The sequence below is a fragment of the Lissotriton vulgaris genome, unplaced genomic scaffold (genome assembly GCF_964263255.1).
Source record: "Lissotriton vulgaris unplaced genomic scaffold, aLisVul1.2 SCAFFOLD_299, whole genome shotgun sequence".
NCBI classification, from domain to species: domain Eukaryota; kingdom Metazoa; phylum Chordata; class Amphibia; order Caudata; family Salamandridae; genus Lissotriton; species Lissotriton vulgaris.
In genome coordinates, this window is record NW_028246289.1 from 750,346 (window position 1) to 822,434 (window position 72,089).

General features: G+C 43.2%; 1 protein-coding gene across 1 annotated transcript; it reads right to left on the bottom strand.

Moving 5' to 3' along the window:
* Positions 1–9,671: 9,671 nt before the first annotated feature.
* On the bottom strand, positions 9,672–13,925 carry LOC147665998 (uncharacterized). Its single transcript, XM_086949338.1, has 3 exons — positions 13,862–13,925; positions 10,901–11,239; positions 9,672–10,561 (listed from the first exon to the last, which is right to left on the bottom strand). Exons 1-3 carry the CDS (start codon positions 13,923–13,925, stop codon positions 9,672–9,674), a joined length of 1,293 nt encoding a protein of 430 aa, XP_086805464.1.
* Positions 13,926–72,089: the final 58,164 nt, after the last annotated feature.

A 72,089-nucleotide genomic window follows, 5' to 3' on the forward strand; every position in this document is an offset into this window, starting at 1 on the left:
CACTAGCCCGAATGGGGGAAACATGACTGGCAGGATTCGTAACAACCCTAGGACTGTCTGACTTATGGCGTTGCTGCCATTCAGAGGCCCAAACCTACTCCAACTTCTCAGGTGGCCATAAGGTATTCTCCAGGCTAGACCACATTTTAGCCCTTGCACTGGAGATAAAGGAGGGACAGAGTGCAAAACTTCATAGCGTATAAAAAGAAGAGATAGGCAAAGGAAATTGAAGCGCTAGAGGCAAAACTGGTGGAGTTAAAGGCGAAGCCTGGGGCAACATCGGACATCTCTGACCTGCAACATCGCGATCCTCCGCAAAGAATACCAGGTGCTAGCCCACCAAGAGACAAGAACCGCGATCCTGGCTACACCCTGTTGCCTGTATGATACAGGTGATAAAGCAGGGAGGTTACAGGCATGGCTCGGCAGGAGGGAGGCAGAGGCGAGATAGGTGCATGCCATATTGGGTGTGAATGGCAGCACCTATGTTACAACTGGTGAGATTGTAAATGAGTTTGTCCGATATTACACTGTCTTCGACAGAGCACTCCCACTGGCTGATTGAGGATTATCTTGAGGGGGTGCAGGTCCCGACCCTGACAGCAGTTGACCGCCAAACCTTAGAGGAGGACGTCACTCTTTCGGAGGTGCTAACATCCATAGACAACATACAAACTGGAAAACCCCCGGTCCTAATGGCATACCAACTGAACTCTTGAAGAGAAATGCTGAGATACTGAGTCCATACCTTATTACAACGTTCAGAGAGGCAAATGAAAGTGGCACCCACCTACCAGAACTCCGGAGCACCACAATAGTTGGGTTTCACACAAGCCTGGAAAGCCCATGAAATCCTGTAGCTATAATCACCCAATCTCCCTTTTGAACATCGAGGCCAAAATACTGGCCTTGATCCTGGCCAAGCAGTTCCTGACGCTTATTACCAGCCTAATTCATAAACCTCCTTTAACCTCCAAAGGCTCTATACATTGCAGAGATGACCCTTACATGCTACTATCCCTAGATGCGAAGAAGGCATTTGATGCAGGCCATTGGCCATTCCTGAAACAGGTCCTGATGAAATATGGGTTTGATCCTAAATTTTCGGCCTGGATAGCATTGCTCTATAAAGACCCGGGGCCCGGGTGAGGGTGACGGGGAACTGTCCACAGAATTCCTTATTGAGAGGGGCATGTGAAAGGGGTACCCTCTATCCCAGCTATTGTTGGCCCTAGTGCTGGAATCTCTAGCCTGCATAGTTTGAACACACCTAGACCTTTCAGGGTTTAAATAAAGAGTGGGAGCGATAGGAGATGAATGAATTTCTCTCTATGCCAACAACATTTTATTGTATGTCATAAACCCACGTACAACACTCTCAGGGCTCTTTTACATATTCGAACAGTATGAGAAACACATGGGTTATAGGATTAATTGGGACAAAATCTATTGTGTACCCTGAGGAGGACACCTTGATGCACACACCGTCCGGGGCCGGTTGCGTATAGACAAAGAGAGGTTCTGATACCTACATCTGTATATGACCAGGAACAAAGAAGATAGTCTAGAATGCAATATTCAAAAGATCCTGACAGACTTCCACAGGGATGTAGAAAGATGCAAAATGCTGACGTTTACACTATTGGGTGGGGTTGCTATGAATATGATAACACTTCCAAAACATTTGTACCTCCTACAAAACACATACCACAAGAATCTGGAGAACATTTTCATTAGGATAGAATGGGAAATATGGACCTTACTTTGGAATGGGGACACTGAAGAGTGGCACTTCAGAGGAATCCACATAATGGGCGCATTGCTCTTCCAGATACTTTTGGGCAGCTCTCCTAATAGTAGTTAATGACTGGGGACATGCGTCTGGGGACCAGCTGACTTGAGAACTAGAGAGAACCCAATTCCAAACTCATACAGGGAGTAAACAAGCTACTGTTCGCAACCCAGTTGACCTTAGAAGCCTGGAAAGGGGTGGAATGGTGAATGAAATGGGACGCTTGCATTACCCATGAAACGAAACCACCCTATGGGTTATATTATTTCTGAAAGAAATTAGGAAGTGGAAGGTTTTCAAGGCATGGGACACCCTATGGATTTCCCGGAGGGGGACGTTATAGAATGTGGTGCTCTAGTCCCCATTAGCTCTCTCCAAAGAGACTACCAATTCAGCATAACACAACATTGCAAATACCTTCAACTTCAACATAACTAGACAACTGAAGGACTTGATATTGAAAACATTCCGAAATATGCACAGTTGAATTGGAGATTGCTCATTGGGAAGATCAAAGGGAAGGCAATATGGTCCCACAGAACAGTTCATAATAACAGGCCAACGCATTGATTAAACTAAAGACATAATGGGAAAATTAAGTGGGAGAACTAGACAATACATATTGGGAGGCAATCCTAATGCATCCAAGGGAAGTCGTAATCAAATGCAGACTAAGGCTGATCCAATTTAAAATCCTCCACAGGACCTATTATGACAGAACACGTCAGCATAGCTTTGGCAGGGTGGACTCCTCCAGTTGTCTCCGCTGTGGGGCGGAGAGGGGAGTTGTTCATGCACATGCTGTGGGAGTGATCTAGCATCCATTAGTACTGGACCACAATAGTAGAGGAGCTTAATAGTGTACTGGGAGAAACAATGCCAATTGACCCTAAATATATCCTGTTGGGTATTCCCACGGAGGTGAATATCCCTAAGGCCAAACTGCTATTTAGCAATCTGGGCCTCTTAGTGGCAAAGCGAGATGTGCCAAACACTGGGGTACCCCAGACCCCCCCCAACCCTATGGGAATGGAGAACTGGGATGGACCTCTAAGTGGCAGCTGAAAAAGTCACTTATAGGACCAGAGCATGACCGAAGAAGTTTAACAAAATATGAGGTCCCTGGTTAAAGTACTAATCTATATGTATGGGGGACAGTGAGGATCTGCCCCGACTCACACGGCACACGTGATGGGTGACAACCTATGGTATAATGTATCATCTCACTGCTACATGATCATTACAAATCGATAGTTACTGCACTTGTGCTGCTGTAAACTTTGAATGATTGTGCATTCACTCCCATGCAATTCTGGTTTCTTGGCATGTTCACATGCTTCATATGTTCGTTTGCAGAACACTCCAATAAAAATATATTGGAAAAAAAAAGAATGACCTCTCTTCCACTTTTCATCCACTACACGTGCTCATGGAACACTTACAGTGCAGTGCAGAGACACAAACACTGCTAATCTGTGTACCACCACTTTTTTTGTGGATAATGAATATTTGAGATGAAAATATATTAGGGTGGTTCCACCCTAATAATTGATGAGGACCCGCACGAGCATGTTGAGATATTCCCAGCAGCAGAAAAACTAATCCTAACCCTAATTTTGGCTTCTCTGAAATTTTATTTGTGTTTTCGATTTCCTTCTCGGTTATTTTCTGTCTGTCTCTCGTGTCTATTTTTATTCCTTTCAGTCGCACAAATCCCCACCTCTTCTTCTCAGGAATACTTGTATCAAATGCTGCAGCGCCAAATTTGGCGAAGGCTCCCATAAGTTTGATTTAGAATAGCCGCGTTCACAGGGTCATACTGGGACAAAAAATAGGCCTGGGCACCACATAAAAAATGCCCCTCATTAGCGATTCACAGAGCTAAACAAAAGTTTCCCACTTCTGCAAATATGGGCAGATTTAAACTTGCAAAGACATGCTGCATCGGTGTTTGCAAGGTATGGGAGACTGTATGCATTTTTGCTTGTTGTAGGAAATGTTTGTTGTAATATCACAGAAATCAACAGCAAAAACTTGCCAATCAGACTACAAAACCGACCCACAAAAAGCAAAAAATACAGCCCATATGCTATCAGACTCGCCCTTCGAGCACTGCTTGATTAAGGCCAGTCCGACCCTGCTCTTAGACATAAAATCAGTCACCAGAGCGCGAACGATTTGGAGGGTGGGCTGTGAGGCCCTCGTACACTGACAAGGCCTAAATTACACCTGGCACACTCTCTTCCTATCCTGTATTCTTTCTTGCACGTTTATTCTCTCTACCTCTCACAAGTCCATTCACAAGCTCTTTTTCTCCTGTTTGTCCCTCTTTTCATCTCTTCCTGTCTCTTTATTGACTGTGAGGCTCTCCATCAGAGCAAAATCCCCTGTCCAGATGCAGGAGAGTGCTGGGTGTTACGAAGGGACACAGCATGTCGTGCCAAGCACGAAGCCGCAGGAATGTTGAGTCAATGCCTTGTGGACAACACAGATGGCTAGAGTTTCCAAATGTAGAAAAGGAAATGTAGGACAATTTAAAAAAACACCAGATACAGCGCGTGCTGCGCCTGGTGCACTCTTCACCTTGACTCTCCTCCAAAACAACTTCAGGCCTCCGTCTTAAAGAAGTTTCAGAAGTCGCTGTACCAGACTCACCCCTGGCTGCAAGAAGGGACATAAGGGGCATGGGATGGAAAATGGCGGATCTGATTACGCCTCGAGAGACCACTAGGTCATGACGCTCATGACGTCCGACGCACGGGCTGGCCAAGAGAGCCATCGTGGAAAACACCAGACAGGAGCCGGGGTGAAATCAGGATTTCTGAGCCACTTCCAGAGACAAATGAAGCGTACAGTGGTTTCCAGTGTCATAGTATGTACTGTGCAGATGCCGCGCAGGGATTTACCACAGAGCTTTACAGTGCGTCCCCATGAATGGGTCATAGAGTTTAATCCAGGCCTCTGCGTCAATGCCATCTCAGGGCCACAGTTAGAAGAAAGCTAATGTTGTGTGTCATGAAACGTCAGACTATCAAGTAGAAAAGTAATTGTGTAGACACATTTTGATACCTAAATATCGAGGTTAAAAATATCGAGAAGTATAGAATTACTGTATATATATATATATATATATATATATATATATATATATATATATATATATATATATATATATATATATATATATATATATATATATATATATATATATATATATATATATATATATATATATATATATATATATATATATATATATATACATACTAGCAGCCTGTCCCAAGCTTGTCCAGGTACAAAAAAGAATGTCTTAAATGGTTAGAATAGGCAAGGCAAAGTTTTTTTTAAAGTTCATGGCATAGTACATTTATTGTTTCATGCGACTTGCCTGTACGGCTGCTCAGAACCCCTCTTTCTGTTGCACGGAAGGTGAGCGTGTGCTCTGCAGTTTGTTGTCCTTTCTGCAGAATGCGAACGTGTGTGTCCGCTCCTGCCAACGCCCCTGTTAAAAGTTCATGGCATAGTACATTTATTGTTTCATGCGACTTGCCTGTGCGGCTGCTCAGAACCGCTGTTTCTGTTGCGCAGAAGGTGAGCGTGTGCTCTGAAGTTTGTTGTCCTTTCCGCAGAATGCGAATGTGTGTGTCCGCTCCTACCGACGCCCCTGATCAGTCCTGGCATGCACACTGAGGGCGTGTGCCTTAGTAGGTTCACGCACTCCCCAAAGACTTGCTTGGTGCACTTAGACGCCCTACATAGCGTCACTGCCAAACGCCACAACTCCAAGGACGCTATTCCCCCTCTCCGCAATGCTTCCGGCGTCTCTGAAGGCACACGCCCACAACAATGCTAAACGACACGCCCACTTCAAGACGTGTCAGAACGCTATTCTCACACACAACGCTTTTTGCTAGCATTGCTTTACAGCAGAACGCCCACGCCCACAACGTCTACTTTGTCCCAAAACGGTCTTTTTCACTTGTAATGTATATATTGGGATGGTGTATAGCCTATGTCCCTCTGCTTATACTCACCTTTCCAATGCTGTATTGGGTGTTTTGATTGGCGCTGTAGTTCCGGAGCTTACCCGCCTCAATGGTTTGGGCTCTCTCTTTATAATATTAGTATGGATATATATATATATATATATATATAAAGTTCTCCCCCAGACGCCCTTGGTCACCTCCAGAATTGGCAAAAGCACCACAGCTGAGGCTTTTTGTAACTGCATATAATACTGCACTTGTGGATCAGAAAATTGCTTAAAGGCTGGACACAATATTGCAAAGGTAACACTGTGAACTTCATGTAATAGACTGAAGGTAACATCTACAAATGGTCCCATTCCGGAGAGACACTGAAAGTGTGGCCTTCACAACTGAACACAATATTTCATATGCAGAGTTTCAGGTGATGTGTGAACTGAAGAGTGAAACCTAAACAGTCTTTTATCTCATTTACATCTCTCCCTCTGCCTGTTAGCATTTCTCTGGCTCTCCATGTGTCATTGTGATATTGTTCACCAACATAGAGGTGGTGCACCATGAGCTCACAAAGATGCCAAATGTTGCAAAAAGCTTCACTCCTGCTGCCTATGATGTAGGCGTTCTCCGTGTTTGAATAATACTTGACTATTTACTAAACATATGGTACCTGTTATATGTGTGTTTGTGTATGAAGAAACCTTGTACTGCTTCTGCTCAGGGTGTGCAAGTTATATGACTGGGGTGGAAAAGTGCTTTGCTGATGCTGCCTGTCATGCATGTGTTTTATGTACAAAGGAGTCTTGCATCGCTGATTCCCACACTGTCACTGTACTGTGTGTGATTGTGAAGCTTGGCAAAATCAAGAGTCAATAGTTCATGAAGAAATTTGACAGTATCATGACTAATTCCTTGGAATCAGGGGAACTAATGCTTCAAGAAGAACTTCTGGCTTCGGGTAGGTCAGGAATGCCACCATTTTTGCAGTCTTGGTCTGCCAGAGGTAAGGGTGACACCTTCCAGTAGCCACAATGCCACGGTCACTTAGTATTGCTTAAGCAGTTGGTGCCCTCCAGAAGGAGCTCCAATCAGAGGAAAAATCTCGATGGCAAAATCCTCCTAGATGGCAGCATGGCATCAGGTGGGAAGATTGGAGGCAACCAACGGCAAACCTAAACATGTCCAGGAAGCTGGAAGAATACTTAGAGCAGCCAGGAATAGAAATAAATAGAGACTGACAAGCCCAGAAAAATCTAGAGAAGCTCTGGAGTGAGGTAACACACTGATAGAATGACAAAGCACTGCGGTGCAAAGAGTAAAGGAACTCCTTCCTTTTATATCCTAAAAATAGGAAATTACCTAAAGTGCAGTAGAGCCACCATGCTGGATTGGGAGACCCCCATAGGCTATAATGGTGTGGCAGCCATCTTGGATTGGGTACTATATTAATCACAAGAATACTCACTGTAGGATTCTGTGAACCAGGAAGATTCAGGAAAATGGAGGAACCGAACGGCTCTCCTACCAGCAACCCTCCAAGGGTGAAGAGCGCGGGCGCAGGAAACAGTATTTGAGGCCGGCCACTTAAGATAAGTTTATTGAGAAAATGCAGTGGACTGCCAGTACTTCCAAGGTGCTGCACACATACACGAAGCTGTGTATCCTGTCTGCACGAGACCAATACTGGAACTGATATCGGGCACAGGCAATGGTGCAAAATTGATGCCCTTCCAGAAGATTATATTAAGACTCCAAGGTCCTAGCAGCAGACACCCAGATGCGATGTAAGGAGGCACAACGAGGAGAAATACTTTTATTTCTCCCTGTTTTTTTCTGTTTCTATGCATATTGCATTCTGCAGCACGCATAGAAAGAGGTAAATGCTTTTAATGATTGTTTTCGTGCATGAAGGATTCCCTTCCTGTACAAAAACAACCATCCACTCAGCTCAGTCTCCCTTGCAAAATGATGCAAGGGTGTCTGCGCTGGCGCACACTGCTGTTTGTGCGACAACGCAGGGGGGAAGGACAGGAATGCACTGTATCTACATGATACAGCGCATTCCTGCCTTCTATTTTGACGCACAACAGCACAGCAGGGAGGCTTGCTGCACTGCCATGCATCAAAATCTTGTAAATGAGGCTTACAGGACGTACATTTGGCATGAACACCTACCCCCACATGCATCATTGTGTTTTGTATTCGCAAACGGTGCGAATCGGTAATTTTGACCGTTTGCGAATGCAAAATTCAATTCTGGGATGCATCATCAAAATTGCGAGAAATCGCATTTTAAGAATTCGCATATCGTTTGCGAATTCGCATATCATTCGCAAAGATAAGGAATCGCATTTTTGCATGGAAAAATGGCATGCATGAAAAAATGCTATTTGCGATTCTGTAAAAAATCGCAAATAGCATTACCTAAAATAAGAAGAGCTCAGACTTGGTGTTATTTTTTTCCTAACCAAAGTCTCATGTGATTTCCATCCCTCTTAGTATATAAGGCACACTCTGACCATTACATTTCCTTTCACCATGGCTGCAGTCATAGTCTTGGCACGCAGGCGGAGATTGAGAGCTGCATTGAGGCGCAGGGTAGTGAGTGAAAGGATATTTAGGGTGCGCATTAATTTATTTGGTCAGACTGAGGCAGAAATTTATGACAAGTACAGGTTAAATGTTGATTCCATACTGGAATTAATTGATGATTTGGATCCTATACTACAGAGGCCCACCCTAAGAACACAAGCCATTCCTACTCATGTCCAAGTACTTTGTTGCCTACATCTTCTGGCTTCTGGTTCATTTCAAGGTGTGATTGCCATTGCTGGGGGGGTGTCACAGAGTTCCCTTTCAAGGTTTTTCAGAAATGTTTTAAATGCTATGTTGTTGAGGATCAGGCATTACATAGTTTTTCCAAGTACTCAGCAGGAACTTTTACAGACAAAGTTGGACTTCTATAATATGGCTCATTTTCCTCATGTAATAGGCTGCATAGATGGTACTCATATTCCCATATGCCCACCTTCTCACAATGAGTACATTTTTAGGAATAGAAAATTGTATCATTCATTGAACATTCAAGCCATTTGTAATTCAAAAACCATAATCACAGACCTAGTTGCTAGTTTCCCTGGAAGTGCTCATGACTCCTACATATTTAAACAGAGTGCCATATTTACAAAGTTGGAAGCTGGACATTTTGGAGATGGATATTTACTGGGTAAGTGATCATTTTTTTTTTTAAAACTGTACAGAGAAATGTTTTGACAGGTTTTCAAACCACTGAAATGTTGATAATGTTTCCATAGGTGACAGTGCTTATGGTGTGAGAACATTTATCTTGACTCCTTATCTGAATCCAACAACCCGCAAAGAGCAAAATTATAACCAAGCTCATATGTCTACCAGAAATGTGATAGAGAGGACATTTGGAATAATGAAATCCAGATTCAGAATACTTCATAAAACTGGAGGTGCATTGCAGTATCGGCCTGATGTTTGCTGTAAAATTGTTGCCACTTGTGCCATGCTGCACAATGTTGCCATGAAAAGAGGGCTTGGATTGGAATTTGAAGACAACATCCCAAATAACCACAATCAACCAAACCAACCCCAACCTAGAATCAATGGTCCTGATGCTGCAGAGGGAAGGAGAAGAAGAGCAGAGATAACTCAGCATTACTTTTAAATAAAGGTATGAGACAGGACAAACATGCATGTGCTGTAACTTAGGTATTTATTGTTTTTCAAATGAAAGTGAATGTGTGCTTCCATTCCAACGTATGTGGTATTTTGAAACAAAAATTTCATTTGAATAAAATCTTCAAATGTATTAATATTGTCAACCATTAACTGTTAAAATAAAGGTTCACAAAATATTCACATATGAATCACTTTTTCCTTGCTCTTAACCCCAATGCCTTAACCTTCACAGGGTTTGAATTTTTGTTTTTGCAGGTGTCTTTGGCTACATGTCTGACACTTCTTCTTTCTGAAGGTGGTTTGATATTTACATTTGCATTGTCTGAAGAAGATGCAGGGAATGCAGACACTGGTTGATAGATTGTACTTGGGCCTTGATGGTGGTCTGAAATGGGGCCTTGCATTGATTTCATGCCACATGCCAGCTCACCATAACATTTCATCATTTCCTTTTGGAAGCCAATTGTTGTTTCAATCAATTTAGAAGTATTACTGCACATTCTGTGCATGGCTCTTGTGCTTGACTGCGTACTCACAACTGCTCTTTGCAAAACTGCACCCTGGTCACCATGCATTGCTTGACTTAGTGTCTCTATTGCAGAGGTCATTCGTTCCATTTTGTCTGAAGAGACATTGACCATGTTGACAAGTGCAGAACTAATATTGTGCATGTCTTTGGCTATATTGGTGATTTTCCCCTTGATAACCCTTATGTCCTTGCCTTGCAGGCGCTGTACTTTTAATAACTTCCTCTCAAGGACACTGCCATTTACAAAGTCATCCATTGATTCATGAGTTTGTGAAGGAGCTCTGCGACGCCGGAAGAATTGTCGCAGTCTTTGACGCCTGCCTGGGACCCTTTGTGCAGGCTCTGCATTCAGTGTTGTATTTTGAACTGCAGTGTCCACATTTTCCTCTGCCTCAGATTCAGTGTCTACCAGTCGACGCAGTCTGCGTCTTTGATTTTGTGGTTCCACAGTGGGTGAAGGTGGTGGGTCAAAGTTATTTTCTGCCTCATTTAATAAGTCTTGTGTGAAAGACTCTGCAAATTGAATAAATTCTGCATCCAAATCAGCATCTAAAAATGAGACAGTGGGAGTAACCTGTTAGAAAAATATTCCCAATGCCTGTTTTTCTTTCACAGATTAACATATGACACTGCTATATTGAGGCATGGATGACAAATTATCGTGGAAGTGAATGTACCTATTGCTAACAGTGATCCTGTTGTCTGGACAGCAATAAAAGAATATTTGTGAGGAAAACTACATGTCCCATGATGCCATTCTTTCATCTTAAATTTACAATATTTATTATGCACTTTGGCAAAACATGTACTTTTGACATTTGTAACTTTACAGATCTAATCACAAGTCATGCACTCAATGACATTATCCTGTTTTTTAAAAAAAATTACCTTGACTTGTTCCAGGCTGCTCTGAGGTGTCAATGTCATACACTCCAACAACTGCTTCAGTAGGTAAAGTCCCCTCTACTAGTTCATCCCAAGGGGTAGTTGGTATGTCTTTTGGTGTACCCCCACCAGTTTTCCTTCCAGATTTGATGCGTGTCGCAATCTTCTCCTTTGCTCTGCTGCGCAAATCGTACCATCTCTTCTGGAGATTACTGATGTCTCTGTGGGCGACACCTACAGCATTGACCTTTGCCTGTATTGTTAGCCAAATTTTTCTTTTCGTTGCCTCAGGTATTTTCAGTGAACTTTTTCCAAAAAGTTGGTCATGCTTAGCTGTGACTTCTTCAATTAGAACCTCAAGTTCTTTGTCACTAAATTTGACTTTCCTTTTCCTGGGCTGCTGCTGCTGTTGCTGCTGCTGCTGCTGCTGCTGCTGGGGCTCCAAAACCACATTGCTTGCCTCCATAATCTCAAGAGAAATCAGTAACCTGTCCAGCAGCTTCCACACACTCCCCAAACTGCCAAATTCAAGTTCGAAGTAGCCCACAGGTGTCTGTCATTAGTTTCAGAGGCAGCCACACTGCAATCACTTGAGTATTCATCATGTGCGTCTTTTCCTTATTTGCGAAGTCGCACAATGCGATTTCGCACATAAGGAATCGCATTTTCCTTGCGATTCGGTAAAAATTGCGATTTTTACCGAATCGCTAAAAAAATGCGAATTAATTGATGCATCCCATTTTGCGAATTCTTATTTGCGATTCCTTATTTTTCGCAAATAAGAATTCGCAAAATGACACAATGATGCATGTGGGGGTTAGTGTGGAAAAAAATATTTATGGATCCCTGAGTGCAAACTTTGAAGTATAAAGTTGGTCATTTGATTTTTCATTATTTCCCTTTTCCTTTTGCCCAAGTCTGCATTTCATTCATTTTTTTCACTAACATTTCAGGTTGTGGCAAATCAAGATTCTCAGAAATGTCTCAGAGTACACATAAATGGTGCCGTGTTTGCAGGCGGTCGGCACTTGGCCTAAAAAAATATGGGGGCTAGGGGTAATTTTTGGACATCAGATTTTGACCCAGAACAATAGAGAGAAAGGCAGAGAAGGGAGAAAGATACAGAAACACTAACAAAGGGAGAATGTAGGGATTAAAATATACCACGTTAAAGTAAGATAAAGTGACTTTAAATGTATGGTGGTGCAAAACAATATTAAGGCAAAACACAGACTAGGCAGTCTTGATGTTTACCATCTCCAAACCCCTTGCAAACACGTAGGGACCCTGGGGCAAATTTATAAGTTAAGCCCTTTGCCCCACTTTTGCGTCACTTTTAACATGGGAAAAGTGACGCAAAAGTGGCGCAAGGGGCGTGTAAATCTGCCCGCCTGTGTTTATTTAGGTTTTTTGTTAAAAAAAATAATAAGCGCTGCTCCTAGACACACTTACCCCTTAGGACAACACTTGTTCATTAAACTCTTACCTGCTTTAACGTGGCCTGGTCTGGCATACTTCAATGAACTACGAGAAAAACTGATTGCATTTAGCCATTCCCTCCTGTTTACTCCCTCGGGGTCAAAAGCTTCTACTGATTAACTCACCAACTTAACTTTTGCAACTATAAACCAAATCAAAGCGACCAAAACCAGGAATCAGCCGCACCTGCAGGAAGGGAAGCTAAGGCATGTTCTGAAAACATTTCTAAGTTTTGTATTGTGGCTTGGGCCTCCCTCGTCGTTAACTTCCTCCCCTTTTACAATCCCAAAATAAAAATCTAAGAGAACGAACAGCATACCTTCTCACACCTGTCACATTTCAGTAAAATATTCCGGAGTAGGAAAAACACGGAACTATGCACCTCCTACTCCCGTTTTATTTTATTTTAAGGAACGGCTTTAAAAGTTCATAACATCTCGCCCCGCAGGCAGGAGAGTTCTTTGCGATGTAAATTCCCTTCAGCCGACCTCGTCAGTATGGAATGAGCGAGGCCTGGCCTGGTAATGTGGCATGGCTCTCATATGCCACTCTTCTGACTTTTGCTGTTTATCATTTTCTAATAACTCTCTGCCCCCGAGACACGGATGGCGCGCGGGGCCCGGACACCCACAATAACTGACACTGTCAATCAGCTGCCAGTCGAGCTAGGACAAACCTCGAGGAGAAAAGAGGCTTTTATATTTTATCTTTTTGAAAATGTGTGTCATCAATCTTATAGCATAGAGGGCTAGCCCAGGGAGAGGGGAATATCCTTTTCTTCGCTGAAGCTCAAGCTATCGCAATTCGAACCCCTTGCCCAGTACTTCTTTTCGTAAAAAAAGAAAACATAAATATGGGTTTTTAAATTTCTTCGAAAAAAGGTGCCAAGGAATAGCAATGCCAAATTTCGGGACTGCTTAATGCCATAGGCTGTAAAAGGTGTCAGTTAGTCAAAGTGCCTGGGGAAGCGGAAGTGACATCACATGCCCTTTTACATTAATGACATCACAGGAAGTATTGTCATATGACCCTTGGTCGTTATTTGCTTCAAGAAAGTCGTTTCACATAACATTAACCATCATGATATCACAACAATTTATATCGGCGAAGTTCCATAATTTCTGAATGATTAATAAAACAACACAACCCAGGCAAACATCTATTTTATATACCACCAATGCTGATTTGAGGTTTGAGATTTCTTGAAAGTAACTCACGCCCTGGATTGCAGTGAGCAAGCGAAGCAAAGAAGAAGGCTTCTACTAAGAGGTTCCCTACCCCGCCCCAAGAACATTTTGAAAAGAATGTGGTCCTATACTGCATTTTAAAGCACAATTTTCACATACATTTGCTTAAAATTCATAGGTTCTGAAATGGCACTCATTACATTTTCAAATCCTCTATGGTGTGCCAAGCCAACGAAACCTGATGCTTCCTGTGAATACATTCATTTTTTCAAAATGTGCTATGAATACCACCATATACCAAAATGATCTCCATTGTGCCAGGGCTCTGAAATGGGGCTCATTACATTTTCAAATCCTTTCATGGTGTCCAAAGTTAATGACACCTGATGCTCCCAAGAAATAGACCGGATCGTTTCAAAATGTGCTATGGGTACCACGATATGTAAAAACTATCTCCATTGTGCCAGGGCTAGCATTTTGTCATGGATGCACCACATGTCATGGGTGCCCCAAATATTCAAGTCAAAACCAAAGGGGATGATGGACGGAGTGTTGAACATTGCAAGCACTCTCCCCTAGTCAACTGATCTGGGTTGAATCCATCATCATTCTTTAGCTCACTCTGCCACCCCAGTTCAGACATGTCCATATGCAAATTAGTCTGACCCTGTGCCTCATGGGAACAGTCCAGCCCGAACTGCCAAGCCATATCTTCCCTGGACTGGAAACAAGCATCCTGGGACCGGTTTCTGGTTAACAGCCGTCATCAGCCAGGCTAGCTTGAATCCAGTGGCAAAGTGAGCAAGGGACCCACGGCTAGGCATACCCTGCCAACTTAGGGCGAACAAAGCAAAACCAAAGGGGATGATGGACGGAGTGTTGAACATTGCAAGCACTCACCCCAGTCAACTGATCTGGGTTTAATACATCATCTTTCTTTAGCTCACTCCACCACCCCAGTTCAGACAAATATTCAAGTGCCAGAATGCTTCCATTTATGCCATCCATATATCATAGGTGATCCTTATTATCACAAAGTACCTCAGTATGTCACAGTCAGCCTTATGTCAATGTTGCCCCTCTCATATGTCAGGTTGTCCTCCTTTTTCCCACAAGATACATCCAATGTGCTAGTATCGGCACTCCCTCTAATAAGCCATTGCCAGCGTTTTACCATGCCAGAAATTACCTTCTGTATTTTGTCACAGGTGGTTGTCAGTCTAGGAATTGCCTCAAATATGCCAGCACCAAAATATTACCACAGGATGTCTCTATAAGAGAAGAATTACCTTCAGAATGCCAGGTCCTACACAGATTTGCACACATAACACCACGTTCTCGCACTCAATTCAATTCACTCACTCACATACACTGTCACTCACATAAATACATTCTCTCTCACACAGCAAACATTTAAATGCATTTTTTGCTTATCTTAGCTGTCATCAAAGGTCCATTCCAAGTAATTGTAATCCATTTGTTATTGCGCTAATGGTGACTAATAAATTATTATTCACTATAAGTATACCAAATAAGTGGTCAGATGATAAGGAGTTCAGGGTCACCCCTGTCTTCCTGGCACTGATCTTGCCACCTCTGAGGCCAGGAGTCACAAAGGCAGTACCATGGGTTGCAAAGGCAAAGCTAGGTTTTGCATCTGCGAGCCCTGGCGACCTCTAAATCCATTTAATGCCCGTGCCACCCCTCTGATACCACTTGCACAGATTAATCCCGTCTCTGCCTTTTTGGCAGGGTCAGCAGAAGGCTGTGTTAGGATTTCGAAATGGGGTCAACCAATAGAAAGACAAAAGTTTAAGGTTGAAAAGTTAAGGTTGCACAGTCACAAAACTGTCTAACTTAAGACACTAAAGAAAAATAGCCATGCCAGTGAGTAATTTGAAAAATTCTTATTTAGAGGTAGAGTGGCACATTGTATAGTACTGGAGTACCACAAACTGTACTATCTCCTAGCCTAGCTTCTTGTAGTGGGAGTAAAGCACATGCCACTGGGGCAAGAGTGCTTTGTACTGTAATGTCTCCCAGCCCTGCTTTTTATTACATTACTTGCCAATTCTCCCCATTGGTTACAGGGTGAACTGAAGTTATTACACCTCAGTGATGCTATTTCTTCTTGGTTTGAAGTTTTTATGCGGTGAATACAAAGCTCTAGAGTGTCAAAGCGCTCACATACACCATAATGCAGATAAGTAATCAAAGGCAATGAAGGCAAACAAGGCCAATTCGCAGGAGAAAGGGTTAAATGCACTACTTAAGATAACCGACAGACGAAACATGAGATAGAGATATAAAATGTTGGTGTTTGTCTACTACCAAAGTAGTGTGCAGTTGGTGCCTAAACCCTGAGGCGCGAGGGAAAGGAGGGCAGTCCAAAAAATACATATTCAGGATCATAATGAAGAAAGGCATTGGGAAAATATGTCTGCTAGATTCTTACTGTGTGACTAGACGTATCATAATCAGAAAAAAAGAATGATGCTATCTATCCATGTAGTGGTCATCATATTTCATTTGATAACTAAGAGTTCAAGTAGAAAGATGAAGTACGCCAACAAAGTCATCATGGGATCAGCTGCGAGGGGCAATAAGTAAGAGAAAGCATTTTAGTTTATTTTGTTAATCATACAAAGAGGTGGCAGTGCAGTAGGGATGGGCAGAGTAAGAGTGTTTATGACTTTGGGCCCACACCAGAACACTATTGGGTGGAGGTACATTTTTGTTGAAGAACAAGTTCCCCATTACCAGATATTCACAGTTATCCAGATGAAGGGAACCACTTGTGACCATCAGCCTCTTGCCTCGATAGAGCAAATTGTCAGGCGATGGATGTGTTTATGAACAATGCAGGCAATTTTGTAGGTAGATCTGCTTGCAATAGGAGGTAAACTCAAAAAGTGGAAGGCTGAGTTGATCAATTGGCCTACCCTGGAAATCATAATGGAAATCATCATGTTTGGAAAATCTGAGAGGTGTCAGAAAAAATGTCAAAATCTGAATTTGACTGCATGCCCCCTAGTCTATTTGGGTTAAACCAGAGCTTGACTTACTTGAGTTTTCGTTTTCAGCAGCAAAGGTTTATTTCTTCTTATACGTCTGAGGTAATTATTTGTAAGCTAGCTGCAGTGTTGATATGATGTTGAACATTGAGGGGCACATTACCAAGCAATAGCGATAATTATCGCTATTGCTTGGTTAGCGAGAAAAAATTATCGCCGAGCTGCGGTGATTTTTATCGCAGATAAACCTTGGTATTACCAAGGTTTATCGCAAATGCGATAAAAATCGACAATAATGCATGAATATCGCTGAAAAATCAGCGATATTCAGGCATTACCGAGCTAATGCTTTTAGCCATGTTATCCACCTCCCATTGGATAACATGGCTAAGAACTGCTCCTGTGCAGGTGCTTTTGGAGATATTCGCTCTTAGCGCGAATATCTCCAAAAGTTGATAATTGGAGATAGCGATGTTAGCGACTGTTTCCAGTCGCTGACATCTTGGCACGCCCACTTTGCATGTCATTAGTGATACATTTTTCTGACATGCAAAGCGGGGCCCAAGATGGTCGCTATCTCCTACCAGCTGTCGCTAACTGGTGTTAGCGACAGCTAGGTAATAGGGAGATAATTATATCTCCGCTTTCTTGGCTTTTAAAGCCAAAAAAGCGGAGATAAATCCCTTGATAATTTGTCCCTGAGTTTCCTATTAAAATTGAGGCTAAATGAATTGGCACCTTAAGACATGGTCGGACAGCCATCTAAGAACTTTGTGGAGTTAAGCCTTTGTTGAACTGCTACAGAGATTGTGCGGAGCAGGATATGCAAAAACTGATTTTTGGGATTACATTTGAGATGATGAGCAGTCATCAAGAGCAGTATGTTGCAAGGAGTCAGGGCAAAAATGATCTATCATCCTGAGAAGAAACTTTCATAGAGAGCAGGGTTTTATTACCGTATTAATGATACAAAATGCCATATTGTTTTAGGATGTTTCCCGGTGGTTCAAGATAAATGTTATAGAGAGCGTTGGCTAAAAGGTATCAATGGGGATTTCCTTGAGATACAGAGACCGGTTTGACAATGAGCTGTCAATTTTAATCAGTTTTGAGTAGCTGGCAAGAGAAGACATGAACTTACTAACAATACCCATGTAATCTTCTAAGAATACATATATAATGTTTGACTGCATAAACACCAATAGACAATTAAGCAATATCAGTAGTTATGAATCACCATTGTCTAGAATGCGAAAACATCATCAATGATTTGTAAGATGACCGCCAACATACTGGTGCCAGTTCTAGAAATCAATAAGAAGATTGCTCTCACAGAGGAACTTCTTGAGTTAACATTTAATGTAGCATTCTAGGATTCTGCCTAGAAATGTTAAAACTAAAACTGCTACATGATTTCCAAAAAGACAACTAAAACCTTTGGTCTCATGAAGTCTATATAAATTACAAACAGAAATAAACTGGAGGGTTGAGGAAGAGTCTGCAATAAGTCAGACATTGGCTAGCATACACAAGGTTCTATCAGTAATCTTTATTACTCTGTATATTCAGCCTCATCCCAGTGTTTAGGAGAAATTAACTTTTTGTCTTCCACTCTCACATCCTCCTAAGGTGTCTCCTTACTTAGAGAGACCAACCATAGAAGGCACAGCCACACCTGGGCCTGTCATCACAAACAATGGGGAATCAAGGTCGATGATCATGGAAGGACGGACAATCAGTGAAATACTTGGATCCAGAAGACTTATCAGGGTAATTGGTACATTATTTGGTCAAACCTTACTCGTCTCAGTGCTTACATAAATGATGATATACAAGAGTAGTATCACCATGATCATCCCAACAAAGCAAATTAATTTCCATAGTAATCCATAAAATAATGCATAACATCATATGAGGAAGCATGGTTGGGACTACCTGCTGCATGGACAATGGATTCAAAACCCTGAGAATTTTACCCCTTTAGGTCCATGCCGGAGAGGGAGAGTAACTGAGACGGGAGTAACCGAAGAAGCACCCAAAGAATGGCAAACTTGAGAGGCACAGGAAGGCAGAGCAGATGTGAAGTCCAACAAGAAGGCTCAATATTCACATCTCACAACTTCTTCACTGAAACAAGGAAGGGGAGGAAGGACAGCAAAGCATCGCACAGACTGGTTAGCAATGAGCGCAGGCCCCTCCAACCGTACAATGAGGAAGGGTCACAGACAGAATCCAAATGAGCACCAGCTACTGACGGTGCATAGAAATGGAGATGCACCTTGAAAGCTAAAAGAGCTTCCGTCATTATTAAATGAGGAACCTTTCAAATGCTAGCTAGCCCCAGATAAGTGAAGGAATAGGTGGGAGATAAGAAGGTACACCAGTATGCCTTGGAGCCAACAAAAAAAAGTCAACAACACTCCAGCACGCCAACTATCAATGGGGATCAATCCCCATAACTGAGCCAGTTGCCAACATGATAGGGAGGGTGCGCTCACTGCATCCTCTGATTGCACAAGATGTACAGAAGCCTAACCAGGAAAAAACACATGATGCAACCATCAGAGAATGATCAGCATCTACTACCTGCAAAGGCCATTGATCCAAAAGAGATCCATCCTAAAGGAGCAGGAACCAGATAAGAGACCGGTGAGCCTGGCCCCAATACTTGGGAACCCCACTCCATGCTAATCTCACTCCAGGCTGGGAACACTTAATCCGGGCCCAGGCGCAATCCTAGTGTTTCATCTGACAATGTCTCGACAGTGCACCAGGGCTCTTCCAGCAGTCCGTCCCTAACACTTAGCTATTCTCCGGCACAGTTCTCTTCTAGATCCCTATCTCAGCCCTTCTTCCAGTGCTCCGTTCTCCTTCCTTCCCTTTCTGGGCCGCAGATTATAACGAGTGCTCCCTCGCACTTCTGGATCTGTAAACAGAATGGGGGGCTCAATGGCAGGGGACTTATCCGCTGATGTTTGCTCACTGTGATCAGGAGAGGCCTCACCACTTGCAATCGGAGCTGGCCTCTCCTCTTTCTGATTCGGCTGCTCACCCCTAAACAAGGCATCCGAGAAGGGTATGTACAGAGGAACTGAAGTGTAGTTCCTATATTACCAATAGGCTCTGCGCATTGGAATAATATTCTCAGCAGTGTAGACGTAGGACTGAGGTCGACTAGGTCTCTACTGACTATATTAGACTTAAGGTTTGCCAGCTAGCTCAGAGGTCACTAGAAACTTTCTCGAATAAACGAGGAGAAGTTTAACCTCCCTGGATAGACAATAAGGGATTAGCTTCCGACAACCATATAACATGACAACTTTGCTCCCTCAGAATAAGAGTATATCTCTAGAGTCGTGTGAAACAATAGACAGCTATTTCACTCAGTCAATTGTGCGTACTTAGTTTCACCAGGGTGCAGAGAAGAGAGAGAGACGGGCGTTTTCAATAAAAGGTATAATTTATTGAGCAGTCTTCCTTCTCATGCAAGAGAAATGAATTGCCACAATTGCAATACTTAATGTAAAGTAAAGTGCGTACAGTAAAAGGAGTATTATGAAATAATACTGTAAAAGCATTGATAGGGTTTCTTAGCCATAAGATACTTAACATGGATAAAATCTATACATACATATATACATTGACTAATGTACTCAACTGGTGCTTCTAAAATACGCCTACCCCGGTGTACCCGACCTAAGGCTAATACGTGGGAAGGAGTAAGTAAGTAGCAGTTTAAGTTAAGTTGGTTTTGCCAAGAATCTGACTCAAGAATTCTCTTTAAGGGTTTAGTCAGCTCCGTACCTTGGTAATAGAATGTGGGAGGTCTGGTATCTCTTTCCTCAGGACTCGATATTCCAGCAACCCGCAAGGGTAGGCTGGAAACGCCGGAGCTGGATTTTCTCGGCTGGAGAAAAAGACAGCGTCTTTCTCAGCGCGTCAAAGAGGAGGGCAGTGTCCGTGGGCTCTCGGGCAAGTAGATAGCTGCTCTGCTCCAAAACCACCACCGTGTGTTTGCTTAAGGCAACGTTGGTATATTTATACCTGAAAGGTGCCGGGTTTGACGTAAGGTTGGACATAAGACGTCAATAAAGATGTCACTAAGAACTGGCCGTTCTTACAGTGCTCGCAGGAGTTCTATGACAAATCAAAATAAAAGCAAATGGGGATTTCCCAGGTTGCTGGAGGTTTGGTGCGTCGAAAGAACTCGTTGTGCTTTCTAGGAATCCAAGGAAGTAGCTTCTGCCGTGCTTTGGCCTGCAAGGGCTATTTACTTAAATATGGATCTGATTCTTATGCCATTATAGGGATATTATTGATTATAGCCGTACAAGGGCATAAAATAGCAATATTGATTCAGGTTCCTAGATAAAAACACAATACCCACTCCACGATCTAATGTCCATCATTACTAAAACTAAGCAATAGTAAACATTTAAAGGTGCATGTGTATTCCAACCCACCCCAAAATACATTTTTGCATTTGAAATGGTGTATGCGAAATACACGATAGATTATTGGTACTGTACGCTTATTAAGCAGTGTAATCATTCAGTAAAAAAGTACTTTGACTAAGTGTGAAACTGCTGCAACAGTGCAGTCGTGAGAATGATTGCTATCATCGTTGTCAGGATCAGCAATGCTCACAGAAGGTCGTACCTGGGTGATGTTGCTCTCCTCTCGAACTTCACTGCCACCTAATCGTAGTGGTGAAGTTTCAACGAATGCCGTCATCAGGATTGGTAACCGCTGGGGACAACACGATGCATGAGCCGTTACCGGACTTAGCAAAGTATCGATATCCATTGGTACTGCTGATTGTAGTGTAAGACAGGTGTCCAACACGCATTCTTCTCCGCATAGCATACATCGAAGCACAGGTAAGATGCAATTTTGCCAGATTGGTCTGAATGAAAGAAACCAAGTCATATTCAGATCTCTTAGCCGGGCTAATCCAAGGACTCTAGTTATGCGGTCCCAATAGCGTATAGCTAGGATCGTTTCTTCCATCGTTGCTGGTGTCTTGTCTGCGATTTGGCTTGCCATATCGGAGCAGAAGGATCAAAAATAAAATTCCTGCTACGAATCCCAAAAGTAGTGGTAGACAGCCAAAGACAGAATGGAAAAAATTGGGAAAGATGCCCAGAACTGTTTCAAAGGGTGTTAACAGTCCAGAAAAAATTGTCTTAAATACATGTGCGATGCCACTGGTATCTGACATATTTGAAATTTGGCTTAGCATTTCTACGAAATACACGGGGCAATTAGTTGATAAAAGTGTATGTATCTCTGCTGTTGTCCTTGCAACTTGCAGATCATACGTTTCTTTTGATGACGTAAAAGGCACGGTTGTCTGTAAAAGAACAGACTTCATTCTGCTTAAAGTATCAATTCGTATAGAAGAGATATTCAAAGAAGGCCAAATCGTCGCCTCCATATCTGGAGAGCCGTTTGGATACAATACTTGCATACAGCAAGTGACCATGGAACTAACGCTTACGAGATAGGCTTTCCCTGGCACCATGCCACAACAGCTGTGGTCCGTTATTAGAACGTAACTCCCGTTAGAAAGTTGTCTAAAGAATGGCTCTATCTGTGTTGCAGGTGTGCCGTGCTGGTGGCATGAAAGGTTATTTGAAGTCCCCTCACAGGCCCCATGCAAATTAATACCTTGGCACAGAAGTATACCGCTTAGGGATCGTTTACAATTGTTACCACTAAGAAATACATTCTGTTTCTTGTCACTATAACATGTGTGTGTGTAAGGTAATTTCCATGATGACTTAATGTACCCTTTACCCAACCTTTCATACTGGCCTGCTGGTATATACTCTTGGCAATATTTAAATTGGAAAGTTGTTATCGGAATTGTGATTATTCCGTGTATTATCCATTCAATGACAGGTCTTTCTGACATTGTCAACGGTAATCTCTCAAGTTTTTCAATGCTCAGAATCGTATAGTCTGCCCCTTTTTGTGCCAAACTGATTTGTTTATCAGTAAGGTTAAAGATAGAGAATAATGACGTTGTGTTTATCAAACGCCATGGCACGTAACCTGAACGCAGATTTTGTAACGTTCAGCCGAGCTGTACAATAGAACGTAATTGGGACTGACCTCTTTGTAACATTAGTAAGTCCTGATCTATTATATCGATAGCAGATGATACAATACTGTCCAGTGAATATATTCTGGAGGACAGAGTCATTAACCCATTGTCCACAACAGAAAGTGATTTTTCCAAATTAATACGATCAATTTTTCGTATTTTCTCTGCTGTCTCAATTTGAGTTACTTTCCAAGCTTCGTTGTACGCAGCGTATATATAGCGGCCGCTATGAAACGTTTTTGACGCTGTTTGCGTGGTCCCATTAAGAAATCACGCAAGTCAGCACCGTCTTTAAGTAAAGTCAAGTGTTGCTTAATTTCAGCCAGTGTGGATGTTTGTAGCCATTCAAGGCATATTTTCCCTACACGGTATGTTGTAACTATCCCTGGATGTTGTCTCTGGGAGTATCTAGGGTCTGGTCTGGTCTGGTCATTTTGAACCCCTGTTTTTTGTTCAGGAATCTATCTTGACAGTTATTTGTGTCAATTGGCCAGATCAACCATTTTTTCCAATCAGGATGTGTTCTGTTTTGGTGTAAAATATGGGCTACGTCTATCTCAACATCTGTAGTGGTATTACTATCAGGTATTGGTTTTGGAATAGACGGTTTGTTTAAGTCTTTAATCTTAGCTAGGCCAAGACAAGTAGTCTGTTGAATGGTGTCATTCAAGAATATTATTTGTTCTGGGATCATGCAGGCTCTAAATAATGCTTCTAAACCTTGGACTTGCCAATTTTTTGTACCCCAGGTGGTTTTCGTTTCAATGTTATTTTTCCAGAAATCAAAACCAAATGTAATCATTTTTTCATAAAATGTTTCAGAATAAATCAATTTAGTATTTGTCAACATTGTTTTTATCCCTGTCTTATTTAAAAGTTTAAAATAAAACGTTTCTGCATCACTTGTGTTAAACCCTGAGAAGTATGGGAATTTCTCATAGAATGTTTTCGAACTGCTTTTTGGTGGAGTTGCACAATGTTCCCATTGATTATACTTTAAAACATTTCTAGGTTGAGCAGCTTAATGTAAATAGTGATGTGCAAAGTGGTTGTAGCAGTACATTTGTTCATAATTCGATGAACCTTGTAAGTAATCATGTTCTGTAAATTTTGCTGACATTACTAAATCTGACATCATAATATTTATACTTTCAAAGTCCCAATCATCAGAGAATGTACTTGGTTTGACAAAGTCACTTAAAGAAACCTTGAACTGATGTGGATATTTCAAGAGTTCAACCGGGCCATAGATTTCGTAATCCGTTTTGTCCCAAGCTACCCCACCGGGTATTGGAATGGCTGTGACATTCACTGATGATAGTTCTCTTTTCTCTATGTGAGATGACTTGTGTGGCTTTAGGACCACGTTGATGTTCTGGCTTGCTGTGTCCATTGTACTGTATTTTCCCTCAATGAATTTTCCCAAACAAAGTACCATGATGAGCCAAAGCAAGAGGAAAAGTACACCTAACACAATCCAAAATTAAATCCATGGAGAAATCAGATATGTTTCTTTGAGTTGATGAAAGAGTTCAGTTAATTTGTCTTTGAATGTTTTTGTTGCTGGCGTTTCTTCATGTTCGCTTGGATCTTCAGAAAAGTTATCGAAATTGATGAAGTAGCCAGATGCAGTTCTGTCAATTGTTGGAATTGCTTCCGAGTTCCGAATTTTCCTTTGCTTTTTCATTTTTTCTTTCATTAGCATAGTCTGAGGCTACATCGTTGTAGTCAGGTGTTTCTTGACGAACTGTTTCAATTTGGGGTTCAAGAAGCACAAGTTCCATGGCATTGTTGCATAGTCCTTTTTTATTCACTGCAGGTTTATAAAATGTGATTAGTCTCTCAAATTGAACCTCTTGGATTGTAGCAAATTTTGGTGGAGTCCACTGGGCCTACTACTTATTATTGGCCACATGATTGTGGTTTTACCAGGTCGATGGATACAACTCGGTTCTCCTTTTTACCAGCAAGGGGCAGTAGTACAACTGATCTTGTTCCGCTGATAGCTAAGACAGGTACTGCTTTTCTGTAAGAAGGCCCAAATTCCTTCTTCACCGTGATCTTCTCTCTGACCAGATCCCCAATCTTTGGAATCCAGACAGGCCTTGCTGGGACAGGTGGTTTATCTTCAGTGGCTGTTGGCTGCTGTTTTAACTTTATGTTGCTCAGGTCTCTTCTTGTTTCATTTAAGTCCTGTAACACAGCCAAACGATCTTTGATATCAAAGCATTTCTTTTCTACTACTGAAGTCTGACTATCTAAGTCCTGAATATACATTCTAGTTCCGAACAATAGTTCGTACGGGCTGAAACCTTTTAGAGAATTTCTTGGCAGGTTATTAAGACTACGTTGGACACTTGTTAAATGTTGGACCCACCCATCACCCGAACCTAATACCCTCGCCGTTATAGATTGTTTTATGTTCCGGTTTTTTCTTTCCACAATCCCATTTCCCTCAGGATGGAAGGGACAAGAGTACCGCAATGCAATGCCCATGCTGGTCATGGCCTCCTTATAAGCTCGAGAGCTAAAAGCAGGACCCTGGTCAGAATGTAGCATGCCAATTGCGTATGTGCCGATATAGACTCGCAAATCTTTTATAACAGTTCTGACGTCAGCCGAGCGCTGGTGTCTGCATTTTTTCAAGTGAATCTAGTCTTAAAAAGAAATTAATGGGACGCTGGAATTTACTTATAGATAGCCTTATACTAACTACAAGAATGGCCATGGCAATACTCCGGTCGGTTCATTACTGCGATCTCTGTTGCAGTTAGGACAGCTCTTTGCAAATTTGTAATGTTGCAGGCTCATCCCTGGCCACCAGTATTCTGATTGTAATTCTTTCAGAGATTCCTTAATCCCTTGGTGCCTTAGACCCAATCCCATGTGTGCATCCGCTATTAAAAAGATTCTCCTCTTCGTGTTTGGAATTACTCTATCCCCCACTCCAGGGATTTGAGCAAAAGGAACGGAGTTTGCATCAATTATGTATGTATAATTGAGTGGATAGTTCACGGGTAGTGCTGCACAGTCGCCTTTTGAAGACGTTTTTACCGCCAGCATGGTTTCCCCGTCTATGTATTTTTCTGAACGTTTTTTTCTGGCTACGGAAGCCGTTTGAGTTGCATCCGCTGTGGCTGTATTAGCCAATGAATTCCCTGCAACGTGAACGCCATCAAGTTGATGACTCAGTGTATGTATCACGTGAGTCTTTCGTAGTTCTTTCTGCAAAAGAACTACCTGTTCCCAAAGCTTCTTATGCTTTATTGTGCCACCCGTGTCATCTTTGTAATCGTTTTGAACCCAGCTCTGCAAGTCATTATTGTAAGATTTGACGCAGAAATGCGAACCGCACACTATTAGTGTCGGGAATTCACGATCGGCATTTTCAAGCGCCATCTTTAAAGATCTGATTTCAGCTCGCTGAGCCGAACAGTTTCTTAGTGATTCAGTTTTTGTTATTTTTGGTCTGAATTTACTACACAGCCAGCGACCTTTAACAATCGTGCACGCTGCATTGTAGGATTTATTATCCACATCGTAATGTTGTACTAATCTGTCCGTATAGATTATACAAGAGTACTGTTGGAGAGGCAGAATTTCGATTGGCAGAGGATATTCTTCTTCATATTTCAAATCTTTCAGTTTTTTCATGTTCGGGTCAAAATAGTATTTCACGTCTTCTGCAGCAAGAGAATTTTCCCACTGTATCCATTTTGGATCTAATGCCACTGTTTTTAGATTAACTGGGCTTAATAACGCTTCAAGGGCTGATTCTGCTGTAAAAACAGTTTTTCTTTTGCCTTGGGCTTGGGCTCTTTCTTTTGCTACAGCAGTTTGAACCGCATTTACAATATTTTCTGTAAGACTGAATGTTTTTTCAGCTTGTGTGTACAAATGTGATTTGTAAGCTATTGGTACCGTTTCTCCCTCATTAGAGGTCAGGTACGTGAATCCTCATTTTCCTAGGAGGACTCGGATTACAAGGTTGCGTGTATTGTCGCGAGTTTCTAATTTTGTTTTAGCTAACATGTCTGTTTGTAATGATCTCAAAATTTCTGTGTGTTTCTGAGTCCAATTGATTGGTTTAAAATCAGGTTTTATTAATTCGTAGAGAGATTTAACCCTCTCTGCATAATTTAGAATGTATTTTCTTCTGAAATTCAGGAAACCTAGTATTGATTGTAAGTTCTTCAGCGTTTTTGGTGCTTGGAGTACAGCACACTTCTCTAAGAAGTTGTCTGCTAGGCTTTTGCCTTCACTTGATAATTCATATCCTAACAACAGGACAGTTAGATGGGCAATTCGTGACTTTTTAAAGTTGAATTTGTAACCCTCTGCTGCGAACCCAAGTATTATGGTGTTCACTCTTTCCAAGTGAGTATCCAGGTCATCATCTGTGAGATAGATATCATTGACATAAGATAATGCCTCATCATCATATATTTGTAGTAACTCTGTTACCCTTGCTGAAAATAATCCTGGGCTATTCTTGAATCCCTGTGGAAGTCAACAGAAATTTTTCTGTGACCCCATTATTGAGAAAGCGGTTAAATACCTGCTTTCGGGTGCAATGTTTTGACAAAAGAATCCATTAGAGATGTCTAATGTTGTTTTGTATTTTTTGGAACGATGTTATTCATTAGTGCCGCACTGTGTGAGTTTTGTACTGCAAATGTCTTGCAACATGAGTTAAGGTGTCTGTAGTCCAAGACTAGACGATATGAATCGTCTGGTTTGGAGACAGGAAACACAGGATTGTTCATTTGAGAGGTGCACGTTTCGATCAACCCTTGGTATTCAAGTTGATCTAAGATCTCCCTGACTTGTTTTTTAGCTTCTTGCTTAATTGGGTTCTGCCTTTGTGCAGTTGGTTGACATTTTAACTGGATTTTGTGAGGAGGAGAGTCCTCATCCCATCCTACATGATTTCTATATAATGCAGGTGCTTGAGCTACTGCCCATTTTCTTGCATATGTGTTTTTTCTATGAATCGGAACATGATTAGAGAAGGCAGGCATAATCATTTCTTCGCCATGAGGGCACTCCCTGACGAACTCTGGTGGCCAGTCTTTCTCAGCTAGAAGGATGTCATAGCCTTTTGAAAGGTTATCCCAAAACAGACCCCTCACTTTCCTAGTCTTATCTCCCTCTATACGCAATGTTATTTCGTATATTTTATGAGGTTTGCTAACTCTGGTATCTGCAGTTTCCACCTGAATGTATTCATTCGTGTCCACTGTCTCCAGATGATTCATCAGGATCTTGCGAGCTATTGTCACTTCTGCTGCGCTGTCTAGCATTGTCTGGGCCCACTCTCCATTTTTCAGCTGTGTCCTCAGTATCCTCGGCATGTTTGATTATTTTGATACTGGCTACCTTCTTTCTTGGAAATTGTAATTTATTACTTCGAGCAGGTTCCTTGTCTTTGGACTTGACATGCTCTTCCCTGTGTTCTGACCGTCCTCTTCTTTCCGATTTCTGCGAGGAAGTCTGAAAAGATCGAGAGGGACGTGTATCAATATCTTGATATCTATCAGGTTTTTTCAAATTATCCCTATTTCTAAGGTTGTATCTTTTCTCAGAGGGCTCCCTCTGGGGAGACTTGTGTCCTTGGTCTGGAGATCTTTCTCTCCGCCGAGGAGACCTTCCTCTGGACTGGAATCTTTTTTCTTTGGGAGTGGATTGTTTATTTCCATCCCAGTTCTTTTTTGGAGTGTTTAGATTATTTTTAATAAATATCTTTTCAGGATTTTCAGTTAGTTGGGGTTTTACCAGTTTCCCACCCAAACTATCTCTACCTAGCTCTTCATAGGATTTTTCTATGATTCTGGCAAGTTCAATTGGTTGGTCTGCTATATCTGTTTCTTTCAATTTCTGGCGGATCGCCACAGTTGCTGCTTCTCCTTTTATGTTGGCTAATAATATAGCCGAGACCTGGTTAAAGTTCTTCAGTAATTTCATACCCAGAGTTACAGCAGGTTCTGGACCGTATTCATTTTGAATCTGTCTTAGTACATCTGGTATTACCGCCATGGACGGAACACCATGTGTTTTTGTGTAAATGGAAGCAAAGACTGTGCCCCAAGTGTCACAGTCTTCCACATGTGGTGCGATCCCCATTGGGAGACAGAAAGTCAGAATTCTGTGTTTCTCACTAGGGGTAGTATCCGGAAATACTGCCTCTATTTGAGTTATCTTTTGTGCTAGCCAGAATGGAATTTGTTCCCGTTTTGCAGGTGTTTTACCAAGACATGATTGTATGTTCGGTGGTGTGATTTTGTTTGTGTTCCCCTGGAGAGGGGTCAGCTGTGGAATTCTACTAGCTGGTTGGACTGTTGAAGTACGCATTACATATTGGACTAATTGTCTATGTATTTTAATTAGTACTTTTAGCTGGGCTAAAAGTTCCTGGTCTGACATTTTTTCGATGTCTGGATGTGGTGTGTAGCTGGCTAGAACCGGCCACGTTGCTCCTGGTCTACCTAGTGGACCGAGCCTGGTGATGTGATTATTATGTTTTAGGGCGCCTTTAAACCAGAGCAGGTGCTCTAGTTAATTTAGTGGGATTTCAACGTCCTCGAAAGGAGTGTATTCATCCGGAGGTTCCTCTATTTTGTAATAGTGGAATTCGTGTGTTACAGTGTTTGCAGCTGGAAAGTTTATCCATGAATAGAATACCTCTGTCTGCTGATATTCATGGGCCTCTACCACGAATATGACTGTACCACCTCGTGATGTCAGTCCGTTTTCTATAAGTTTAATAGTTATAGTTTTTCTTATGTTTACCGGAATGAGTATAGCATTCGGGTCAGTCTGTAGGAGACTCGCGTCCTCCTCTAGGAGTTGAGCTGCTATTCTAGCTGCCTCCGTTTCATCGCCACTTTCCACCATTTTACTGACAGAAAGTTTTGTTGCAGATCAAGTTTCAAGGAAACAAAGATTAGGTGCAGAATATTTTGGAACACTGTATCCTTCAACGTTGACTAAACCAAAAACTATACATAGGAATCTCTTTCTACTGAGTTCCGGCGGATTTTAACCTCTTACCCACTCCAGACGTCTTTTGGAGTATTTACGGGAAAAAGGGTCTGTGTGAAAAAGCACGACTGAGTTACTCTAACGTCTTGCGTTAGTTTTATCGCCTTACCAAACGTTGGGCGCCATGTAGTGTAGTTCCTATATTCCCAATAGGCTCTGCGCATTGAAATAATATACTCAGCAGTGTAGACGTAGGACTGAGGTCGACTAGGTCTCTACTGACTATATTAGACTTAAGGTTTGCCAGCTAGCTCAGAGGTCACTAGAAACTTTCTCGAATAAACGAGGAGGAGTTTAACCTCCCTGGATAGACAAGAAGGGATTAGCTTCCGATAACCATATAACATGACAACTTTGCTCCCTCAGAATAAGAGTATATCTCTAGAGTCGTGTGAAACAATAGACAGCTATTTCACTCAGTCAATTGTACGTACTTAGTTTCACCAGGGTGCAGAGAAGAGAGAGAGACGGGCGTTTTCAATAAAAGGTATAATTTATTGAGCAGTCTTCCTTCTCATGCAAGAGAAATGAATTGCCACAATTGCAATACTTAATGTAAAGTAAAGTGCGTACAGTAAAAGGAGTATTATTTTATTTATTTATATGCTTATAAAGCGCCGGAATAGACCCCCGAAGGGGTATCTCCGCGCTATAACTGCAGATGAGGGTGAGACATAGTAGTGTGTCCGATGGTAATAGGGACGTTAGTTGCTGGGAAACAGGTGTGTTTTTAGGTTTTTTCGAAACATCATGTGGTTGGTGAGGGACCTCAGTTTTGGCGGCAATGAGTTCCAGAGTGTGGGTCCGGTATGAGCCAGCGCACGGCCACCTTGCCTGGTCTTCTTAACTCTAGGTACCTTCAGTAATTGCTGATTACTGGAACGCAAGGAGCGCCCTGGGATGTAGGGCTGAAAGATGTCAATCAGATATTTAGGGCCCATCCCTGTTAGGCTCTTGTGTATGGTGCACAGAGTTTTAAACTGGACTCGCTTCTTTACTGGAAGCCAGTGAAGTTTAGTCAGTAGGGGGCAGGAAGGTGTCCTTGGTGGAGCATTCATGACAATCCTTGCTGCTGTATTTTGAATAACCTGCAATTTCTTGAATTGTTCCTCGTTAGCTCCAAGGAGCAATCCATTGCAGTAATCAACCCTACTGATAACAAGAGCCTGCACCAAAGTTTTTCTGTGGTGGTCCGGTAGATAGGGGAAGACACGTCTTAACATCCCTATAGCCCGGAAGCAGGTACCGGCTACTTGATTGACATGATCCTTGAAAGTGAGTTGTTGGTCAAATAACACTCCCAAGTTTCTAACCTTGCTTTTGGGGATGGGGACAGGACCAAGTTCTTGGGGCCACCAATCCGATGACCAGTGTGCCGTCGCTTGGCCGAACAGCATGACTTCGGTTTTCCCGACATTACACTGCAGACAATTTGATGACATCCATTCTGCAATGGCTCTCATGCCATCTGCAAAAGATCTTTTAATTGCAGGTGTAAGATTTTTGAAGGGAAAAAGGAGTTGGGTGTCGTCAGCGTACGACACAGGGGTGAACCCGAAAGATCTAGCTAGGTTGGCAAGGGGGGCCACATATATGTTGAAAAGTGTGGGGCTCAGACAGGAGCCCTGTGGCACTCCCATATGAAATAATACTGTAAAATCATTGATATGGTTTCTTAGCCATAAGATACTTAAAATGGATAAAATCTATACATACATATATACATTGACTAACGTACTCAACTGGTGCTTCTAAAATACGCCTACCCCGGTGTACCTGACCTAAGCCTAATACGTGGGAAGGAGTAAGTAAGTAGCAGTTTAAGTTAAGTTGGTCTTGCCAAGAATCTGACTCAAGAATTCTCTTTAAGGCTTTAGTAAGCTCCGTACCTTGGTAATAGAATGTGGGAGGTCTGGTATCTCTTTCCTCAGGACTCGATATTCCAGCAACCCGCAAGGGTAGGCTGGAAACGCCGGAGCTGGATTTTCTCGGCTGGAGAAAAAGACAGCGTCTTTCTCAGCGCGTCAAAGAGGAGGGGCAGCATCCATGGGCTCTCGGGCAGGTAGATAGCTACTCTGCTCCAAAACCACCACCGTGTGTTTGCTTAAGGCAACGTTGGTATATTTATACCTGAAAGGTGCCGGGTTTGACGTAAGGTTGGACATAAGACGTCAATAAAGATGTCACTAAGAACTGGCCGTTCTTACAGTGCTCGCAGGAGTCCTATGACAAATCAAAACAAAAGCAAATGGGGATTTCCCAGGTTGCTGGAGGTTTGGTGCGTCGAAAGAACTTGTTGTGCTTTCTAGGAATCCAAGGAAGTAGCTTCTGCCGTGCTTTGGCCTGCAGGGGCTATTTAATTAAATATGGATCTGATTCTTATGCCATTATAGGGATATTATTGATTATAGCCGTACATGGGCATACAATAGCAATATTGATTCAGGTTCCTAGATAAAAACACAATAGAACTACTTCACATTCATCATCAGCGAAGCCTTTTCTCACCCATTTGTCATATGGCAGTGGCAGTGGGACGCGCTTCACATGGGACGCATGGGTCCACGCCTTGCGGCCCTGGATCCAGAGTGCGGTACGGGTGGTGAGGAGAACTTGCCTCGGCTCCGACCACCTTGGATCCAAGCAGGACTTCCGTTGGTACTTCTTGACGACAACCCAGTCCCCGGGTTGTATAGTGTGTCCTTCCCCCTCCGGCCGTGGCTTCAGGGTGTCTGCTACCTGCTGATGAACAGAACGGAGATCTTTAGTCAAAGCATACAAGTAGTCTATCAACAAAGGGTATTCTATTTCTGAGAAACATTTAGGTTTAGGGACACCCCACAGGTTGGCCGGACGGCCAAAAATGACTTTGTGTGGCGAGACACCTGTCGTGGAATTGACTGTCACTCTGGTGGAAAGTAAAGCCAGGGGGAGTGCATCCGGCCAATGTAACCCTGTACTCTCTTGTATCTTGGCCATCTTCAACTTCAACGTCCCATTAAACCTCTCTACCAAACCTGCAGCCCGGGGGTGTCGTGCTGCGTGGAATTTCTGTGATATCTGCAGTCCCTTACATATCAGTTCCATCAATTTGGCATTAAAAGATGTGCCATTGTCACTCCAGATCACCCGGGGTAATCCTTAGCGAGAGAAGTATTCCTTTATCAACATCTTAGCTGTTGAGCTAGCTGTACAATCCTCTGTTGGAAAAGCCTCCACCCACCTACTAAAAGAGCATATCACCACCAGGACGTATTTGAGGTTATTTACTGTTTCCATCTCAATATAATCCATTTGGATCACTTCAAAATGGAAATAAGGAGGGGCAAAATTTCCAACCAGGACAGGTGTTCCCTTTCCAGGATTATGTCTTAAACAAACCATGCATTGCTGCACTAAGTGTGTTGCCATCTTGGAGATGTTCTTATTGCTCCACACTGGGTCTAGTAGTTTACAGATTCCCTTCGCTCTAATGTGAACTGGCCCATGAGCCATTGTCACCACTGGGAGGACATATGCGTCTGGAAGTAACCACCGTCTTCTGTCTGACACATCTGTCCAACACTCATCCGCGTCCAACCTTCCCCCACCATCCTTCCATGTCCTCAACTCATCCTCCGTCGCTTTTTCTTGTATGTTCTACACACTTTGTACAGTATTCATAAACATGTCAACGTCTGGTACCCACCTCGCTGGTCCTGCCACAAACATTCGAGGGAGTTTTGTCCTAGCTGTCTCCTTGGCTGTCTGATCTGCAAATGCGTTGCCCCGTCCTACATCATCTACCACCGCTTTGTGTGCACTACATTTGATCACAGCCAGTCATCTGGGAAGTGTCAATGCTGTCAATAATCGTAATATCAATGGACCATTCTGGATCTTTTGTCCGTGTGATGTCAAAAACCCTCTCTCCGCCCACAGTCGCCCGTACTATGAGCCACGCCGAAGGCGTATTGGCTGTCAGTGTAAATATTCACGTCCAATCCTTCACTCAATTCACACGCTCGCATCAATGCTATCATTTCTGCAGCTTGGGCTGAGTGGTACGGGACCCTAGAAGTCTCCACCACTGTTTTTAATGTCGTGACTGCATATGCTGCAGTTGAGGTACCATCCGCAAGTTTAAAACAGGAACCATCAACATACAGCTCCCTGTCGGGATCATCTAGGGGAGTGTCCGTTAAATCTATTCGTCCCTTCGTCTCCTCCTCTGTCCGAAACAAACAATCATGGACTACATCGTCCTTTTCATCTGAAGGGAAAGGTAGCTATGTGGCTGGGTTCAAGGTGGCACATCTTTTAATCGTAACATGGGGTGCGAATAATGTGAGCTCATAACCAGTGAGACGAGCACTGGTTAAGTGCTGCATCTGCGTTTTGTTCAATAAAGTGTCCACAGCATGCGGTTCTATTACTGTGAGGTCGGAACCCAACACGAGCCCCGCCGATTGTCTAATTGAGACTGCAGCAGCCGCTGTAGCCCTTAGACAGCTCGGCAACGCTCTCGCCACATTGTCAAGCATAGCAGAAAAATAAGCACAAGGTCTCTGTTTTCCGCCGAAACATTGAGTTAGGACAGACAACGCGCAACTAAGCATGGGCGGAAAATCCGTTACGCTCGCGGATTTTGCGGATTTTCGGTAAATTCGCAATCCGCGAGATTCGCGAATTTCCCGCAAAATCCGCAAATCCGCGAGCAGCGGATTTTATGGCTTGCTCGCACTGTTCGCGTGAGTTCGCGGCTTCCCAGTTCAACTTCGCGCCCCGCGAATAAGCGCTAAATTGCAGAAATACGATCTTAGCAAAACTGAAACTACTTACCAGGTTCAAAAGTTCAAGCTCATCATTAGTAGCCATTTCCTGTAGTGCTTCCTGAGGGGCCCCTCCAGAGTTCAGTTGCCTACTTGCAACTATTATGTGACCCTGCTCTGACCCTCAGAATAGTTACACAAAGGTCCTGAATTACAGCTAAGGCAGACAAGCAGGAGCCAGGCTGGAAGTTCAAATCCAGTGACACATTAATCAGCCCCTAATTCATTATTGTCAGTTGGGGCAGGGCAGGTGTTGTAACTAATTTTGCAACAATGAAAGCACTTAGCAAGTGCAAAAGATCACTAATCAGGAAGCACTAAGGAAGCAGGTGCCAGCTAAAAAAATATTCTGTGACCCATTAATCAGCCCCAAATTAATTCAGGTCACTTGAGGCAGGGAAGGTGTGCTTTGCTTTGCCACAATAATGTACACTGGACAACCAGAGGGTGCTGTGATGAAACAGAGGGGGGCATGGGTGGGCCAGAGGGTGACATGAGTAGTCAGAGAGTGGCAGTGGTGACAGAGAGTGGCAGTGATGAAGAAGAGTGTCCCAAACAGGCTGGACACGTAGAAACAACAAGTTCGCAAAACTTGCGACCCGACAGGTAAGTTCGCGTTTGCGAAATTGTACAAAACCCTCGCGAACTGGCAGAAACCATCGCGAACACAAAAAAAAAAAATCGCGAGAATTCGCGGATTTTGCGGATTGCGAGTTCGCAAATCCGCAAAATTCGTGAACGCGAGATTTGCAAAATTCGCCCATGCTTACGCGCAACCTTCCGCCTCATGTACATAAAGCACAAAAGGCTTCTGGTAATCAGGAGTTCCCAAAACAGATGCAGAACACAAAGCAATTTTTAGTGACTCAAAAGCTTCTTGACATGCTGGAATTCAGAGTAGGGGTTCGCGCACCTCTTTAGTAGTCAGATACAGAAGGGGTTTGGTTAGTAAGGCATAATTAGGTATCCACTGGTGACAATACAAAGTTATGCCTAAAAACGCGCACACCTCTCGCTGCGTGTTAGGTACAGCCATGTTAGTTATTGCCTTGATGCGCTCCGGTGTCAACCTCCTCCCCTCCTTTTATAGGAGAGGACCTAAGTAGGTAACCTCCTGTCGACAGTATTGAAATTTGGGAAGGGACACTTTGTGTCCATTCCGAGCCAAATGATGCAGCAATTTAACCGTAGCATCCCGACACCCATCCTCGGTGTCAGACGCTATCAAAAGATCGTCCACATATTGCAATAAAACATTGCCCTCGGGTAGTTCCAAATCATCCAATTGAGCCTTCAAAGCCTGACTATAAATGCTGGGGCTCTCAGTATAGTCTTGAGGAATTCTACAAAATCTGAAGCTACGGCCAGCCAATGAGAATCCGAAAAGATGACGGCTGTCAGGATGTACCGGGATGCTAAAGAAAGCATTCTTTAGGTCCAGAACAGAGAAATATTTGGCGGTGGGAGGGATCATAGTCAAAATCGTTGTAATATCAGAGACCACTGGATATTGGGGCTCAACCACTTCATTAATGTGGCGTAAATCAATCACAAAACGATAAACATCAGGTGCACCATCACCTGCATCAGCAGAGGGTCTTTTAAGAATCGGGAGAATGGGGCTATTACAAATGTTAGAGGCCGTTTCTTCTACCACACCCGACTCTATCAAATCCTGTATTATTTGTAGCAGAGCCATTTCACCATCCCAGGATATTTTATAATGCGGTATTCGGGGCAATCGAGCTCCCATTTTAACCTTGATGGACACGGGTTCAATATCCACCTTTCCTACATCAGTATCACTACTGGCCCACAATGTCTCTGTGATCCCCACAAACTCAGCTGGAAGAGGCTGGTCTTTTGAGAAGCACTGTTGCGCACGCGCTACATTAGGACCCAAAGTGACGTACACACCGTCTGGGGAACAGTAAATTGTAGAATGCCGTCTCTTCAGCAAATCCAAACCCAGCAAATTCTCACCACAATTCGAAGTCAGAAGGAAAGGAGAGTCAATGGTGAAAGGACCAATCGTAAGCGTTAAAGGCTTAGAGATGGGGCTAATTACCGGAGTACCTGAGAACCCAACGGAAATATTATTCCTGCCAGACAGAGCCGCCCCTGGGACCTTAGAACGTGATACAGAACTTTTCATAGCACCCGTGTCCACCAAAAGTTTCTGAGGAGACCCCAACAAATCCGCAGTCACATAGGGTCCTCGTTGATCAACATCCACAGAAACTGGTCCCAGGCCCTGTCCTACGCTGTCCTAGTTATGGGAAAAACCAGTCATGTCATCCATTGCATATGCATCACTGTAATACTGGTTGTAGTACTGCTTGTCACTGTCATGACCACCCTCAGTCTGAAAATGTTGTCGATCCCTCTCCCCGTCAAAATGATTCCTCCCCGGTCGCCTGTCTTCACCACCCTGTCTGTCTCTGTCATCCCTACGATATTCATCACGACCTCTGCCTCTATCTTGTCCAGCATTGGACCGAAGCTCCGGACAATCTTTCCACCAGTGTCCCTCCTTTTTACAGTTCGCACATTGATTCGGCCCCAGCCTCTCTCTCCTCTCTCCCCTTCCATAGCTACTTCCACCTCGACCCACTACCATAGGTGGGGCTCCACGTCCCCGACCCTTCGACACCTGTTGCAACAACACTCTCGTCCTCAGATCCTTATCTTTCTTTTTCTGTCTGTCTTTGTTCTTGTTCTCTCTATGTTCATAGTACTGAGCCATACTCAGAATACCATAGGGGGTGGACGTCGTCCAAGTACTCTCAGATGCTTGCAATCTAGCCGCTATTTCTGGTAACAAATTTGTTACAAACCTGTTCACAAAAAGTCGCAAGCCCCCATCCTGAGAAAGATCCTGAACTCTAAAATCCAAAAAGGCTTCTTCAAAACGAGTAAAAAAATCTGAAACCGCCTCATTCTTCTTCTGTTTACATGCAGTCAACTTATCCCAATCCACCTTCTTGGGAGGAATAAGAGAGTGCATAAATGTTATTATTCTCCCCGGTAATGCTAGGATCTCATCTTTCGGTTTGTCTCCTGGCTTCCGCTCCTTATCCCAGTCCTTGAATTCTTCCCAAGTACCTCCCAATTCCTCCGCATGATCTGTACCCTTCACCTGCCTCCACACGTCCGCCGGAACCAATAATCCAAAGAACAATTCTATGTCAGCTAAAGTCATGACCGTCAAGGAAGCTGCTTCCGTCAATTCTTTGTAATAAGCAGTCGGGTTCTTTCTAGAGTCAGGCAATTGCGCCTTCAGCGCCAACACTTCACTCCGTTTCCAGGGGGTATATACCCACTGTTCCTGGAAACGAGCTTCTACATGAGCTCTTGTCACATTCTGAGTCACTGGGTCTATGACTGCAGGGACTTCAGGATGAAAAATGGGGTGAACCTCCCGCATTGGGTGCCCTCCAGAAAAGGGGGCCCCTCCCACTGACGGCAGTTCATCACTATATTCCAACAAAGTCCGCAAATTCTGTAATACATCCTTCAGCCTGGTATTAGCCCTATAGGCTCTGTCCTTAATGTCATAAGGAACCCGGGGTGCCGTTCCACCAAAACCCTGTTCCCACAATGCTATCAGCGTCGTTGACATATGCCACAATGCATGCTGCTGCATCAGGGGCTCATAATCCTTCACTGTGGACCAGATGTCTTCCAGTACGTAAATAGGATTCCTAGCCCACTGACAAGCCTGATTAGCCACCATCGGTTTTTCGTCCAACCCAACCGTGGAGCGTGTAAGCAATTTACGTACTTGGGTAAGTAGCCCACTTCCGGCATTCCGAATCGGGGTCGTCAAATCACCTTGGGGGGTAGCGCTAGCAGAGACAGTGGGAAGAGCAGAAGAGATCACAGAGGAGGCAGGTGGGTTCGCCGTAAATAAAGAAATCAGAGGCGCGGTCACGGAAGAAGTGACAGAAGACAATGCTTGTTCGACATCTTTCAACAAAACAGGGGCCGAAACAGAGGAAGTGGTGGTGCCGACCAGGGGCGTAGCAACCGTTTGTGGAACTGAAACCACCGCAGGGGAAGCAGAATCTGTCAGCACGGGGTACAATGATTGTGGTGCATACGGGGGAGGGGGGCGGGCATTCAAAATGTCCTCCATCCCATCTTGCTCTTCTTCTCTTACTACATAACTTTTATCCGTCTGCAACTTATGGAGTCTGTCTGCGCGCTCAATCTGCGTCCCATTCTCTTTCTTAGTATGCTCTCTTGCCTTTTGCACCATTGTCTGCGCTGCTCTCTTCTGAGCCACCTTCTCCTCTCTCATCTGTCGTTCCCTTACTTCCTTTTGCCACACTCTCAAAGATTTGAACATACTCTGGCGGCTACTCTTAGCAAATAACCTGTCCTGCAAGTAATCTAGTTTTGCCACATCAAAAGAACCAGTCAACGGCCATTGCAAATCTACGTTACTTTTAGTATATTTATGCCACAAGGTATTGAACAAAATAGGGGTCAATCCATGCTTAACATACATCTCGAAATTAGGTGAGCCCTCCACCGGGAAGGGTGGGCTCTCAGCCAATCTAGTGTCCGAGGCGCCGCAGCAGCACCCGAGGCACCGTAGCTTGCTAAAACGCGGCATCTTCACCCACTCAATCACACACACCAGCACAAAATTCACACTTACCTTTTCACCAACACCCTAACCACCCAATCACCACTAAAACACACACACACATATATTCACGCCTCCTATGCGTCAAAATCCCTGCCAAACACGTGTTACCAAAATGGGACAAGGCCCGTCGACCAAGTCCTGGAGAACCTGAACCCTACCGCAGACCAAACAGCACACTAACTGTTCTGAGGTTGGAGGACACATCCGCCACCGGGGCGGTACTACAAATTGCTGCGCACTTTACCACGGGAGACCCGGGACCCACTCCCAACGAACCATACTCTAGGGGTCCGGGTGGGCCCTAGAATCCGTCCGCAATGAGCCACGCCTCCAATGCAGTACCACCCGGTCGGATGACCACAAACAAATGTCCACTCAACCTCCGCTAAGTCTGTCAGAGCACCACTCGCACTCTGAGTTCCCCGGAGCACACTAGCCCCAGGAGCACACTGGCTCCTTCAACCACTAGAGACACACCGGTCTCGGAGACACACCGGTCCCTTGGAGCTTCCAACTCCATCAATTCTCCACCACCGGCTGCTGGGACCAACACGGTCAGCTCCAAAGTTCCGCCTTCCGGACCTTAGCGCAGGATCACGAACCGGGACCTCTCCCGATCAGCAGGGTGGGGCAGCGCTGCAAGAACCAAGCTCGGCATCAAAGTGGGTATCCAGACCCACCGTGCCGACCAGAGGGTCCTCGGCCTTCTGCTACCCTCTTACGGGTGAGGAAGATCCTTATCGCGGGGTCCCTATTCGGGCGCCATTTGATAAGCGTGGCTCAAATCCACCCGAGTGACTTACCGCACTCACCTATAATTACCAAGTAAGAAGTCAGCCGGACAGTGGAGAAGAAATAACAAAGTATTTTATTAGGCCACAAACTCCCACATGAGAGAGCCCTGTCCGACCTCACCCCTAAGAGTGCGCCGAGAGGACTGCCTCATCTCATCACAGCAATACATTATAACATGGTACAGCAGAGTAGAACACGCCCATACTGGAAAAGTACTGGACCCCAGAGAGGGTGAACAATGGCCTCACACAAGAGGCATCTGCACCTGCAATAGCAACATTTGGTTATCTCTGCCCAAGGCCACGGAGCCGGGCCTCAGCGTCTCCAGCGCATGAGAACAATACTGATTAGAAGTTTGTTACCAGTTTCGGCCACAGTTAACTAAGAAACGAAAACTGCTGCATTCAGGGTTTTTCCTATTCCTACGGGAGGGGGGATGAGCGAGTGCGACTCGCACACAGAGAGAAGCACCCAAAATGGTGGCACACACGCTAAGCTAAGAAAACTGAATATCATCACACGCATAAATGAATAACGAAATAGAGTATACAAACGTAAATGCATAAATTAATACATCATTAGTTAGACACATCATGCTAACTCATATATGTAAATGGAAGTGGGCGGAGGATCGGAAAATGAAACCTATCAGCTTGGTCCAAAAACGACCATGAAGAAGTTTACAGGAATGCAGACAAAAACCAAAACAATATGCAGATATTCATCTTCATTAGGGACCTGAGCAGTAGGTCAGAGTGATTTAGGCAGGGTTCTTTAGATTTGGGCATTGTTTGGGAATGTGTGGACGGAGCTCATTTATGTAAGGACTGAGACAAGGATTTGCTGATGAGGTAAACGTTGGGTCTGACTCAGCCTCACAAGACTACAAGATGCAGCAACCTGATTTCCATATAGTTACTGATAAGTTCACCTACTATCTATACTCTGGTTGCTATCTATTTAGTTATTGATTTGAAAAGATGTGCTGGTTCCTCAGCCTCGTTGAATAAATCTCTACCTCTTTACTCCAAAACATGATTATTCTATTCTACTCTGTGAATCTTGTAAAGCGCATAGCTACCCGAAGGCCTACTTATGCTAGAGACGTCTTATTAAAGCCAGCTCACCACCAAAATAGAACTAATTACTGTACAGCCAGGTTTTCAAGGCCTTAGAAAAAGAGAACTCGTGGTCAACTGATGTAATTCAACAGGGAGATTGTTCCACAGTTTGGGGGTTTGATAGGATAAAGAACGGCCTCAATGATTAAGATCTTGATTCAATTATGATTATGATATATATTTTGGACCTCACTACATGAGTAGCGGAGCATGGCTAGATTGTTTAATATATTAGGAATAACTTGAACGTCTACAATAAAAATGAGCCAATTGCTAAACATTCTAATAATTTGGCCTGTGCGAAGAGCTCCACTCTGTTCGCGGAGTTTTCTGCACTCCACGCTTCGCGCTCCGCGGAGCTCGCGGAGTGCATAAAACCGGTCCGTGTTGTGCAGCAGAGTTTTTTGCCCGCTCACGAGCATTAAGTTTGCAAGCGCGAGCTGTCGCTCGGGTAACATTTCTACCCGAGCGGCAGGTAGACCAGCATGAACGGCAGTTCGCACTGCACTCTGCCACGTGCTGAACTCCGTGGAGTTTGTTCTCACTTTGCGTAGTTCCGCTTAGGGAAATTCCACGAACTACATCCATGCCTGCTAATAATGTGCCTTTTTTAGCACTGTCATGATTCTCAGGCATGTGTGGGGGGACACTTTACCTTGCAGATCACCAGACTGAGCGTGGTACAAATTAATACCTTTTCTCAATGTGGAGAGGAAAAGAAGTGCAACATGATTCGGAGTGTGTGAAACTTGTTCAATTTGCTTTCACGTAATTGCTGGAAATTTGGGGAATATCACATGAAATTATGCTTGATTTTTCAAAATGCAAAGCCATCTTTTATTGCTATATGTTAGTGCAAAATGCATCCTTGTGTCATTTAGTGACACAAAAGTGCATTTGGTATTTATACAAAAATCTTAAATTCACCATTGTAGCGTACAACAGTCACTTGTGCTCTAGTTGTTTAAGTTTTTTCCATGCTCTTTTCTTCAATTTTGACATAAATGGCAAAATAATTATGTGACGTGGAATAGTGGCATAATTTCGGGAACTTTTTCGAAAAAGCGTAATGCGAAATTCCTGAAATTGCCAGAACGATACTAATGTAATTTAATTATGCCCAGGCTTGAACATTATTAGTGTTATTGCATTGTGTAGAAAACATAAAGTTTGTAAATCAAAAAGCATATGTCTAGAAATACTGGTCGTCAGGAAAAAGAGGTTGCATTCAGTTCTCTTTGACTATGAGTTAGGAGAAAGTTGAGTGAGAAGAGTGGAGGAGTTTATGAACAGTAGATAGCATACAGGAGCTGCTTCAATAGCTTAGTCTTGAAAAAATTGAAGGTGGGTATCAAATCGATATTTGTAGATAAAGAGTTGTACATTTTTGAATTATCTGAGAAAGTGTGTTTCAAGGTGAGACTTTTTTTGAACTATGAGTGATCGAAACATGGAGATGCCTTCTCTCCTAAGTCTCTTGTTTCTCCCTCTGGAGTAACTTTGATCTAATGAGAAATTGGACAGATTATTTCCAAGGAAAGGCCTGGTCTTTTAAGTAATTTACACACTTCTTTCTCGTTCCTATTCCTGCCCTTTTCAAATTGATAATTCGAACCCAGTACATAGTAATACTGTAGGGTGTTATTTGCTTCATGTGCAATGAATGCAAAATTTTGATTTTCGGAACTCAATATGCAGAATAATGTGCTTTTTTTCCTCTATATTTTTCCTGGTTTCCATGTGTGTCAATTGAGATTTTGTGAAGTTTGCCTCACAATTTCCATCAAGTTTTATTTGTGAAATGGTTCAGGGGCAAACACCTGTGGTGTGCAATTAGGGCCTGACACATAACCCAGATTTAGGCACAGGCAGGGGTTTGTGCCTTGATCTAGATTCATACCAAAGTGCTGATGACACCGTATTTTGCTGCATTTTGATAAAATAAACAATAAATTCAGTCAGATTAAAAAGTTTCATCTAAATTGTAGGCAAAACCAGTAGCTGTTTTTATTATGCTCAATAGCAAACACTGTGCATAATGTGCTTGCTCTGTTTTTCTTTAAAGAAGGGCATTCAAGGACTTGCTTATGACTAAACAATATAGGACCCGCTGAGGATCATACTCTTGACATTGACAGTGTGACAGCTTTGTGACATTTTGACTACATCAGGATTCTACCGAATGCTAATCAGATACAGAAATGGTCCGTGCATGAATTGTATAATTTGTGTAAACTGAAGAGATTTTTCGAAAATATCCCGTTTTAGCTTTGTGTTTCACCCAGACTTGTTTTTTTTTAAAGTTTTTCTTTTTTTTTTTACCTCATGCCTCTGGATGCGGGTTCTTGTAGACCTGCATGTATGGTGGAACAAATCAGACCAACTGGAAACGTAAATCATTACCCTCTCTACCAATGAGAGTCATCAGCGCACTCCCACAATGTATCATATTAGTTCACTGAAAAACCTAGACTGGAAACAAGGTATCACTGGCAACATGAAAAAACATGTGAATCATGTCAGCAGCTGATACTTACTTTCCCCGGTCTTTCCTCCTCCTCAGTTCACCTCCTTTTCCTGCCCAGACCAAATGTATTCACTCTTCCGTTTCCCTGCTTGACGTCATTCGGGAAATATGGGCTTAATTTACTCAAAATCACACAGCCCATCAATGCGTGAATATCGGAAGCATTGCATTGCTCAAACGGGAAAAACAGGGCCACATAACATTAAAAAAAACTGATGCACGGCTATGATGTTTTTGGTGATGAAACCCAAAGGTAATTCTCGATTTAGTGATGTTCTGGGCATACTGGTCCACTAAGCACTGTCTTTAGTGTCATTTGTTCTCAGGTGAAGAGTTAAAATGCAATATTTACTTAACCCCTTCCCTGCTCGGCACATTTTCCTGCTGTGCCGTGGGGAGGGGGGGCGCGAGCAGCGCCCCGGTGCTCATGACGAGCTCAGCTCGTCATGAGCTACTGTGCTCCTGTGCTCATGACGAGCTGAGCTATTCACGGCCACACCCGTTTCTTTAGAACGCTCAGCACAGCAGGGGAATTTGCCCAGCGTGCGAGCGTTCTAAAGGCCATGACGAGCTCAGCTCGTCATGAGCACCGGAGCACTGTAGCTCATGACGAGCTGAGCTCGTCATGAGCATGCAAGGGGTTAATGGCAACTGCACCACAAGCATACGAACAACAGAGCCCAAACATCACTCACACGCTCAAGTGCAATCCTCAGTTTACAACACCTGAGTTGCAAAGAACTCAACCAGCAAACTGCTTTCAATATGCAGGTAAACAAAAAATGGAAGACCTAGGGTTTACTGCGACATTATATAGTCATGTACTTCTATATAAACATTTTATGGCCCACAATAATACTAAAACTATAACAAACAGCAGTCATGAACATATTGTACCTAATATCTATTAAATTCACATTATACAAATCTACTATGAAGGATCTATCACACATTACTGGACAGTTTTGGAGGAACTTAATATAGTCCATTCCCTGCAAGTCCCAAAAATCCCCATCTCTGCATTTCACTCCACTTCTCTCTTCCTTCAACCATGCAAGCTCAGGACCACAACTACACAAAATCTCAGATTGAACAACCAAAAGCAGTAACCAGATAAGCAGAGTAAATCATATGAAATACCATCAAGGGACCTGCAAAACAGGTCAAAGCTATGAGCATGCTGAAAATTCTAAAACTGCAGTCTGTCTCTTACACTTCATCTGCCAACACACTGCTACGTGCTGCATCTCATAACACAATAACCACACCTTGGTGGTCATCATGCACGACATGGCTACACATCTCAAATAGGATCAAAACAAAAGTAACCTCCTTCCAACCACACACCTTCCATGGTGTAGCACGCTACTCATGCAGGCAAACACCTCAGTGCCCTACATAGGGGTAGTAAGCGGTATATAAATGATACAAAACAATAGTCATTGGCATATATGTGCAATATTCATTCATTACACACAACACACATGAAAGTGGCATGATGTCACCCACCATGACTCATGCACAGTTTTATTTGGTGCTAGGATTCACACAAAGCTAAGTTCAGATGTATGAGCATTCCATTTTACGAGCCACAAATTGCGATATTTTGCGACTTGCAGTTTGCAACTGGCAAAATGGAATGTACAACAGTGTGCGATTCCTAATCGGGTCGCAAATGACCTGCCTCATCAATATTCATGAGACTGATCCCAATTTGCAACCCATTGCGAATGACCAGCACTCACCGGGATGGTGACCTGCTGTGGTCAGCAGACTACCATTTCCGTAACTGCCTTTTCAATAAAGCTTTTTTTTTTTAAATGCAGCCCGTTTTTCTTAAAGGAAAACTGGATGAATTTAAAAAAGAAAAATTAAACGTTTCTGTTCCATTTTTTAAGAGTTGGCAGTGGTTTGTGGAACCATTGGCTGCTCTTAAAAAATATATTTGAATAAATTCACAAAGGGGAAGGGGTGGCATACCACCTAATCCAAGTAGGTGGTAAACTGCGAGTGTTTTGCAACCACAAATGTGGTTGCAAAACAATGGCACATACTGTTCTGACTTGCTATTAGGAAATGATGCCCTTAGCACTCCCCTTTCTAATAGAGTCTTGCAAAGACTACTTTGCGAGTCAACCACTCGCAAAATAGCGTTTGTGCGTACCATCCCCCTTTTTTGCTCTTGCAAACATGCCGAATTCCCGTTTGTGACCGCAAAAAACGGTCATACATCTGGCCCTTAGTTCACACCACTTTGGCAGGCTTTACTTGAAGTAGCTCAGAATGGAATACTTGGAGTGTTTTCTCTGTTCTTACCTGTTATAACTATTTTATAACTTACCAGGGGTTTGGTATTGTGCTACAAAACGGCATGTGGATCTGCATTCATTGACCTTTAAATGCAGCGAACCTTTTGCTGGTGCAAGTTGATTGGCTCTAATTGTTTGGACCGCATTGCATCACATAGCACCATTTTGCCCCTTGCGGGAGCCCATGTAATAGTTTGTAAATCTGGACTAAGATTTGTTAATTAGGTAGCAGGAATATTCGATGTCGGAGATCTTGTCAAAGAGAGGGTATGTTGGCCTTTCACAGTTTTCTCTGTCTTGGCTGCGCAATGAGTTTGTGTTGGCCTTTTTTTAACAGAAATTCTATCTGGAGAAAGCAACTTTTGAAAATGTATAATATAGAGAAGGAAAGAACTAAGAAAAAGAAAAAGCATTTAAAAATTGTGAAATCTATAAGTCTTACGAAATGTGGATGACAATTACCAGTGACGGGGAGTCTGGTAAAACAGTGTTCAACATACACAGATTGGGCAGCAATTAAGGGAGGCTTGATATCGATTAATATTGAATTCCAGTAAGTAAGAAAGATTCAGTACCTTCTCAGAAAGAGATATAGGGATAGAGAGAGAGAAAGAGTCGCCTAAACCAAGAAATGTAAATGATCAAGATAATAGCCGAAAACCTTGAAAGTTATGGTGATCATTTGTGATCTAAAGTGGCAAATTTGTTATTAAGGGATGATACAATTGAAACTTTAAACTTTAATTGTGACACTCATCCAACAAAGAGAAACATAAGGAGGGATATATGGTCTAATGTGACAATAAGGGATGTTAAGGACGGTAGAAATAACTTGTTACTTCACTAATGCCTTAGATTTGGTGTACACTGACACACAGCTGAAAGTAATTATAGTTCTGGTATTCCATGTCGCACATTGCACATTTCTGCTGACTATATCAGCAAAATGTAGCCTTGTTCTGTAGTTGGTACAAGAAAGCAAGGATTTTACAAAATATCCAGCTGCTGTTACCGTTATCTGTATCACTTTCTCAAGGTCTTCTCAGTTTCCCCCGCTAGAGGATCCTCAAACTTGATCATTAGTTTGTATTTTCTCACGGATTATTCTATTATTCTTCAATTTACTTCTTTGTTAGAAAGATTTTATAAATGTAAATGGAAAAATTATTTATTTTTGCACTATATGGTCCAGCTGAAGGAAGGGGTAGCCCTTGTGTATTGAAAAATTGCTTGCTGGCTATTTTGCATTAAACACATGTTGGATTTCTTTACCCTATCCTGAGTGTTGTGATTTCTATTACAAATCGGCACCAATTTGTATTTATTAATGAGTAGGAATACTCTTTTTTAGAGGCCAGACCAGTAGAGTATGATTCACATTTTATTTCACTTAGTGGAGGAGACAAATAGGAAAAAAATAGGATGATAGTGGAAGTTAAAGGAGTCAAGGAAGAGAAGAGTTGGAAAAGCAGTAACTGAAAATACAGAAAAAGGGCAGAAGAGAATAAGGAGGTAAGGTTTAGTATTGTAACCTTTTATAGATCCCACTGCTAATCAAATATGCAGTGTGTTTGAGGCTTAAGATGGTCGGTTGGCCAAGTGCCAACTTGTCGCTTTCCCTTTTCTATCTAGATGAAGTACCTTCTTGAAATAAATATGATTATTTTATGAATCACCAAGCAATTCCTCTTTACAAAAAGGGAGAGTAAGAGGAGAAAAATATGAAGTGGAAGGAGTATAAGGATGACGACAGTGAGGCGCAGTAGGGCAATTACATACCTCATGTCTCCTAGAAGTAAGACACACCCTTCTCCAAAGAGTAATTCAGGTTTTACATACTAGAGTTGAGGAACGGAACACAACACATAATGGGGATATTTACATCAAGCTATCTATAACTCAGTATGCCACCATTGGCATATGTTGTGTATCTCTGGTATATAGCGGGTATCTAAAGCTTTCTGAGACTATTTGTGGAATCTGTTGGCCACCCCCGCCTCTGAATGATGTGCTTAGCCAGGGATGTGTAGCACTGATATACCACAGGCATACCAAGAATAGGGTCAGGCCTGGAATGCCCATTCTGTCATTATCGGTACAAAGGGGGTGGTAATGGACGGAGCATCTGAATCAATCAAACACTCACACCCAGTCAAAATATCTGGGTTTAATCCATCACCGTTCTTTAGCCCACTCTGCCACCCCAGTTCAGACATGGCTATATGCAAATCAGTCTGACCCTGTGCCTCATGGAAACAGTCCAGCCCGAACTGCCAAGCCATGCCTTCCCTGGACCGGAAACAAGCTTCCGAGGACCGGTTTCTGGCATTCCAGCCGTCTTCAGCCCGGCTTGCTTGAATCCAGTGGCAAAGTGAGAAAGGGACTCACGTCTGAGCAAACCCTGCCACACTTATGGCGGCCAAAAGCGGTACAAAGGGGGTGGTAATGGACGGAGCATCTGAACCAATCAAACACTCACACCCAGTCAAAATATCTGGGTTTAATCCATCACCGTTCTTTAGTCCCTTGCTCACTTTGCCACTGGATTCAAGCAAGCCGGGCTGAAGACGGCTGGAATGACAGAAACCGGTCCTCGGAAGCTTGTTTCCGGTCCAGGGAAGACATGGCTTGGCAGTTCGGGCTGCACTGTTCCCATGAGGCACAGGGTCAGACTGATTTGCATATAGCCATGTCTGAACTGGGGTGGCAGAGTGGGCTAAAGAACGGTGATGGATTAAACCCAGATCTTTTGACTGGGTGTGAGTGTTTGATTGATTCAGCTGCTCCGTCCATTACCACCCCCTTTTGTACCACTTTTGGCCGCCATAAGTGTGGCAGGGATTATTCAGACGTGAGTCCCTTGCTCACTTTGCCACTGGATTCAAGCAAGCCGGGCTAAAGACGGCTGGAATGCCAGAAACCGGTCCTCGGAAGCTTGTTTCCGGTCCAGGGAAGACATGGCTTGGCAGTTCGGGCTGCACTGTTCCCATGAGGCACAGGGTCAGACTGATTTGCATATAGCCATGTCTGAACTGGGGTGGCAGAGTGGGCTAAAGAACGGTGATGGAATAAAACCAGATCTTTTGACTGGGTGTGAGTGTTTGATTGATTCAGATGCTCCGTCCATTACCACCGCCTTTTGTACCACATTCTGTCATTATGGCATTTTACCTATGGGCCACAAACTAAGGGGCTGCTTGAAGAGTAGGATATGCTGCAACACACCAACCATGCCATATGGTGGACATTCCTAGCATGTTATAGTGAAACATGGTCGTGTCAGGATATATGTCACTAAATGGTACACTGACAAACATGAGTAATTGAGGATAATGACCCCCTGATGTTTTGGATATCAAACATGTTTATGTACCAGAAATGCAAAGTTAGCACTTGGAGACAAGATTATCTATTGCTGGAACATGGCAAGCCTTTATTTCTTGCAAATTAAACTTATTTCCCAAAAAATAAGAATGTGGTATCAGAAGCCATTAATTTTGAATGGAGGCTACTATGAGTTGCTCCAGCTTTTTGGCTTCCATAACCTTCACCACAAAAATCAAACCCTTAGACTCTTCAAAATATATATAGATGTAATGGGACGTTGAGTTTATCAAATTTCCATTGCAACTGTTTGTCACACCAGTAACTTTAAAGAACTCAGGCTCATCTTCTGCCTTTATTCTCAAATACAGACAGTAGGAGTGCTGATAAGCAGGCTCAGTTATGGTAGTGCATGCTAACAGAGACTGTACAGAAACCCCAAGAAGGTGGGCATTTTACTACAGTTGGCTGTCGCACTGCACCCCCATTACAATTCGATGTGGTTCAGATGGTAGTACACTTTAGCACTGTAACTATGAGACTAATGATCCTTTCTTTACCACTGTGCCAAATATCCTGGTAATAAACAGTCAATTAAAACACACACAGGACTCCCAAAATGGTGGCATTTCCTGGGCAGGGCGCGCCCTAAATCACACTATCAAAACCACACCCACACAAGTTGTGGTGTAGCTGGCAAGTAGGAAACCTCGGAACAGGAAGATGTGTTTTTTAACAAATAGGGAAGGAGATGTTGCCTAAAGGCCAGGGCTGCTGACTTTCCAACTGGGTAACAAGGTACGAGTCCAAACGCCTGCTCAATATCCAATGATTGTGGACAAATGGCTTAATCTACCTGTGCCTCAAAAACAAATATGACCTTGCACAGTGTAATCTGGTGCTTGTGTAAAGCGCTCTAATGCCCTTTGTCCAATGTTATGCTATATAAACTTATTTTTAGAAAATTGTGCAATCACCTTTAGAATGTATTCCTTTGTTTCCATTTTTACAAATATTGGGAGTGCTTTGAACCAGATTAAACACTGAAAGTAAGTGGCTGGGTGACATAAGCACTGGACTTATATCCAGTGCACATGCAGTATTACCCCAGGAGGCGCATCGACAAATCTTAATGTGTGCTCACTAATAGGTGGTGCCAGGAGGGAGTTACAAGCCTTGAAACAAGTGGTCAGATTTTTTAACTTGGTGATCTGTCTCGGCCAAATTGTTTGACCTTTGGGAAATCATGTTCTTCGTTTCCATTTCGTCTGTCGTCTGCCTTTTGAGATTTGATTTGAGAACTTCAAAATAGGCCATATAAAAAATAATGAGTACCAAGGTCATGTTCCAAGAAGAGTATGAGTTTCAATTCACAAATGAGCATGATTTCATGCTATTTTAGTGGCTAAATGCTGGGTATTTCACAGGATATAGTATAGGTAGAGTACATCGTCATCACTCAGGAGACTCTCGTTGTTATTGACAAATTGAGGATCTTTATTATTATCCAATTTAACAGAACTCTTTTTATCAACCTCTTCTGGACTGTGGGAACTCCCCTGCAATTTGAACATATACACATGAGGTTGCGCGCAAATTCCTGAAGTGGATGCTTAGGTCCAGTGAGCCATCTGGCTCATTTGACAGGTAATTTCCAGGTTTTTGGGTGTTCACTTTCTAGCTTAAAGATGCTTCCTTGCTGACCCATGGGCTTTCACTGCTTGAGCTCAAATTCCTGTTTGTTAGCCTATCGAAAGGTAAACAAGTTCTTAAAATGGCATGGTTCAGCAAACCTTCATTGCTGCAGATCATCCCAACCAGGTTTCATGCAACCATTTGCTGGAATCAAGGCTGGGTGGCCCTGGTAACCTCTAACCTCAGAGTGTGGTAGCACCTTAACAGGCTCCTAAGAAACCTTTATGGGCTTTATTTTTCTACCAAACATTATGCACAGGGCCGTCCTTCCTCCTTCGTTTTCTTGAATTTAACAGAAGGTTGCTAAGGTGGTATGGTACCTCTGTGGTTCTTAACATCAAGACACACATTTAGGTAAACCATAGCTGCTCCTAAGTTGCTTCAGGATCAATACATGGAGACAAAACTGGCAGAGTCAGCCAATGTCAGAATCCAGAGCACTTCTCTCGTACCTTCCCCAAAGATACAACATGCGCTACCTACTGCAAGGCGGTACAAAACGGGGTGGTGATGGACGGAGCATCTGAATCAAGCAAACACTCACACCCAGTCAAAAGATCTGGGTTTATTCCAGCACCGTTCTTTAGCCCACTCTGCCACCCCAGTTCAGACATGGCTATATGCAAATCAATCTGACCCTGTGCCTCATGGGAACAGCCCAGCCCGAACTGCCAAGCCATGTCTTCCCTGGACCGGAAACAAGCTTCCGAAGACCGGTTTCTGGCATTCCAGCCGTCTTCAGCCTGGCTTGCTTGAATCCAGTGGCAAAGTGAGCAAGGTTCAGACTGATTTGCATATAGCCATGTCTGAACTGGGGTGGCAGAGTGGGCTAAAGAACGGCGATGGATTAAACTCAGATCTTTTGACTGGGTGTGAGTGTTTGATTGATTCAGATGCTCCGTCCATCACCACCCCCTTTTGTACCGCTATTTGGCCACCATAAGTGTGGCAGGGTATGCTCAGATGTGAGTCCCTTGCTCACTTTGCCACTGGATTCAAGCAAGCCGGGCTGAAGACGGCTGGAACGGCAGAAACCGGTCCTCGGAAGCTTGTTTCCGGTCCAGGGAAGACATGGCTTGGCAGTTCGGGCTGGACTGTTCCCATGAGGCACAGGGTCAGACTGATTTGCATATAGCCATGTCTGAACTGGGGTGGCCGAGTGGGCTAAAGAACGGTGATGAATTAAACTCAGATCTTTTGACTGGGTGTGAGTGTTTGATTGATTCAGATGCTCTGTCCATCACCAACCCCTTTTGTACCACCTACTGCAAGGCAGCAGATGAACCAGCAGCGAGGAAGCATATAAGAACGCATTTGTTTGCTATTATTTTAATGTGCATAGCTTTCAATCCAAGGCATATGTTTTCAAATGATGTTGTATTAAAAGGTTGCTCACTAAACTATTACAACATGGAAACCACCACCTCACTGTACCTCAACCACATTTAGGGATAGAATAGAGACTTTCAGTTCTGATATGGTTGCTCTGATTTTGTGCATCATGAGTTCTTTTGATTTCTGCCTAGAATACAAAGATATTGCTACCAAATGCAGTCATGTGTTTTAGTGCAGTCGAAATGTATGCAGGGTCACGAACCTCAAATCTCACTCATTATGAGTGAGACTCACACATTTGGAGGTTCCCACTGGTAATAGACAAAATGTCACACCTGCTGAGAAAAGTAAAAACCTGAGCATTTTAGACTACAGAGGGCTTGGTAAAGCTATCTTAGCACAGATGGAGAACGCGGACAGAACCCATCAGTGGATGAACGCAGCTGCCTTGGCCAACTCGGAGTGTTGCTCAACTACTGTTGCTATCCAGGGCTCTACTTTAGGGAGGATTTAATTATATGCATCCCTTGAATGATGTATGTATTCTGTTGCCATTGATGCCAAAGGTTATGTTAACTAGTTCTCACTCATTTGAGTTTCCCAACTAGAGAGCTCTGCAGGCGCAGCCTTTAGCATACACAAAAACACGAGGTGTACATGACTCTAAAACCACGAAGGATAGAATATAAAATGGAGGTAAGAATATGGCGCCGTCCTTTTTCCTTAAACACCCGGTATTCCATAGACTTCCTCTGCCAACCACACCGGAGACCTCCCTGTTTTAGTCGCAACCCTATCTTGCCCCAGATTTGCGGCTATAGGTTTGTGCAGTCTGAGCCGAACCCACATGAAGAGGGCGAACTGGAAAAAAAAACGATTTTCTTTATTTAGCTTTAAATATGTTTGAAATTCTAGCCTATTTTTCTTCTCCAAAGGCATGGCGAGGATGGAAGGATGAATAGGGAGAGACGGCAGGGAGGGCAGGCTACAGAGAAAACTTCACATCATTTGCAATTAGAGGGGTGAAGACAGGATCTGTGTGTGTTTTTCCATATAGTTTAATATGTAGCAGCCAAACGCCCATGGTTAAGGAGCTCTTAAAGGGCCCACACATGAAGTAAGGGAGTGGCGTGTATTTCAAACTTTTATTTGTAATTTTTGTTTTTACTTCATCATTATGGGCAGCTTCCTGTTCCTCTCTATGGATTCCAGAAGAATTCTCGGCGCTTTTGTAGAAGACGTTTTTTTATTTCTTTCATGTGCAATACTGAATTTTGAACTGCAGACAAGCTACCGTTAGCGAGTACTTCTTGCTGGCATTTATGAAAAGGCCCTGCAACTTCACTCGGGACCTACCACAAGAAACGTTTCGCAAATTCGCTGAGCAAGCAATCATTTGGACGCCTTTTTGTAACAGTTCATTCACTGCCTTTCCCCTCTGTTGATTCACGAAAATGCAGAGGTTTGGGAGAATGGGGGTTCAAAAGTGGCGTGCCTTTTTCACCTAACTCCTAACGCCATCAAATGGTCTGCCCTATGCCCCACCATTCTACGAGAAACAGACTTTGATGTTCTGGTTTAAAAACTACAGAATATAACCATAACATTTAGAGCTCTGTGAACTTTTAGTTTCTGCCACTGTGTTTATGACGTTTGAAATTAGGAATATCAATCTTCAAAGGGAATGCCATAGGTAGCAGAAGCTACCACTAGTTACTCCTAATTCACATTAATTCCCAAATTTCACTACGGCCTCGAGGCAGACTAAGGGGCATATCAACAACAACATGCGATAATTATCGCTAAATGCGTTTAGCGCGTTTTTCATTATCGCCGTCTATCGCCGGATTACATCGCAGTGCTAGCGGCGTATTTACAACGCTTTGCTAACAGGCCATGTGAAATCCGGTGATAGAAGGTGATAATGATCATCAGCGTGCAAAATCCTGCGATAAGAGAACTGCGCTAATGAAAATGTTGATAATAGAGAGATGTGGACTTAACCTTGCGATCCACCTCCCATAATACAGATAGCTAAGTCGGAAATAAAGCGGAAGTTAGATACCATCGATAACCGGGGTTAGCGTGATTTTTATTATCGCTTCGCATGTCCGAGCCGGCTTGTAAATACCGCGATGTCTGGTTAGCAAGTTTTTCCCTGTTGTTTCTGAGAAGCGGCGCCTACTTTGCATCTCATTAGCGATGCAAGGCTTTAATGAAACGGCTGCTAGCATGCGCTAATGCATGTTAGCAGCGCATTGTTAATAATGAGTTAAAATAATCGCTGCTTTTCCAGCGCTATGTGCCGGAAAAGCGGCGTTATGTCTCTTGTTAATATGCCCCTAATTCTTTCGGGAGTGAGGCGTGAGGGGGCATATCCTCAACAGGGTGAAGTGATGGCCCACGTCTTTTTGCAGAAGCAAGCCGTGACTAGGAGAAAGGCTGTCTGTGATTGGATCATCACATGGTACACAAGGAAGGACTCATGGTGTTTTATTTATTTTATTTTATTTTGATTGAGGAGTTTTATATAGCACCTGTCAGTATCACAGCACTGTACATTTAGAATTCAGGTCATACATACAAGATAAAATGCAAGTATGCACATGCAGGGAGCAATACAGATACAAATGTAGATACAATATACCAAAAAGACCTGCTAGATCCAGAATCAAGAGGTGTCCACAAGAAATTGATCAATCCGTGAGACTTAGGGCCTTATTAGGAGTTTGGAAGTGCCGCAGCAGGGTGCTGCACCAGTGCCCCGCTTCCACACCACCAAACCTGAAGTGAGACTGCCCACCGGATTCCGACTGGAATCCAGGTCAAGCAGTCCTGCTTTGGTGGTCCCATTGCAGTGTCCTTAAAAGATTTGTATGTGAGCCTTAGAAAGCACTGCAATGGGAGCACCAAAACGTGGTCCTGCACGGCATGGACTGTGAAGTCTATGCCATGCAGGAACACGTGGTGCATACAGACAGGGGGGTACACCATGTGCCTCCCTGCATGCACCCCCAGACCATGAGGCACCAGAGGGCCCTATAGGACCCCCTTAGTTTCCTCACCACTGCACTTTTCATGGTGGGCTCACCGCCATGAAACTGTGGTGGTGAAAACGTATAATATGCTTGACGCAGCAGCAGTTGCACCGCCAGCGTATTGTGGCCTCTGACCACTGTGCCACCATCAGGGGATCAAGGAACTCAGCAGTACCAGCGTTCTTGTGGCAGACCCACCATCATAGCCATAATACAGAGGGTGGACAATCACAATGGGTAGGTGGGCCAATGAACTGCCAAGCGCGTAATAGGGCCCTAAGCATCACTGGAGAAGGAATCTACTCATCAGAAGCTCTTTTACTTCTTTTTTGAAGGAGGTAGTGAAAGGTTTGTCCTAGTTTCAGGTGGAAGTGTGTTACATATTTCTGGGGTTAGACCTGAGTTTAACCCCTCCCCTGCTGATGACGGAACCGCTCCGTCATCAGCTACGGTTGGGCTGTGCTCATGAGGGAGCGGTTCCGTCATGGCCCGGCTGCCGCGCCTGCGCGGCGCTGATTTTGCGCCTGCGCGGCCATTGTATTGAGCGGGGCGGGTCATGACGGAACCGCTCCGTCACCAGCACAGCTCAACCGCGGCTGGTGACGGAGCGGTTCTGTCACCATCATGCGGCCGCCGCGGCCCCCCGCCCCTTTAGCGCTGCGGACTGCAGACACAGTCTTTGAGAAAGTTGTTGGCTCTCACAGCAGGTAGTGACAACACTGACCCTAAGCAGGAGCATCTACAACATGAGCACAATGACATTTGAAACCTCTGCACCTGCCTCTAACCAGCCTTACTGAATTAGCACCATGGGAGAGACAATTGGCACAAGCATTGCTTAGAATATTCCTTTTCTATATAATAATAGAATTTGCTGGCTCATCCCCTCTCCCCTACTGAACACCAAATGACAAAGCTCAGGGAAGACTTTGCAGCAGTCCTTACAGAATTTCAAAGGATATACCTGTCTGTATCCTCCCATAGTTCAGTGTCAGGCCTCCTCCCTCCAGGAATGCAGGATATGCATGTGCACTGTCTAGGAAGCCATATTGTGGCATGTAAAACCGAGGGCAATCCAAAAGGGATCTCACTGGTCTCAGCAACCAAACCCCAACCAATTTGAAGTCCTTCTGCTATCTACATTTAAAACATATACTCATCCGAATGCACACAGTACGTCATCACAAGGAACTGGGTGTCGCATATAAGTAGAATTTTCCATTAGAGAGTTCAGTAGGCACTTGCCCTCCATCTGAACAAGAGAAAATGGTCTGCTCAATTCCACAATGCTAAAAGAAGAGGGTTGCCACCACCGCTTTCTCAAAAATAGAGGACATGAAGTAGTCCCATGTCGAGAATGTGTCGGCACACACACCATATAAGCATGTGAGGTGGGCCAAAGTAAAGTCAGGATATCAGTTCACTGAGGGCCGGTGTACACCCTCGTACACCGTGCAGGTTACGCTTGTGTCCAATGCACACTCTGCAGACCGATGAACTAGCAATTCACAGATCCATTTTGAAGGGAATCGTCATTTCTATTAAAGATCAGCTTCTGTCTTTGTAAAGCAATTGTTAGGCTCCTCACTGTAAACAGAAAAGCTCATGGCTCAATCTCAGAGTTCCAGCAGGTCCTTTGCATGCTCATCCTTCTTGCATTCCGCGTTTCTCTTTGTACTCACCAAGCTGTAGGGAAGCAAAGATCCATCCTGGGATCATCGGCCAACATCATCTACCAAAGACCCTTAGGGAGTGCATGCAGCATTCAGAATACACCCTAAATTGAATCAGCAGTTCCCTAGATCTGCATGATCTCAGAGGAGCAAATGCATACATTTATTGTCTTCCATTAAAAAAATACAAGTCCTTGCTATCAGTTAATAGATATCCCACAGGTTACACTACTTTAAGCTGGAACAACTCACAACTCAGCATTGCAATGCAGTCTACGAACAAGCACTCTCTTGATGTCAATGTAAAGAAGACTCAAATAGTTCTGGTATCTCTGGCACCTTGGAAATGATTGAATATCCTTGAACTCCCTAGTGATCTGAATCGGCTTAACATTTAGCTTGTTGGTTAACCTGTGATTGGTAAATCACAAACAGGGATGTACTTGCATATACTTCAATTACAGCCAAAACACACATACAAGTAAACCAGACATTGAACAATTGAAATAGTGAAGGACTCTTCTCAATTAATATCCGGTTTCAAAATGACTTGTGTCCTTTGATGTCATTGACAACCATACAGATAAGGGTGGAACAAGTATGACCTTGCAGGAAGTGGGTCAGCTATTCACAATTTCTCTTCTATGTTTCTTTGAGAGATGTGCAAACTGCTGAAATGTGATGATGCTAAAAAATGGGGCATCAGTACATTGCTCGCCTCTTTAGTATATGACGTAGTAGTAATAAAAACCTACATGTTTAAACACGTTTTCTATTGGACATGAATTGCCTGATGTACCGAAAATCCATCAAACAATTACCGCTTCTTTTGAGCCATCGGTACATTCCAAGCAAGTTGGATGTAGGTCAAAGTCCACGAGTCGATTATGCCCAGACACAGGTAAGTATCACCCTATCTTACATACAATGTAGCACTTCTCTGATGTTACCGGAATATTTTTTCTAAAATCCTTAGGGCCTCATTTATGAGGCCGTGCGTCACTTTTACACCGCCGGTGCGTCACTTTTTGTGACGCACCAGCAGCGTAAAAAATGCGCCTTGTTGCGCCATATTTTGTGACACACTCCAGCAATGCGTCACTTTTGCGCTTACAGATATGTCAGAAAAACTGACGTATCTGTAACTCCTTGCGACATGATGTGTCATACATTAAATATGACGCATCAGGAATGTCGCAAGGAGTGCACACTGAGAAGTGACGCATCGCTGCTTTCACGCAGCGATGCGTCATTTCTCATAAATGAGGCCTGTAGTACTTTGAGGATGGTAAGTCAAGAAACCTGAGGATAATAATACAACAAAGCAAAAATCATTGAAAGAAATGTAGGGAGTTTTTTTTTTGCGAAATTTAGGTACAACACAGGGGCATAGCTATCAATAGGTCAGCTGGTGCAGTGACGCCGGGCCTAGAGGTTTGAGCAGTAGTATGTAACCCTATTATTGTGGTATTTTAGTCTCTAAACCGGGGATGCGTTTCATTTTTCTTCCTTGGATTAGGAGCAACGCACGCTTGCCATGTCACATCTACAATAAAAGAGAGGAAAAAAATTAAACTTAAAAATTAAACATTTTTGTGAGGTCAAATTTGGTTCAGGCTGGACAAGAAGTGGCTAAGCTATATGTGAGTGGTGGATTATTGGCGGTTCTAAAACTTATTTAAAATTTGACATAGAAATGACAACTGCCACGTCGTTGTCAAAAACAGGAAAATACTAAATGAAACTATACCAAATTAAACAGACTTGGTTTTTCATTTGGTGCCTTTCGTTGGGTTGGTATGCTTTTTATTCAGCCATTTCAAAGTTATAATGAAAAAGTAAGCCTCCATTGCACATGCGTGTGTTTATGTATTTGTCAGTTAGATTTTGGATAGCATATGATAAATTTGCTGGAATGCCGCTGCAAACTTTCAGAGATCAAGTTTCCCTCAAATGTGATTGTGGATAAGATGTTCATGGATGAGGGGGAAGGAATCAGTAGAAGTTGGTTGTTTGACCCAAAACATCTGCTGCACCTGTCATAAAACGGCAAACACAGTCTAGCATGATCATTTTTGAGGGTAATACACTCCATTTGGCAAACAAGCATTGGCAATTGCAATTGGTATACATTGGCTGCCAGTCTTTTGACTTTGTAAGTGCTTATTTTATTTTGCCTTGGTTTTTTTCTATTATAAAACATGGTTGAGGAATAAGCCAGGCCCTGACCGAAAAAAAGAAAAATAGCAAAAATGTGTTTTTGGTCTAAAAAATCACACAGTGCTATAGTAGTCCTTGGTATGAAGGTTAGTATTTTGTGTGGATGTGCTCTTTCTGAAAACACTTACTTCCAGCGAAGCTAGCCAGTCGCTGAAGTGGACAGGCCCATGGCCCCATGCTGTATGCCTGCAACTATATGCACTTTCCCCAATGTTACTGGAACTGGAGTTACAATAGGGAATTTGTGCCCCACGCCTCCATATATATATACATTTTTCTGAGTGTTTTTAGGACTGGAGTTAGAATAGAAAAATCAGAAGTCTCTTCCACTTAATATATACACTTTGCCCTAATGTTTGTGGGACTGGAGTTAGCATAGTAAATCTGACACCTTGCCTAAATATATTCACTTTCTTTCACCAATATTGCTGGAACTGTAGTTAGAATAGTAAATATGACGGAGCCTTCCCGCCTCAATATATGCATTATCACCAATGTGTGTGGGACTGTAGTTAGAACAGTATATCTGATCTCTTTAAACCAAACATATGCACTTCCCTCTTGGCATTGTTATAGTGTTGAGTGAATTTTGTTACAGTCCCTTAGTTGCCCAAGGGTGGACTAAATATTTGTCTACTAGTAATCATTCCCTCATAATTTCCAGGTGTGAGGGGTGGATTTTGTAAGACACTCGGCTTGCCAAAGGGTGTGGGGTAAATATTTGGCCCCTGGTCACCCCATCACAATTGGTGATGTTTGTGGTGGATTTGATAACACCGCCTACCATTTCTGACAGCTGACATCTGAATATTACCCATCCTTATTTTGTGCAAAGGTGAGGATGGGTATTTACCAAAAAAGCTGGGCAGGTAGCAGCTGCTACAGTGACTCCTTTGCATTTGCTAAGACAGCAGTGGAGCAGGTAGCAGCGAGCCCACTCCTGCGTGGACCACACCATGTTGTGGACCACAGAGGGTTAGCTCGCAGATGTCGCTCTACTCTTTTTGCGATTGTGGACAAGGCGCATGTGGAATTACAGCTGGCAAAACGTGACTGTAACCAATGGTGTTTTACAGGCCACAGAGGAGCATGTTAGCTCAAGGGTGCCAGGAACACATCACACATACACACTTGCTCTTGGGTAAGTTGAGGGAAAGAGACACAACAAGCTACCCCTCTCTTGGCAATGTGGGGAAAAGCTAATATCACCATATTTTGGAAGTAATAGGGGGTGACCTTGGGGAAAGGGAGAGGATAGAAAGACTTGTCCTTGGGAAAAGGTGTGGGATTCCACTTGGTATCCCTGCCCTTGTGCTAGGTAGGGAACACCACCAAAAAGCCCTCCTCTCTTTTTTTTTTTTTTACTCTGTCTTGAAGTTTATCAATATCACAAGAGATTAAAAAGTCTGCCGTGTACAACTATGTGAAGCTACTCTCAAACCATTAACCACTTGGACGCTATTGGAATCAGGCCCATCTAATGAGATTTCCATTGAAATGAATGGGCAGTGCATGACGAGTTACCCTTGTCATTAGCATTGAAGAGGTTAAGCATTGACTGGTTAACGCTTTACTGCAGCTTCCGTCATTTAACCGCAAAAATACAGTAATACTTTTTTCACGTTATGCTGCTACCCTTTGAGACTGATTTTTATCGGTCAACACTGAAGCTGATATTGTACTACGAAAGTACTCTGTATGCATCAATTGTTGAATAACAAATAAACAGATTTGTGTTAAAAAAAAGTCTGCCCCCATACATAGGGAATGGCAGTGGAGAAGTAACAGCCTCGAACAAAACATGGACATTGAATATGGTCAAAATAAATGCGCTATTTGTTATAAATGCATGCATGTCTCAATTTTTTATTCGAAGAATATGAACTATCATTGTGAGAAATATAAAAAATATACACCCCCATAGTACAGAGGACTGAGAAATACAAATAATCCACTACAGATTCTTACAGTTAGGAACCACTGAGTTTCGAGCTGCAGAACTGAACCCATGCCTTCCAAGTTACTCTACAACCAGTACAGTGTACACTAAGCTATTTTCTACATTATTGAAATTTGTGGACTGTGGATTACATATGATTTTAAATAACAAATTCATCCATATCAGGGGTGTGTTCTATCGGTAATCCAGGTTGGTTGCCTTACCCTTTGTCGTTCACTAAGGTTGCTGAAGAAGGAATGATTTCTACTCTTTCTTGTTAAAAAGAGCATTATAAATTGAAGTAGTGGTGAAATAGTCTCCCATCCATGCTTCAGAAGTTTGATGCTTTGAGCCGGTCCAAGAAAATATTTATCATCTAATTGTTCTAATTTCCTTTTTCATCTATGGCAATGTTATGTTCATATACCTTTGGGATAAATGTGCCTTGTGGAGTAGTGTAGCTCACTGGTTAGAGGCGGTAGACCCAGAAGCAAAAGTCGGCCCCGGACCAGGGTTCAATTCCCGACGCGGCAGGGTGTTGGGCCAATGTCAGCGGGCTCGATAAACCTCGCCTTGGTGCCACTCTAACCATGGGTTCCACTCAGCAACTCTGGGCAATAGCTTGCTTAATCTCCACAAACGGCCCCATCAACGCCGGGTATGCCTGGTTTCACCCTGGGGGTGCCCAATAGGGGCCATCTCACAGGGAAAGCCAGGACGGGTTCCCCAGCGTTATACAGCGCCAGGAAACCTACGGGTAGCAGTGCGCTTTACAAGCTCAAAAAATAATTAATTAAATAATTAATTAGAAGTAATTATCAACTTGACTTTCTAGTAATTGCATGAACCACCTATGCCATTTTACAAGTAAAATATCCTGACACTTGGGGGCAGATTTATCATACTTTCACGCAACCCAATGCATCGCAGTGCAGCTAAACAGCTTGCTGCCCTGCATGAAAGGAAGAGGGAAGGAATAAGCCATATTGAAAACTATGCTGCATTCCAGCTTTTTACTTGCGCTGGTGCACAATGTACAGCCTTGCTTCAATGCAGGTATCCTTGCATCGCGGTGCAAAGGTGAACGCTTCGCAGGTAGAATTGTTTTTGTGCAGGTAGGTGAACATTCCTGCACAAAAACAATCCTCAGAGGCATTTCCAGCAGCACACACAGAAAGAGGAAATAAAAGAGGAAGCATGAAGATATTTCTTCTCGTTGCACCTCTAGTAGGAAGGACTACAATTCTGATGCATTTCCTGGTCTACCAGTGTTGGTAGATCTGGGAATGTGTCAGAATTGGACTATGGTAATGAAGGTATCCATGGACAATATCTTCAAAAATTGCAGTGACTTCAAAATGCAGCAGCTAGATTGTCGCTGAATATCCTGAAATTTCAGCCAGTTTGTCACAAATTGAGAACCTTGCACTGGCTCCCAGTGGACAAGAGGATCAAGTTCAAATCCCAATGCTAGCTTTTAAAGGCACTGCATGGTTTTGGTCCTAACTACTTGAAGAATCATTTGAAGTGGTATCTATAATCCAGAAACTTAAGATCCGCTCACTTTCAAACTCTTACAAACACCCAGGTTTAAAAAATCGAGTTGGGGGTGGAAAAAGTTTCCTGGTAGGTACGGTTAAAACTTGGAACATGCTTCCATTTGGCATATAGAACAGCCCAACGCTGCTAGCATTCAGCAAGGCATTAAGAACCTGGCTCTTTAGCAACTAACTTTGCATACACATTTCTTTTGGCAACTTTGCTGAACCACATGTTTCTAGCACCTAGACGCCCGTGGGCAGTTGTGCGCTTAATAAATGTTCATATCGAATCAAATCAAATCAGAATACATGGGTGAATACATGGGATCACCCATGTTCCACCTGTGTACGCCCCATCCACTCAGTGTGACGCAAGGCAGCAATATGTGCAGCCTTGCGTTACACCAGATTTACCAATCCACCAGGGACATGCAGGATGACCTTGCTTGGCTTGGTAAATGTGAATCTAGGTTTTGGCATCACACTGCATTGCCTTGCATGGTGCAAGGGCAACGAAAAACCATGATTAATTAGGCTCTTAGTGGACACAGTTATATCTCCTGCAGCGTGCAGTTTATGTCAAGGAGCTACGGTAGAGTGAAATGTGTTTGTAATAATTAAATGAAGGCACAACATCTTTACAACCTATTTTACTTGTTGGGAATTGCTTTGGTTGATGATATAGTGTGTAAACATAATGATTATGTACTAGTAAACCATGAACTCATTTTTATTATTTTTTACTGCTAGTCATAATACTACCCCTTATAATTAATCTGCCATCTATGAGTCCACTCCTCTGACTAGATCTGCTTTCTGTTCCCCACCTAGTTGTGGGTTTCTGGAAAAATGATCTCCATTTTAAGCAGTGAGTGGGGGAAGGGGAGCAATAACGTGGCCACCCTTGGGCAAAGCAGGAGGCAGCAGTAAACCCCACTCCCTTGGCAGGCCAGGAGGCTACAAATAAAACTTGCAACACTGCCCCTAGGAAACAACACTCCCATCATTGTGCAAACGAGGAAGGAAAACAATATTGTACTTTTATTAAATCTATCCAGATGTTTGCAAGCATTAGAAGAGATAAAACAAAATAAAAAGGAATTGGGGCAGATGTTCCAGGGAATGGGGAGGTGAAATCAAACCCCTTGATTCCTTGGACAAGGTGTAGGGCTGGCATTACTGCTGACAATAACGCCTCTTCCCTAGTGCAATGTGGGAGAGCTTAAAGGTGACTGTGACCTAGCTTCATGTTCAGCCTCAAAAGATATGAGTGTAATAGGAGGGTTCCGACAGATAACATCTTGCAGGAACACTGTTCTCAGTGGCAAAAATGGCATACTGTCAACCAGGGCCGGCTCAAATATCATAACAGCTGCATATCTATAAAACATTGAAATTCTAAGGCAGAACCACAGTTTTAGAGAGTCAAGGTTGATGGAGGTAGCATCAGCTACAGCATAATACCAGGCACAGTAACTTCACAACTTTGGGTACTTTCTTAAGCTTTTTTTAGAGACAATTGTTTTGGCATTGAAATAAAAAAACTAAACATTAGAGAGAAAACAGACATCAAGCAAATTAGGCAAAAAAGGGAGAAGCAGGATATTCTAAAGGAATTAAAATAGAAATTCAAATGGCACTGTACATCACATTTTAAGACTCCATTAAATATTTGAACATATCCTACACGTAACTAAGGGCCTGATTATGATGGCGGTCGGACATCCTCTCGGGAATGGCACCGGACGACAGGGAGTCGGCGGTCCCGCCAGACAGATTACGATCCGACAGCTGTGGAGGCAGCCGGAAACATGCCTCTTAGCATTGAGGCTTGTGCTGCAGCCCAAAAAGGGGCTGCAGCACCAGCCTCACTGCTAAGAGGCATGTTTGTAAACATCCCTGTACCATGTGACAAGCACTATGCGTGCCCGCCACATGGTGCTGGGATGTTTATGCGTGCACCATAGGTGCCCCACAGAAACTATCGCTAGGAACCAGGGAGAAAGGTGGGCCGGCTAAGGGCCCCCAAAGTCCTTTTCTGCCTGCCTTTTAATGGTAGGTGGACCGCCATCATATGGCATGTGGAAAGGGACATTGCAATTCCTACGGCTGTACCTGAGCAGGCACTGCCATTATTGTAGAGATTGCAGTCCCCCCTATGGTCAGACGGGCTCCTTGAACCCGTTGGATGTGTGGCAGACTGTCTCTCTGCCAGCCCACCATCTGCCTGCCTTCCTGCAGGGACCGATGGCAGTGGGACCACCACTGATGGCCTTACGGTGGTGGTCCCACCCCCATCATAATCAGGCTCATAGGGAAAAAGACTTCACCACGTCTCAACTGGATTAATCTATACCAATTTGATGTGGTCATGTCAGGTTCCCCAAATCATCCCACACTTTTGAGGACGTCCACTGGCTTCATATACTCTTAAGCAGCATGCATGTATTCATTCTTAGGAGCCATCCAAGCGAAGTAGTGGGTCCGATGTGCTTAACTCTTAACCTTAACGCTGTCCCCACTATATGCTCTTTCCAACCTCAAATATCTTTTTACTCATACATTAGCACTTTACGCAATGTACAATATCACACATTGCATGTATAAAACATTTTTGATCTGTGTACATGAATGTACATCAGTTTTCCTTGATGATGGGGGTTATTCCTGAAAGCTCCTTTCCCTGCCCCTTGGAGCAGCAACACTTATCAATCACGTTTAAACATATCCCTGCTGTCTTTGTTAACCCCTTTGGCTTTCTGCTCTATGGAACAGACATGTTTGAGTCAGACACTGATCTGGACATCAGTGGATGATGCTTCCTGCCCTAAGGATGTCTCTCCAAAGCCCTGTAATAGCTGGAACACATATTGCTTTGGGTGTCTGTGTTTTTTGAGTTGTATGCATCGTGACACATGTTCCGCGTCCCTCAATACTTTTCAAAGACGGTCTTACTTTGTAATTTAGCTTCACTGATTGAACATAACTCTGACACATGCCTCTTCCTTGTTCATTCATAAGAAAACAACATGATATAAGGAAAGAGAATTTAAAGTACAATAGCAACCAATACCTGTGATAAATAACATAGCAAGAGTAGTAAGTAACAGGACTACCTAGACAGAAACACTGCACAAAGGAGGATTCTCAGGATCCCTAGCAACTAGTGCTCCAAAGACAAACTTTCTAGTGCAAAAATTACAATTATTTAGCATTCTTGAATACTTTGGTCCATAAGCAGTCAAAGCTTGTCTCAATGGGGCTGGTGCTGAGGAAGTGTAGGCACAACAGCATAATCATGAACGTTGTATTCAATGTCGATTCAAGGTTAAACAACACAAGTAATAATATCTCATATGTTAAATATAGCAACAGTGTAATAGTAATAGTAATCTGAAAATAATAAGTACACAAAGCACAAATTGAAAATACAGCACGATAATTTCAAAGGGACACTATGAACAGGGTTCGTGCTGCCCTTTTAGAAAAATGTAACCTTGTGGATCATTTGACATTCTCCCTTGAATGCTATGAGGGATTGGGGTCATTGGACCTAATGGACCTATAGGTATCCTGTTAGGATATTCGCATGCTGAAAACGTGAGTGGTGCTCCTGCTTTTTAACTGCACTGGGATACTGCCTAGGAAAGTTGCTCCTCGTATGTTGTGTATTGGCCAAACCTATGGTCACTTCCAGTCGCGGCTGTCATGACTCATAGGTGGGGGGGTGGGGAGTGTTGCGTGGGAGGGGTTGCGTGGTGAGAGGGATGTTAATTTAATAACAAAAACTGTTTTAACTTACCTTCGCCTCCAGTCCAGCATTGCGTCTCCTCTCTCCTCTCCACACAGGAAGCAGGCAGCCTTCCTCCCCTATGCCAATCACAACGCTGAAATGGTAGCGTTGTGTTTGGCTGGGACGCCAACACCACAGGCGTCTATGGGGAGGCCATTTTCTCTATGTAGGCTGCATGCAACCTACATAGAGAAAATGCAGAGTGTGCATGACTGGTTTGGTCAGCCGTGGGGCTGACCAAAACAGTCAGCGCCCACAACAGTGGGCAAGCCACTCCTCTCCTGCCTGGAACAGGGCCGAACCAAACCCTGCCTTCTGCTTTCTCGCGTGGCCTCATGGTTTTGCATTTCCTTTCTCATTGCATACTGACATATATCTAAGGTTATTGTGTTTTTTTGTTTTAACAACACTTTTTATTAGTCTACACAAATAGAAATGCAAAGCCCCGGTCACCGGGTTCTGTTGCATACATCAATGAAGCAAGCAAAGCAGTGTCAGACAGTTTCATGTAAAACAAACACCCCCCCCCACCCCCCGGTTGCGCTGCTACCATCTCCCAGTCTACTGATGCCAATAAAGGAAACAATGATCGTATGCCAAAACCGTCAGAGCACTTCCATCGTGCTCCAACCCTCCTTAGTGATTAAAATGTCAGAGTGGTATCGTTTTTCGGTGGGGGGTCAAGGTCCAGCCCCCTGTAGTCCGCCCACCTTTTCCAAATCCGAAAGTGCTTATGGGGGCACCCCTGGCTAGAAAGACAGGCTGCTCCAGCCCCATACAGAAGCCCATGCCGTTCTTCCAGGCGGTCAGAGGCGGGCCAGAGGTGCCTTCCAAGCTCTCGCTATATCCCGTTTGGCCAAGGGCAAACCCAGCAATTACAAGTGACGTTTATATCGGTTGCCTGCAACCACCTCCATAACATGCAACAAAGCCAATTTTGGTTCCCTGGACAGCTCCCATGCCAATACTTCTGATAAACAACGAAAGACCCCGGGCCAGAACCTATGCAGCCCCGGGTAATCCCATGTTGTATGTAAGAGTGTGCCTACCTCAGAGCCACATCGCAGGCACTCAGGGGACCCTATCATACCCGCCTTCCACAGGCGCTCCCTAGTGAAATATGTGCGGTGAAAGTATTTGAATTGTACCAGTCTCAGGCGTTGGGAGATAGCCGCTCCTCTGGGGCTCGCCAGGGCCTCCACCCAATCTTCCTTTAAGGTTATTGTGGTTTGATGGTGGAATCACGTTTTATGTTTTTAATTTTGGCTGTATATTGCACAGATTTTTCATGGGTGAATTGTGTAGATTCAAGTCATATATGCTGACTGATATTGTTTGTCTGATTTAGGCAGGGGTGGATCCTCCACGTGGGTGGAGGAGCATGGTCCCACTGCTTTCTCGCAGAGCGAGAAGCAGAAACATAAAATGGTATTATGAATACCATTTTATGTTTCTGCTTCTCACACTGCGAGAAAGCAGAAGGCAGGGTTTGGTTGGGGACGGGCGGGTGGTCCTGCACCAGGCAGAGGAGGAGTGACTTGCCCACTGTTGTGGGCGCTGACTGTTTGGTCGAACAAACCAGTCATGCACACTCTGCATTATCTCTATAGAGGCTGCATGCAGCCTTCCTAGAGAAAATTGCCTCCCCATAGACACCTGCGCGGTCGGCGTCCCAGCCAATCACAACGCTGCCATTGCAGAATTGTGATTGGCTCAGGGGGAGAGGAGAGAGGAAAAGGCGATGCGGGAGCGGAAGCGAAGGTAAGTTTAAATATATATTTTTTTAATTAAACTACTACCCCCTCCCTGTGTGACCCCTCCTCACGTGACCCCCCCTGCCCCCACACCCGCGAGTCATGCTGGCCGCGACTGGATTTAGGCAATTTGGTTCTGTGAGGAAATTTTCCTTGAGTTATCAATCATTTTGGTTCCTTGTTATACTCAGTGGTCTATAACATGATTAACATGGCCATGGTTATATATATGTTTGTAATTATTACTCTTTATTCATTTATTCTCTTATGGTGCCCTTCATTACTGTCATAATTTTTTTTTCTGAGTTCTGCTTTTTTCTGATAAAAAAATAGTTTTGTCCTGATGATGATGACCCCTTAAATTTCTGTGGTTGAAATGCCATTGAAGCATTATAGACAAATTGGGAAAGGAATACTACCTGTAATAGGTTTCAAATTGTGTGGACTATTTAACTCTTATTTTTGTTAACATTGTTTAATGTTGGGGTGTGCTTATTTTGTGCAATATGTTGATCCTGAATTGTTTTGTGTATTGTATTATACTGTTTAATTTTTTGGGAAAATGTACTTTCTAAATAATAATTCAAACTGTTTTAAATTTGTGTGTGAGCACTGTTTGTTTTTTCATTTGTTGATTTTTTCATATGTTCTTTCATTTGTTTTGTGATTTTTTTTCATATCGTAAATTTGCAATTCTTGCATGTATTTACTCAATCCCCTTGAACGTTGGTGGCTTTCACACTTTTTGACAGCCCCTGGTTATGGGTCAGTAGGGCTGCCGCTGTTGTGGCTAACCACCATAGTGCAACGCAGTGCATGCTTCTTTTCAATGCACATTGAGCAGAAGGTGATCCCAGAAGAAGCAAATTTGCCCTGTGGAATTAAAAAAGAAAACTCACATAAATATAATGGCAAGTTACCTTGCAGGACACTGTCAATTTATTAGGCTGCTATGAACTCCTGAGGGTCAGCTGGTGCAAGTATTGACAAAATAGGTGCATTGGTAGAACTAGGGAGCTAGGAGGGGAAGATTTATATTCTTTCACTTAAAGGGAGTCACAGTGGTGAAACAGGACATATCAGCTGTAGTGAGGGTTTTGGAGAAATGTTGTCCTATATTAGCATTGTGGGAAGCAGTGTTAGTATCCTCCTAAGTGGTAGGGCTTCACCCTAACACCTATTTGACAGCTCATATGAGTAAACTGTGCAGTCCCTCACTGCACTGTTCACTGAACATAAGTTTGTGCATCGCTGCTCTCTTGCCTACCAACTTCTTGTTACCACGTGCAGCACGCCACAGCATTGTTTGGCGGTGCAGCATAGCGGTCCACTGCATGTGGATGAGGATCAGGTAGGGCAGAGCTTGCTCCAGCTCATTGATCCTCACTGAAGTCCCCACAACATCCGGGTTGGCAACTTCGGTCCCACTTCAGGTGTGGGGCTGTGGAGCCTGTCTGACACAGGGGACAAAAACATGGTATTACCAAAAATCCTGTCTGAGCTCTGATCATGTAAAATGGATGTAATATGTTTCCTGTCTGGCATATGATCTTTATGAAAATGAGCAGTACTATTGCTGTATGAGCCTGCAAGATTGTCCTAGGTCTGCTATCTATAGCACGTGATAGTCACATTTATATTACCTAAGATTTACTTACCATGTCCCTTCGATGTGGAGTTTCATCTATAACATATGACTGATAATATTGGAAGGACTGGGGTAAAAAACTTAAATTAACAAAGAGGCTCTATATTTTTCGGGGGGAAATGATAGGCCACACAACCTGGCAAAATCAGATTTTCTTAACTGATATTACAAAGCTAGATATTCTTAGATGCAGAGTTTTAGGGGATATTATGTTGAAAAGCCCACTGATATAATGTTATCAAGATTTACTTGAGGCAGGTGAGTCTCAGCCCTACCCAGAGAAGATAAGGATTGGTGGAACACCACACAAGTATTGGAATGTTCCATAAAGTGGCCCTTCTAAATCTCTTTATGTTTGCCAAATGTAAGTCAATTCGATTGAAAAATGTGTCAGATGTCCCAATTATTTTAAAGAATAAAAAACATTGGTGGGAGGAGCCTGCTGAATCCTCCTAATGGCTTGTTTTGCTTGCTTGGACAAATTTGAAGAAGGTATTTCCTGCCCACTGCTTTTACAGTTTACCTGCTGCCACTTGTTGGCACACACTCCCTGTTGATATCCTGCTATAGAGGACAATTGGATCAATTGATGCTTAGTGCAACACAATCATAGTTTAATATTGTACAGATGCAGAAATCTCCTCCTAACCTCCTTACCACATGCCTGGGCTATAATAACTCTGGATCCCTTAGTTCTGGATTTTGTAAGCGCATAACTGTGGACTGACGTATGCAGTGCATTATCGAAAGGCTATCACTGAAACTGAGCAGGAGCTCTCCAGTATTTCTCCAGTGATATGCATGAGTGTTTGAGGAACACACAATGCCAGGATAACTTGCAGCTGTATGTTTTTCCATGCAGTTGCTGCAAGGCTCTCATTTGGCCCGAATAAGAAGTGCTACAGCCACTGATGAGAGGCATAAGTAAAAGTGTTTAGGGGCATTTTGAGTCGTTAGCAGATGACCAGTCAGAGTGTGTGAAATGTCTTTCAAAAATACAAACAAGGTCAGTATTGAATGACCGAGAGAGGCTACTTGATCGGCCGGATCATTTTACTGACTGCAGGAGAAGACTGGTTGTCTGATGAGTGGAATTAGCACATATTACTTACTCATTTAGGAGTGGAAACATTTAGAATTTTCGAGGTTTTATTGTAGACAGGTTAGATTAGAAACTGATGATATTGCTGGGCTATAAAACAAGAGTATTTTTTTTTAAAAAGATGGAAGATGAATCTGAAACTAGTGGGCTAGGGAGGATACAAGTATTGTTCCAGGGAAAAGTGCACACCGAGACAATTGAAAACCTTCAAAGGCTTTTGGTGTCCTAGAGGGCTCAAGGGCACATGACAAATACAGCAATAATCAAGGGAGAATGGATCACTTGTCCTGTTAAATCAGGGTCTTTATCGAATCAGAGCCATATAAAAACCCGCATAATACGTACACAGGCCGGTGACGTTGTATCTTCATTCTCCGCCTAGGTGTAACGTTCCAGCATCATCATAAGGTTCTTAGATTGGTAGTATGCTGTCCTCCACCAGGAGGTAGACCAACTGATTTCCAGTAGTGTCCAGAGATTTAAGAACAGTGAAAAGGGTGCATGTGCTCAGGTGCAGTGAGTTAAAATTCCCTACTTCACTATATAGCGCAGAAATGTTATTCCAAAAATAGTGATGTGAGAAAGTAAAAACAATTCAGGTGCGATTGTAGACCCAGTTACTAGTCTACCGCTCTATTGGGTCGACATGTTTCAGTCTTCTTGTAAATACTAAAGGCTTTCTTCAGGACCAAAGTGCTTAGGAAGCTTGTGGCAGCCCCTAATTATAGTGATTAACCTACCACCACATTGGTAATTTAGATCTGTAGTATCTGCAATTGTAAGAAAGAAAAGATATAAGTAGTATCATAGTTCTTGAGTATATCCCTATGTGTCTAAGGTCATCCAATTTGGTACCACTAATATGTAAATAATGCTGTTACGTTTTTTTCATGCAGATAAATCTAAATAAAAATAATAAAACGTTTGATATGTCTTATTGGTCTTACAAGACTGCAAAGCTATTTAAAAAATGGCGAATATGGCAAATTATTGAGTAGTTTATGTAAGCCTATTTTCTTTTATATTCTAACATTTAGTTGAGGAGTCTAACTGCAGGTTAATTAAAGTTATGCACACGGG

What these genes read in the sequence shown, in the direction of transcription:
- LOC147665998 (XM_086949338.1), bottom strand. Translation starts at nt 13,925, where the DNA reads ATGAAAGGATTTGAAAATGTAATGAGCCCCATTTCAGAGCCCTGGCAC. An exon ending in GCACAATGGAGATCATTTTG is followed by an intron (nt 11,240 to 13,861) that starts GTATATGGTGGT and finishes TTCTAATTGAAG; the next exon opens with AAGTCACAGCTAAGCATGAC. An exon ending in GCAGCCTGGAACAAGTCAAG is followed by an intron (nt 10,562 to 10,900) that starts GTAATTTTTTTT and finishes TCTCATTTTTAG; the next exon opens with ATGCTGATTTGGATGCAGAA.